We start from the raw sequence: 58794 nt of genomic DNA, 5'->3' as shown, positions 1-58794 counted from the left end.
ATTATATTCTTTAAACACAGCGACCTGTGTACCACAAATCAGGCACACAGCTTTACCTTTCATTTCTGTAAAGAAATACTTGGCAGTCCATGTCTTGTTGAAAACACAGCACTCCTTGTCAACTTTTCTTTTCTGAGGGTCAGCACACATTTCGAGGGCAGCATTACTTCGCACTGTTCACCTTCACGCACAGCTCACATACACGTACGCTACACGGAAGTGCGGCGCCTTTCAAAATAAAAGCAAAACAGTTGTATTGCACGCACGGCACTGATTATTTTTTTTTTTTAAATTAAGTTGTAATCAAATATAATTTACGATTGGCCTCATGCGGGCCGGACAGGAATGCACAAAGGGCCGGACGTGGCCCGCGGGCCGTATTTTGCCCAGGTCTGGTCTGGTCTAGAGACATACATACACTTTCTTGCCTGTTCTTATTCCAGCTTCATTTATTCCTACTTGAAAGCAACAAATGAAGCATCTTGTCTTTGTGACGCAACATCTTCGAACGCCTCCCTGCTTTTCTCCGGGCAGGAAAAAAACAAAATAACTGCGCCACATTCCTCCGCTCAAAGCTCATTTGGAGCGTCTTATCGCCGCCTGACAGACACTCCAACAAATGAACGAAGAGGTCGCGGCAGTGGCCGATAAGGACGCCCAAATGGATTTTCCCTCAACAACTGCCTTGCCTTTGCAGCAAGCGTGATAAGCAGGCGAAGCGTGCCATCAACTGCCTTTGAAAAGAAGAAGGGTTAGGGTCAGAAGTTACCAAATACCCACCTATAAATGGCCTTAAATTAACCTATGGGGGAGGGGGGGTAATGCCTTACATCTAATAAACTAGCTTTGAATCTACTGCAGAGGGGGCAACAAAGCATTTGAATGACAAACATCCTACTTTCTAATAAACAATTAGCTTTTAATAAATTCCTGCCCTCGTGCCATTATTGTTCTTCCCTTTGTTCGCCCCCACCCCATCCCTCGAGTCAGCGAAAGACTCACACTGCCCCCTAGCGGCTTTCTAGTGGCCCTGCACCGTCAATAATGCAGAAAGGCTCTTCACAGCTGACCGACGCCGGACTTTATTTTTATGCTAGCAGGACTGCTGGGCAGCAGTCATCACTTTGACACGTCTGAGACTGAAACTGATGCTTGAGGAGAACATTTTAGCAGACAAGCCGTCTGGAAATTGATGCAAACAAAAAGTCACAATTATGCTCTGTCGCTCGCCGCTTCAATTCTAATCAATTAAGGCCTCGACCTTCTCTTTTTTCACTTTTCTTTTTTGTCTCTCTGCTCTGAGATTTCTCATGCAGTTCGCACGGGCTGTACGGCTCCCCTGCTGTTAACCAGTCAAAAGCCATTCGTTTCTGGCTTTGTAATTAAAGGCCTACGCTCATTCGACACGCGCACCGCCAGCCCCCGCAAGCGTGGAAGGGAAATTCATCCATCCATCCATCTTTCGCTTATCCGGGATCGAGTCGCGGGGGCAGCAGCTTTAGGAGGGACTCCCAGACTTTCCTCTCCCCAGCCACTTCATCCAGCTCATCCCGGGAGATCCCAAGACGTTCCTAGGCCAGCTGAGAGACATAGTCTCTCCAGCGCGTCCTGGGTCGTCCACGGGGTCTCCTACCGGTGGGACATACCCGGAACACCTCCCCGGGGAGGCGTCCAGGAGGCATCCTGATGAGATGCCCGAGCGACCTCATCTGGCTCCTCTCAACGTGGAGGAGCAGCGGCTCTACTCCAAGTCTCTCCCGGATGACCGAGCTTCTCACCCTATTTCTAAGGGAGAGCCCGGACATCCTGCGTAGGAAACTCATTTCGGCCGCTTGTATCCTGGATCTCGTTCTTTCGGTCACGACCCATAGCTCTTGACCATAGGTGAGGGTAGGAGCTTTGCCTTTTGGCTCAGCTCTCTCTTCACCACGACAGACCGGTACATAGTCCGCATTACTGCAGACGCTGCACCGATCCGCCTGTCGATCTCGCGCTCCATCCTGCCCTCACTCGTGAACAAGACCCCAAGATACTTCAACTCCTCCACTTGGGGCAGGATCTCATCCCCGATCGGGACAGGGCATTCCAACCTTTTCCGACCAAGGACCATGGACTCGGATTTGGAGGTGCTGGCCCTCATCCCGACCGCTTCACACTCGGCTGCGAACCGCTCCAGTGAGAGCTGGAGATCACGACTTGAAGAAGCCAACAGCACCACGTCATCTGCAAAAAGCAGAGACGCAATGCTGAGGTCCCCAAACCGGACACCCTCAACGCCTCGGCTGCGCCTAGAAATTCTGTCCATAAAAAATATGAACAGAATCAGGGACAAAGGGTAGCCTTGGCGGAGTCCAACCCTCACTGGGAACGACTGCGACTTACTGCCGGAAATGCAGACCAAACTCTGACATCCGTGATAGAGGGACCGAACCGTCCTTATCAGTTGGCTCGGCACCCCGCACTCCCGAAGCACCCTCCACAGAACTTCCCGAGGGACATGGTCGAACACCTTCTACAAGTCCACAAAACACATGTGGACTGGTTGAGCGAACTCCCATGCCCCCTCGAGGATCCTGCCGAGGGTGTAGAGCTGGTCCACTGTTCCACGGCCAGGACAAAAGCCACACTGCTCCTCCTGAATCTGAGGTTCGACCTCCCGATGGACCCTCCTCTCCAGCACCCCTGAATAGACCTTACCAGGGAGGCTGAGGAGTGTGATTCCTCTGTAGTTGGAAAACACCCTTCGGTCCCCCTTCTTAAAGAGGGGAACCACCACCCCGGACTGCCTATCCAGAGGTACCGTCTCTAATGTCCACGCGATGTTGCAGAGGCGTGTCAGCCAGGACAGCCCCACAACATCCAGAGCCTTTAAAAAACTCCGGGTCGATCTCATCCACTCCTGGGGCCTTGCCCCCGAGGAGTTTTTTAACTACCTCAATGACTTCAACCCCAGAGATTGGAGAGTCCACCTCAGAGTCTCCAGGCCCTGTTTCCACAATGGAAGGCGTGTCGGTGGACTTGAGGAGGTTTTTGAAGTATTCTCCCCACCAACTCATGACGTCCTGAGTCGAGATCAGTAGCACGCCATCGCCACTGTAAACAGTGTTGACAGTGCACTGCTTCCCCCTCCTGAGACGCCGGATGGTGGACCAGAATCTCCTCGAAGCCGTCCGGAAGTCATTCTCCATGGCCTCGCCAAACTTTTTGCCTCAGCAACCGCCGAAGCCGCATTCCGCTTGGCCATCCGGTACCTGTCAGCTGCCTCCACAGTCCCACAGGCCAAAACGGCCCGATAGGACTCCTTCTTCAGCTTGACGGCATCCCTTACCGCCGGCGTCCACCAGTGGGTTCGGGGATTGCCGCCACGACAGGCACCGACCACCTTACGCTCCGGTCGGCCGCCTCAACAATGGAGGTGCGGAACATGGTCCACTCGGACTCAATGTCCCCCGCCCCCTCCGGGACGTAGGAAAAGCTCTGCCGGAGGTGGGAGTTGAAGCTCTTCCTGACAGGGGATTCTGCGAGACGTTCCCAGAAGACCCTCACAGAGTTTTTGGGTCTGCCAGGTCGGACCGGCATCTTCCCCCACCATCAGAGACAACCCACCACGGTGGTGATCACTTGACAACTTCACCCCTCTCTTCACCCAAGTGTCATGCGGCCGCAAATCCGATGACACGACTACAAAGTCGATCATCGAACTGCGGCCTAGGGTGTCCTGGTGCCAAGTGCACACATGGACACCCTTATGTTTGAACATGGTGTTCATTATTGACAATCCGTGTCGAGCACAGAAGTCCAATAATAGAACACCACTCGGGTTTAGATCGGGGGTGCCGTTCCTCTCAATCACGCCCTTCCAGGTCTCACTGTCATTGCCCACGTGAGCATTGAAGTCACCCAGTAGAACAATAGAGTCCCCGGAAGGAGCGCTCTCCAGCACTTGTTCTAAGGACCCCAAAAAAGGTGGGTACTCTGAGTTGCTGTTCGGTGCATCGGCACAAACAACAGTCAGGACCCCGTCCCCCCACCCGAAGGCGGAGGGAGGCTACCCTCTCGTTCACTGGAGTGAACCCCAATGTGCAGGCGCCCAGCCAGGGGGCAATAAGCAATGCCCACACCTGCTCGACGCCTCTCACCGTGGGCAACTCCAGAGTGGAAGAGAGTCCAGGACCTCTCGAGAGGGCTTTTAACCAGAGCCGAAACTATGTGTGGAGGCAAGTCCGACTATGTCTAGTTGGAACTTTTCTGCCTCACACACCAGCTCGGGCTCCTTTCCAGCCGGAGAGGTGACCTTCCATGTCCCAAGAGCCAACTTCTGCAGCCGGGGATCGGACCGCCAAGGTCCCTGCCTTTGGCCGCCGCCCAGCTCGCTTTGACCCGACCCCTTTGGCCCCTCCCACAGGTGGTGAGCCCATGGGAAAGGGAAATTCATTCATCCAGAAATTAATTGGCACATGTACTTTCTGTTTATTTTGTTTCCAATTTTGTAACGCAAATCTGAGCGCACTGGCACTCCATTTTTGGTGCACTCTGAATTTCAAAATCGAACGCACTGAATGTCCAAACGGTCACATGCAATGAACGTGAGCGGAACACGCTCTTCCTCTCTACAAAAGTAGTGCACGGGCCGAACGCGATGTCCGAGTGAGAAGACGGGGCGAAATAGCACTCCTCAAGCCTTACATTGAAATCCAATCAGAGAAAAATGCACAGTCTCTCTAAATCTCTTGTACGTTGACATTGCCGCCAATTTATTACAATTGCGATGAGTTAGAGGAGATTTTGTGCACATTGCAAGTTTTGTTTTCAGATAGAAATCAAGTGCAGTGTTTTTTTTATTTGTGTTTCTGAATCAAAAATAGAATGAACAGAAGGGACATAGATCCACAGGTCTCAATTGGAAAACGACTCATCTGTATTTGTTTAGGATTTCCAGAAGTTGTCCATGACAGCATTTCACGTACTGTGCAGCAGAGGGCAACCGAGTTGTCTCTCAGCTGTGGTCAGCCGGCTCCTTGAGCCGCTCCACAGAATTGTAGTGCTCTCCCAGCTCGTATGCGTGACGCATGTATCTGCAAAGTCACACACACACAAACAAACAAACAGATGAGCTACCAAAACTTAACAAAAAATATCATTTTCATTGGAAGAACTCACATCAAGGTGATGGCGTCGCCGGTGTGCTCCTCCCCGATGGTGATGGGCGATGAATCAGCCTGGATGACTTCGATGGGACATTGCAGGACTTTGCTCAGTGCTTGGAGCTCCTCGCAGACAAAGAGGGAATATTAATTGACCAACGGTCTTTTGGCACAAGTGAAAGACCATTTACTGTTTATCATATAAAATACATGCAAATACATATTTAAAAAAACTTCAAAAAAATCACTCAAAGCATGTATAAATCACACTAAAATATACTTATATTATATTTATAGAAAAAAAATTGTACCTACAGTATTAAGAATTGACAAAATTGAGTACAGCAAATATGAATCCTAGTGAGCCTTTTGCCTCCCTGTTTGACAATAATTTAAAAACTGACAAATTTAATTTGACATTACAAAAAAGTTCAAGACTCACTTCCAGTTGTCCACCCCATGCCACTGTGTGCTCCACATCATGACAGTATTTCTCAAAGTCCTCTGGAAGACAATTGGCACATTCTCATTCCTTACCAAAGTAACTGACGACTTGTGTCATATGTTGCACTTTTTGATACCTGCTGTGTACATGTCGCCCGTGTCAGGGTTGCTGAGAAAAGGCAGAAAGTCGTCGGCGTGGCTCCGCATGTGTGCCGCCGTCTGACACCGCAGATCCTTCACGCTCAACTTGAACATGGACAGAATGCAACAATCTAAAAAAAATACCTCAACTGCGGCTGGGCGAGGCCAGAACATCATCACTGCCATATTGTGTTTAATACTAAGCATGGTATACATTACAAACAGAGTGGCACAGTGTAAAGTTATACCTTATGTCGCCGCACCAGCTGGTCTTGTATGGCGCGATACATGCAGTGGCCATCAGAGGAGATCTCCTTGATCTGAAGACCTCGCACGGCCAGCTTTTCCGCTAGCTTGACACCCTCCATGTGGCGCTCGCCCTGCAGGTTTTGCACCTCGGCCTCGGCAATCCTACTCTCACGCTCGCGCTCCTGGGCAGCCTTCTTGTCCTGGAAGCACAGCTCAGTAAGAGACGCTGGAGTGCTAGTTGTCGTATACGCCTCCATTTGGAGCTCACCCTTCTCTTCTGGGCTTTGGTGATGCGAGGCTGCACCTCAACCGTCAACGTCGCCACTCCATTCACTGCCTCTTGGACCTGGTTAGAACATTCGCAGTGTATAAAAAATGACTTACATGACTTGTATGTATCTTGTACCTTTGCGCTAGATGTAGACATGAGTTGCTGCAGCTCCTCGTTGTGCTTCTGATCCAACTCGGCCTCCATCGTGCCGATCTCCTCCGTCATCTGCTTACGCCTCTTCTTATCATTTTTGGGAATACCATTTTTCATGCTCTGGATTTTGGCTGCCAAAAAATACAAAAGGTTGAGTCAATTGCCTGAAAAGTGGGCATTGAAAATACACAGGTCATTACAGCGCAACATCCTGCATTTATATAAGTAATAATGCGGCTTTCTGGACACTCAAGAAGGTATTAATTTTAATATTATGCACAATTTTAAAATCATGTAATGACATGCTTAAAAAAAATTATGGTGCAGTATCGTCATATGGGCACTATAAAAATAGTCAGTGTGAAATGAACACGTTAGGCTTAAAACATTAACATACAAGAATGCAATTATTTACCTTGCAGGTCCTTCTTCTCCCTGCGTTGCCGCTTCAATAGCCTCTCCTCCGGCGTTTCGACATCTTCCTCGTCCATGATAAAATATTCCGGGTTTTTTGTGTGCTATGGGGAATTGTTCATAATATTATATGTTATATGTTTCGAAGGTTGAAATCAGACAGACCACAATACAGTTAAAATGTTTAATGAGACGGTAAACAGGATGTGTTGTGTCGGGGAAGGCTTACTTCCGGAGTTTTTTCTTTGTTTGTCGCAACCGTCATGACAAATGGTCAGAGCGCCCTTCTGGCTGGATGCGGTAGCACAGGCGACAACTAGGATTTCCATTCTTGTAAGTGACAAATCTGACATTTTTAGATGACATTTTCCTCCGAATAATAGGGGGGTTAACTTACTTAACCTAAAAATCCTCAAGAAATAAGTTCTCGTGACCCCAACCATTTTTGACTGCACTTTCCACATTAAATTCCAAGTTCGACCATCATTCTTCAGAATTTTTTAAGTAAAACAAATGATTTTCATTCTTTAAAAAGAAAACACTTTTTCCAAATATAGTATTATATATAGAACAACTATATCATGTTTTTCTTATCTTTGATTTATTGACAGAAGTTACATTTACTGTCAAAAAGTACAATAAAGTTGGTGGTGAAAAAAACTGTAACCCATTTAAAAATACGACATTGTCAGCCACATAGCATAACTGCTTGAGTCATATTTCAATGTTGGGGGGGGGATTAAGAACGCACATTATTTTTTGTAATAGATGTCGTAAAACGTCGACCAGATGTATGAAGCAAAAAGAAAATGACCCAAGAAAAAATAGCAGTGTGTGCTGTAAAAAAAAAAAAAACCATTAATTTTTTCCGCCCTTCAAAATAGTCGTGTAAAATGTAGATCAAGTATACTTTTGGGCCTGCTTGACCTTGAGGCGTTCAAGTCCAAAGTAATCGAGGCGAACGCTCTTATCGGTTGCCTGGCGTCCCCACGGCGCCCCCCATAGGCAGAAAATAGAAGCGCGCTATCGACATGGAAAAGAATGACGAGCGCAATGTCTGATCCTCCGCTGGCGGACTAGGGCGGACGGCGGCGAGAGAGGCGCTCGGTCCCCGGTGGACGACCACCGGCACCGGGGGGAGGAGGGGGTGGACGAGGCGGGCGGGGGCGTCGCTTCCCCTCCGTCGGGATCGGCACCATGGCCGACAACGCAGGGATTCAGCAGGGCTCGCCGGCCATCGGCGCCGCGGGCTCGACTCCCGCCGCTCCGGGCCCGGGGGGCGCCGAGGGCTCCGGGGCCGCCGGAGGCTCCGCGCGGATCAGCGTCAAGAAGACGCAGCTCGGCACTTCGCCTCGCCACAAGAAGCTTGAGAAGCTCGGAATCTATTCGTCCTGCAGGGTGGGCTCCGTATTTTTGTCATCCTCTCCCTCCAAGGAGTCCTGTTGGCTTTTCTTGCATTTTCTTCCTTTCCACATGTACCACGCTAGCTGCAAATCGATACAAGCCATTAGCACCATGCAGGTTTAATAGAAAAACAAAGCAAGATTTGTGATGATTTCGACCAGAGTTCCCAAAGCGGGCCTTCCATCTGCAGGCTTGTTTTTACACGGGGGGCGGGCCGCGAGTTTAAACATTGGTAAAAAAGGGCTTGGGGAGGCTTCATATCAAAGCGCATTCTAGGCGCTCCGCTATCGTTTGCACATTAAGTGGCGTTTAGGAGTGGCGACTTGCGATTATGGGAGTTTTTTACAGACGCGGCCTTTGTTTTGACAGGCTGACAGCTGCAGGATGGCGGTGTGTGTGTGTGGGGGGGGGGGGGGGGGGGGGTTGTTGTTGTTTCCACGAGCATGCGCACTAGCACCTTACGCCAGACACTTGACAGGACGGACACGTTTGAAAGGAGCGCGACAAAAGCCGCATCAGACTGAGCCGTTGCTTTCGTATTATTAGACAAACGGAAAGGGCAATTAATAACTTACAAAAGAGCTTTTAGGTAAGCTTACGATGACTTTGAAATATGCAACATTTGCTCAAGTGAAAAAAAACAGCCCCTGTTGTTTCAAGAAAAAAAAAACCCATGAACAATATGTATTTATTCAACAAAGATTCTATCCAATCTAATGGATTATGGCAGTACTGGTGGAGATTTTGGGGATTTTTTATTTACACATTCTCTGCCCCGTCTTGCGTCAGGAATAAAATGAATGTTTATTCGCGTTTTCCAAAACAATTGTTTTGGAAAGCTAAAATCCAAGTTTGTGCCATTTGTGTGCATACAGGCAGAGGGTGCGTGCAAGTGCAACGGCTGGAAGAGTCAGAACCCGCCAGTCACGCCGCCGCGCTACGAGCAGCATCCCGCCGCCGGCAACCTGCACCAGCCCTGCCGCAGCTGTTCGCACGCTTTGGGTGCGTGCCTTTGTCAAGTGTCCCAACACGTCCTCGCCCGTCATGTGACCCTTTGTTTTTTTTCTTTCCCCCCAGGGGATCACGTGAGCCACCTAGAGCATGTCCCTGAGGACGAGATTAATCGTCTGCTGGGTTTGGTGCTGGACGTGGAGTACTTGTACACATGCGTGCACAAGGAAGAGGACGCTGACACCAAGCAGGTCTACTTCTCCCTCTTCAAAGTAAGCTCCCGCAACACGATGGCACTCAAGCGCCTCGGAATTTACTTTAATTTTCCGAGGGAAGGTTTTTGCATTTGAGCAAAAGGCGTCTTGCCATCGTGCGTGTTTCTCTGTCAGCTCCTGAGGAAATGCATCCTCCAAATGGGCAAGCCCATGCTGGAAGCGCAGGAGACTCCGCCTTTCGAGAGACCCAGCATCGAGCAGGTAGCCGAACCCGCGCCGGCGAACGGCCTGCTTCTATTTCTAACGTCTGCTGTGCTCGGGCTGCAGGGCGTCAACAATTTTGTCCAGTACAAATTCAGCCACCTGCCGTCCAAAGAGCATCAGACCATCATGGAGCTGGCCAAGATGTTCCTCAAGCAGATCAACTGCTGGCAGCTGGAGACGCCGTCACAGAGGCGCCAGAGACTCTCCAACGACGACGCAGCCGGATACAAGGCCAATTACACCAGGTGGCCACGCTCACTCGCGTCTACGGACCGAGTCATGTTGCTCGCCGCACCGTTCAGGCTTTCCACGTAGATGAGCACATTTCGCATCCTGGAGCAAAAGGGGACAAAAATACGTCTGAGTGGCATCAGATATTGCCGTAGCTGAGGGTAGAAGCTACAAAAGAAAATGGAACAGTGATGTGACAACGACAACACTGCCACTTACAAACGGCAAGCGACATACTCGCTGGTGATCCACCTGCGAGTCGCTGGCCGAGTCGCTCGCTCACTCACAAACACTCGGCTGGTTTGTTTGTCGCAGGTGGCTATGCTACAGCAACGTGCCTCGCTTCTGCGACAGCCTGCCACGCCACGAGACCACACAGATCTTTGGCCGCACGCTGCTGCGCTCCGTCTTCACGTTATGCGCAAGCAGCTGCTGGAGCAGGCCAGGCAGGAGAAGGACAAGCTGCCACCTGAGAAGAGGACGCTCATCCTCACGCACTTTCCCAAGTCAGAGCGGCATAAGTCAAAGCGTCGGCCGGGCCTTTTGTTGGTTGGCTAGCGGCAGCTGGCTGCGTTTTCAGGTTCCTGTCCATGCTGGAGGAGGAAGTCTACAGCCACAGCTCCCCAATCTGGAACCAAGACTTCTCGTCAGGCGCCCCCGGGTCTCAAATTGCCGTCCATACCAGTAAGCCGCACAGAATACGGCTCTCCATGTGCTAGAAACAACAAAAAGACATTTTTTAAAGCAGTGTCAAAACTTTTTGTTATCTTAGCCACAAATTGGCTCACAGTCACTAATCCACCTGTACCCTCTCTTTAGTCGTCAGTGCTCCCCCGGTGGCCAGGTCCTTGTACTACAGCATCAGCCCCACGTCGTGCGTGGACCTTTCGAGCGGCGCCATTAGTCCTGCCAGGAAAACACAGACAGTTCTAGAGCCAAGTCCCGGTACAATAACATCATGAGTCCTCCTTGCCCGCCGTGCTTTCACTTTGCACGTTCTTTCATAGCAGCTGGTGAGAAGCGCAAGCTCTCGGAACCCCTCCCTCAAGAGGAGAACAAGAGGCCCAGAGTGGTGGGAGACATCCCCATGGAGCTCATCAACGAGGTGATGGCCACCATCGTGGACCCCACCGTCCCAGAGGTCAGCACCAGGGCGCCGGTACCAAATGGAAATATAAAGGGTTTGGTTTTCCCGGCAGCACTGGTCCTTTTGTTTGCTTCCCTCCACACTCAGCAGACGGGCCTGCTGTCAGCCCACTCAGCACGCGACGAAGCGGCCCGCTTGGAGGAGCGGCGAGGAGTGATCGAGTTCCACGTCATCGGCAACTCGCTGCACCAGAAGCCCAACAAGAGGATTCTCATGTGGCTGGTGGGCCTGCAGAACGTCTTCTCGCACCAGCTGCCACGCATGCCCAAGGAGTACATCACGCGCCTCGTCTTTGACCCGTGAGTGGCTGCCCGGCCCGAAGCGGCCTTCCCACCCCCAAGCATCATCAGTCGCTGCTTTTGCTTTCTTTGGACAGGAAGCACAAGACGCTGTCGCTGATCAAGGACGGCCGCGTGATCGGCGGAATCTGCTTTCGGATGTTTCCATCCCAAGGCTTCACCGAAATTGTTTTCTGCGCCGTCAGCTCCAACGAGCAGGTCAAGGTACGACGGATTCTGAGCGCACGCGTCCAGCAAATGGCCTCCGCGAATACAAGTGCGTGGTGGTTGTTTCGTCAGGGGTACGGCACCCACCTGATGAATCACCTGAAGGAGTATCACATCAAGCACCGCATCCTCAACTTCCTCACCTACGCCGACGAGTACGCCATCGGATACTTCAAGAAGCAGGTTGTCCGGCGACCGGTGCCGGCCGTGCCTCTTAACCAGGCTCGCTGACGCGTTGCCCTGCTCGCCCTGCCCCTCCCTCCCAGGGCTTCTCCAAGGACATAAAGGTGCCTAAGGCCAAGTACGTGGGCTACATCAAGGACTACGAGGGAGCTACGCTCATGGGCTGCGAGCTCAACCCCAGCATTCCCTACACTGAGTTCTCCGTCATCATCAAGAAGCAAAAAGAGGCTAGTGTGTGCCCGCGATTCTCAAAGCCAGGCTACGGCTTTCAAATTAAGCTTCAAAATCAGCTCTGAAGTTCGGCTTTGGCTTTCAAAGTCGTGTGTGCAAATGTGACTTGGTGTTCCTCGTTTCCCGCCGTTCCAGATCATCAGGAAGCTGATCGAGAGGAAGCAGGTCCAGATCCGCAAGGTCTACCCGGGCCTTTCCTGCTTCAAGGACGGCGTCAGGCAGATTCCCATCGAAAGCATCCCCGGCATCCGTGCGTCCGCATCCGTGTCTTGACGCTCGCCGTCCCTCTTTTGACCTCACATGTATCTCTGTTGCGCAGGTGAAACTGGTTGGAAGCCGCCGGCCAGAGGGTGAGTGACGCGAGCCCCACACGCGCTGTGAGCGCCACGCTAGCTGGGTTAACAATTTCCGCCTCCGCCGTAGGAAGGACGTGAAGGACGCCGAGCAGCTGTACGGCGCGCTCAAGAACATCCTGCAGCACGTCAAGGTGACTCACTCGCACACACGCCGTACATGTAGCGCATGCTCAGCTCTCACAGTCGCAGTCTACGCCGCCTTGCAGAGTCACCAGAATGCTTGGCCCTTCATGGAGCCAGTCAAGAAGACGGAGGCGCCGGGCTACTACCAAGTCATCCGCTTCCCTATGGGTGAGTCCGAGATACATCTGCGCTAGCGACACAAATGAAGAGCAAGACGTTTCAAAAATGGTTTGGTAAACCCGTCGCAGACCTGAAGACCATGAGCGAGCGGCTTAAGAGTCGCTACTACACCACGCGCAAGCTCTTCATGGCCGACATGCAGCGCGTCTTCACTAACTGCCGCGAGTACAACCCGCCCGAGAGCGAGTACTACAAGTGCGCCAACCTCCTAGAGAAGTTCTTCTACACCAAGATCAAGGAGGCTGGCCTCATCGACAAGTAGGCAGTCCTGCCAAAACACGTCGGCGAGCGGGCAGGCGGTTAGGCTCTTCCCCTTTCATGGAGGGCCGCCGTGCGACTATCACAAACTGCACTTTTTCTTCCATTAGCTCGAGCGTTATGCTTTCTCGACAGTTTGACTGCTGTTTAAGCAATTCAAGTAAGTCTTAATTTATTTTGTTTTTGTGCTGCAGCTAGAGATTGACAACTTTATACTTTGTGCAATACTGTGTTGTTTCTCTGTTTTGTATTAAGGAAGGCAAAAAGCATTTTTCTAAGAGGCGCTCTTTGTACAGTTTGGTTTTAATGACGGCAGTATTAGTTGCTTTTTTTTTGACGGAATTAAATGAAAAGGCTTCTTGAAAAGATTGCGTCGTGTTTATTGAGTACCTTTCACACGATCTCTTTACAATTTGAAACGACTACCAAAATAGTGAAAATTGAAATTTGGGATAATTACAAAAGCAGTCCTTTTTTTTTTGCCACATCTTTTTTCATGCTTATTGTGTGTGTGTGTGTGTGTGTGTGTGTTTGGGGGGGGGAACTAACAGATCGCTGTTTTTTTCCCAGCTAAATGCAAAATGATCAAATCGTTTTTTTTCCTCACAAAATCTTCACATAAAAAAAATTCATAGATGATTTTAGTGATCTTAGTGGTTGAAAAAACTATCACTACTCCTTCAAAACCAAGAAAAGCCAAAATGAAAACACACCTTACCACCCTAACTCCCTCATTATAGGTAGGAGGTGGCTGCAAAGGAGGAGGAGACCTGACTGGCACTGGCCCTATCTGGCTTCACATATAGAACAGAAATAATTCATAGGCCAGACGACAAATAATAATGATATTAATACAATCAATATAGGGAATTAACTAGGCTCCAACATCCCAGCCCCTAATTGTTGGCTTAAGCAAGACAATTACACAAATACGATTCAAAGGAGCCCACATGGAATAATTACATAATAGAAATTAATTATGCTCTTTAAATTCAAAGTCTTAGATACTTCATGATGACCATCACTCTTATCAAATAATCATGTAAAACAGTCCATAATGAAGGCTGGAAAATCATGGCCTCCATCCATTCATCGTGTTTCCCCCATCAGAAGACATAATTTATCTATTGGCCGTTGCATCAGACTGGATTTGGTCTTAACAATAACACTCCTCACGAAGCCCTTGGCATCTGGAAATGTCTCAACAACTCGGTCCATGAGTTCCTTGGTGCTGTGTTATCAACAATGATGACCAGATCCCCTGGACACAGGTTCCTTTTTACATTGTTCCACTTGCTTCTTTCTTGTAAGAGTGGGAGATACTCTTTAGTCCAACGTCTCCAGAAGAGATCAGCAAGATATTGTGTTTGTCTCCATCTCTTTCTTGAGTATTGATCATTTTTCTCAAAAGCTCCTGGTGGCATAGTTGTTTTTGCTTTCAGCTGAAGCAAATGGTTTGGGGTTAGGGGTTCCAAATCATTTGGGTCACTTGACACTGTAGTTATTGGTCGGTCATTCAGGATGGCTTCTACCTCACATAGTGCTGTTGACAGAGTTTCATCGCCCGGTGTTTGTTGTTTTAGAACAGATGTGAGAGTCCTTTTGACTAGTCTGATCAGTCAAGTCAAGTCAAGTTTATTTGTATAGCCCTAAATCACAAAGAGTCTCAAAGGGCTTCACATAGCCAAAAATTGACAATTATTCTCAAAGCATCCCCTGATCATAAGCTCCCAAAAGGGCAAGGAAAAACTCAAAAAAACCCTGCCAGGGGAAAATGAGAAACCTTGAGAAGGGACCACAGATGGAAGGATCCCCCTTTCAGGATCACCAGGTTGTAATGGATGCAGAGAGGGCACAAGTAATACATAATATGAAAATCAATGAAAAAATGGATGTCGGAGGTGCCCTCGATTGTCCTGGCAGTGTCTTCAAGGAGGTTGAGCTGCAGTTTCTTCATCTTGAATTGGTCCCAGAGAATCCAGCTCGCCGCTATCAGCTTTTGCGCCACCTAACCCCCTCCCCAGCCAGGGAGGGTGGGCAGAGAGAACAACACAAACTCCGCCCAAATCGGCCACTCCAAGTTAGTTAAAGGCCATCTCATAGAAATGTGTCTTTAAACGTGTCTTAAATGTTTCTACTGAGGTAGTAGTTCTAATGTCCATTGGTAGGGCATTCCAAAGCTCTGGAGCCCGAATAGAGAATGCTCTAGAACCTGCAGACATTTTCTTGGCCCTCGGTGTAACTAAAAGACTAGAGTTTTGCGAACGAAGGTTACGAGATGGAACATAAGGAACGACTAGGTCGACGAGATATGAAGGCGCTAAGCCATGCAGTGATTTATAGGTTAGTAGAAGAACCTTGAAGTCACATCTCAAATGGACCGGGAGCCAATGTAATTTGGCTAATATTGGGGTAATGTGATCAAATTTTCTTGACCGTGAGAGCAGCCTCGCAGCGGCATTTTGCACTAACTGTAGACTTTTGATACTGGATTTAGGAAGACCAGAGAATAATACATTACAGTAGTCTAGGTGCGACGTGACGAACGCATGTATAATAGTTTCCGCATCCCCGGTCGAGAGGATCGGACGAATCTTAGCAATATTACGAAGGTGAAAAAACGCAATCCTGGTTATATTCTTAATGTGTTTTTGAAAGGAGACCGTTTGGTCAAATATTACCCCAAGATTAGTTACAGTATCACTCTGAGTGATAGTAGGGTTATCTATAGTTATAGTGGTTTCCTTAAATAAGTGTTGATAACGAGTAGGACCAATTATCAACATCTCAGTTTTATCTGGGTTAAGACGAAGGAAGTTGAGAGACATCCATTGCTCAATCTCCGCGAGGCACGCCTCGAGATTACAACAGTCCCGCGGATCTGTCATTGATAATGGCATATATAACTGGGTGTCGTCCGCGTAGCATTGAAAACTAATATTATATTTACGTATTATGTCCCCAAGCGGAATCATATAAATATTAAATAAAATCGGTCCGAGTACCGATCCCTGTGGGACACCACATGTAACATTATAGAGCTTAGAGGACGTATTGCCATGGACCACACGGTGCGTCCTGTCTGATAGATAGGAATTGAACCAGCTGAGTGCTGACCCTGAGATACCAACACAACTTTTAAGACGTCCTAATAAAATATCGAAGTCTACAGTGTCAAAGGCAGCACTAAGATCGAGTAGTAACAATACAGACGACGTATTTGAATCCATAGCTATGAGGAGATCATTAGTCACTTTAGCAAGTGCTGTCTCTGTGGAATGATTAGCTCTAAAACCAGACTGAAAAGATTCATATTGATTATTGGCGATCATGTAATCAATAAGCTGCTGCGCTACTACTTTTTCAAGAAGTTTTGCTATGAATGGGAGGTTTGAAACTGGCCTATAATTACTGAGACAGTCCGGGTCAAGATTTGCTCGCTTAAGTAACGGTTTAATAATGGCGGTTTTAAAGGCTGTTGGCACTATCCCAGAGGAAACAGACAGATTGATTATATTTAAGACGGACGGTCCTAGAATTGGAAATAATTCTTTAAGTAGTTTGGCTGGAAGCGGGTCGAGTAAACATGTTTGTTTAGCCGCACTAACCAATTTTGTAAGCATTTCAAGGGACACGCTTTTAAAATTTGAGAGGGTTATTGCATGATCCCCAGCGCTAGTAACCGGCGGAGCGATTGGAATGGTATTCTTGATCTCGTCCCTAATGGACTCAATCTTTTGAGCAAAAAATTTCATAAACTCGTCAGCTGAGTGGAAGGAGCTATCGGGGGTCGGCCGGCGCAGAGTTAGCATTGCCACTATATCAAATAGGTATTTAGGATTGTTTTTATTGAGATTAATGACTTGCAAAAAATAACGAGTTTTTGCTAAGATAAGCACATCTTTATATTTCAGGAGGCTGTCCTTCCATGCCTGATGGAAAACCTCAAGTTTGGTTAAACGCCATCTGCGCTCATGCTTTCTACATAATTGTTTAAGCATACGTGTTTCATCTGTGAACCACGGAGTTGGCCATCTACGGCGAGTTTTCAGACGTAGCGGCGCCACAGAGTCAATGGCTTTTAATAATGTCGCATTGAATTCATTTGTAAGATTATCAATAGAGCCGCTGTATGCGGGAAACATGGCGGTTGCCGGCGACAGTAACTCAGATAGCGCAGTTGCAGTCATGGAGTTAAAATTACGGCTGCTATAATTCTGATTGATCTCTTGTCTTTGACAAGGAACTAAAATTTCAAATTTTATTAAGAAATGATCAGACAGAACAGTAGTGTATGGCAGTACTGCTATATTTGAGGTTGCTAGTCCCCGGGATAATACCAGATCTAAGGTACCGTATTTGCCGGTGTACAGGTCGACTCGGTGTATAAGTCGACCCCCTAAAATTCGACGGAAATTTACGATTTTATGATATATCCTTTGTATAAGTCGAGCTCAATTGTTGCATTATATTAAACTTCAAAATTCAATATGCGAAATTTATTGACGAAATGTGTTCAAATTCCGGGAGGCCGTGCGCATGCGGCTGTTTATAAGCACCGCGGAGGAGATCGCGGCCGGCGAGCTCGCGCACGCCACCCGGCACCAACGGGAGGCCGGAAATAGCTCCAAGCCGAGCGGATCGGCACTTTATAAGCACCGCGGAGGAGATCGCGGCGCCTGATTGGACTTCCAGCGGCCGGCGAGCTCGCGCACCCGCCCGGCACATCCGGGAGGCCGTGCGCACGAGCCAAGTGGCCGAAAATAGCCCCCGCCGAGCGGATCGGCTGTTTATAAGCACCGCGGAGGTGGTCGCGGCGTCTCATTCGACTTCCAGCGGCCGGCGAGCTCGCGCACCCGCCCGGCACATCCGGGAGGCCGTGCGCACGAGCCAAGTGGCCGAAAATAGCCCCCGCCGAGCGGATCGGCTGTTTATAAGCACCGCGGAGGTGGTGGCGGCGCCTCATTCGACTTCCAGCGGCCGGCGAGCTCGCGCACCCGCCCGGCACATCCGGGAGGCCGTGCGCACGAGCCAAGTGGCCGAAAATAGCCCCCGCCGAGCGGATCGGCTGTTTATAAGCACCGCGGAGGTGGTGGCGGCGCCTCATTCGACTTCCAGTGGCCGGCGAGCTCGCGCGCCCGCCCGGCACATCCGGGAGGCCGTGCGCACGAGCCAAGTGGCCGAAAATAGCCCCCGCCGAGCGGATCGGCTGTTTATAAGCACCGCGGAGGTGGTCGCGGCGTCTCATTCGACTTCCAGCGGCCGGCGAGCTCGCGCACCCGCCCGGCACATCCGGGAGGCCGTGCGCACGAGCCAAGTGGCCGAAAATAGCCCCCGCCGAGCGGATCGGCTGTTTATAAGCACCGCGGAGGTGGTGGCGGCGCCTCATTCGACTTCCAGCGGGCCGCGCACTCGCGCACGCCGCCCGGTTCAAATTTTCTAAGTGCAACGCACAATGAGATGCATGAGAAACGGCCTTGGTTACCATCACATTTGAAGCGATGAATACGAAGTTAAATTTTATGACTCGGTGTATAAGTCGAGGTCGATTTTTTTCGGTCGATTTTGGATCGAAAAAGGTCGACCAATACACCGGCAAATACGGTATTTCCATTCTTATGCGTTGCTGCCTGTACGGCTTGCGTAAAACCAAACGTATCGATTAAAGTTAAAGTCCCAATGATCGTCACACACACAACTGGGTGCGGTGAAATTTGGCTCTGCATTTAACCCATCCCCGAAGGGAGCAGTGGGCAGCAGCGGTGCCGCGCCCGGGAATCATTTGGTGATCTAACCCCCCAATTCCAACCCTTAATGCTGAGTGCCAAGCAGGGAGGCAATGGGTCCCATTTTTATAGTCTTTGGCATGACCTAAAGTCTGAAATGCCGAAGTCAGTGGTTCTGACGTCAGTCTCTCCCAGACTCCGCCGTGGTGGGCTCCAAAAGGGGGATGAAAAGTCCATTTTATTCCTTCTGTTAGAAAGTTGTTTTGCATTTTCTGATGATCTAGTTCAGGGGTGTCCAAGTCCAGTCCTCGAGGGCCGCATTCCTCCATGTTTTCCAAGTTTCCCTCGTTAAACACACCTGATTCAATGATCAGGCTCCTGCACAGGTGTGTTTAACGAGGGAAACTTGGAAAACATGTAGGAATGCGGCCCTCGAAGACTGGACTTGGACACCCCTGATCTAGTTCTTTCAGAACTTCTTGTAGTTCTCTTTGGGCCCCAACAATATTTGTCCCACAGTCAGTTCTGATACTCATAATGGCTCCTCTTCTGCAGATGAATCTGCGTATAGCATTTATGCATGAGTCTGTGGTTAGGAAATTTGCCATTTCCAGGTGGATTGCTCGACTCACCAGGCAGGTGAAGATGACCCCCCACCGTTTCACTTGAGTCCGGCCCCTCTTCACTTCGATGGGACCAAAGTAGTCAATGCCAACATGACTAAACAGTGGTAGGTCTGGTTGTAATCGATCAGCAGGAAGATCTGCTATTTATTGTTCTCCAGGCCGTGCCTGCATCCGTCTGCAAAATACACAGTTTCTGATTATTTTCCTTGCTGAGGCATTTGCATGAGTCAGCCAAAAACGTTGCCTTAGCCTGGACAGCATATGGCTTCTTCCTGAGTGTCCAACTTGTTGATGGATATGCTGTAGGATGAGGTCAGACAGGTGAGTACCTTTAGGGAGAATAATTGGGTTTTCCTGGTGTATGGGCATTGCACTTTTGTTTATTCTACCCCCTACTCTCGGGATACCATTATCAAGAATCGGATCCAACTTGTAGATGGAGCTTCTTGAATTGAGGGTTTTGCCATTTTCCAGGTAAGTGACTTCATGGTTGAAGTAACATTTCTGTTCAAAACAAATGATAACCCTCTCCGCCTCTTGCATATCCTCCACTGATAGGTTTTTTGTTCCATGCTTGTCTTTGAGTTTTTGCTTTGTCTCTGAAGACATGTGTCTGATCCTTTTTTAGCCGATTTAGTAGTTGAAGTATTCTTTTCACCTTTAATATCTAGGCCACAGATTTCTGAAGTTGGTTCCATGATGAGTGATATTCGATTAGTGTAGATATTGGATGTTCATTTTTGATCCACGTACTTTTGACTGAGATCCCCTTTTCCACACTTTTAACAGTTACCTCTTTTTTCACTTCAGGGTCAATTGCTGATATTTCTCCCAGACTTTGTGTGATCTTTGGCCATGTCCTTTTGTCTTTGCTCAGGTATTCAGGACCACACAGCCATTTTGATCTGAGGAACAGTTCCACATGCAACCCTCGTGCGGCACAGTCGGCTGGATTGTCTTTTGAATTTATGTATCTCCTCTGGCTTGGATGGGAGAGATCCTGGATCACTGCAATTCTGATGGATACAAAGGTCTGAAATCTCTTTGTTTGATTGTGGATGTATTTCAATACAGATGTGCTATCTGTCCAGGAAGTTGAATCATTGTGTGGTAATTGCAGCTCCCTCCTCAGCATTCGATCCACTTTTACAGACAATGTTGCAGGAGTAAGTTCAAGCCTGGGTATGGTGATCCGCTTGAAAGGGGAGACTCTGGCTTTTCCAAATATGAAGGAGGTATGAATTATACCTTGGGAATTTGTAAGTCTCAGATTACTGCACCATAACCTGACTCGCTTGCATCGCAGAAGTGATGCAGCTCGGCGGTCTCCACTGGGTCGAAGTTTTTAGGCTTTATGCATCTCGATACTTTAAACTCTCGGAATTGGTTAGACTCTAACCCATCACTGCCAGGGTCTTGCAAAGTCCTGTGGAATAACTTGATCCCATCCATACTTTGGTTTGCAGAGTTCCTGGAGTAGTTGTTTGGCTTTCAAAATGAAAGGAGAGAGAAAACCCAAAGGGTCATAAACGGAACTTATAGTGAAGAGTATCCCTCTTCTGGTAGCAGGCCGGCAGTTTACAGTAACTTTAAAGCTTAAGGTGTCGTTGTGGGTGTTCCAGTGTATTCCAAGTGCTGGTTCAATTGAGATTTGCTCCGTCAGCCTTTTTCTATCAAGGTCCAGTTCCTTGACTGCTTTTGCTCTGTGGTGTACAGGAATGTTTGTTAACACCTCATTGTTATTACAGACCCATTTTGTCAATATGAAACCTCCCTGGCTGCAGGCTTCAGTTAGATCTTTGACAAGCTTGATGGCTTGGTCAGTTGTGACCACGGAGCAAAGACAATTATCTACATAAAAAATATTTTTGATTGTTTTCATCACTTCATCAGAGTAGTGGTTCTGATTGTCATCAGCAGTTTGATGCAGGGCAAAATTGGCAATGCTAGGGGATGATATAGCACCAAAGAGATGAACTTTCATTCTGTAAACACACAGTGGTTTGCTGATATCACCCTCTGGCCACCACAAAAACCTAAGGAAGTCTCTGTCCTTTTCTTCAACATGCACTTGATAAAACACTGCCTCAATGTCTGTGTCTGCCATAACTGCGATTTGTTCTTGTTGGAATCTTAACAGCACTCCAATGAGGGTGTTTGTTAAGTCTGGACCTTGGAGAAGCTCCTTATGCAGAGATTTTCCTCCAAAGGAGGATGTACAGTCAAACACCACCCTCAGCTTGAGCTTTCGTTAGTGGTGAAGACCATGATGTGGGATGTACCACACATGCCCATCCTTTCTGTGACGCTGCTGAGGTGGAACCTTTTCTGCATAACCTTTTTTGAGAGTGTCCTCCATAAAGGAGGTGTATTCTTCTGCATATGTTCTATTCTTCTTTAATCTTTTCACAAGGTGCAGTGTGCGATCTTTTACCACGATAGTTATCAGGCATGACCTTGGCATTATCTCTGAAGGGCAGTGGTAGATGATAATGGCCATCTTTAAGGAATGCTGAGCTGGATGCAATCTCCATGAAACGTTTATCCTCAACTGACATCTCATTTTTCTCCTCATATATCTTTTCAGAGAAATCCTGGTTATATTGTCTGATGAGTAAATCATTCAACTCAACAATAGATATTCGATTACTTGACACTGCAATGGGCCCAGATTCTGCAACACTGTCAACATTGAGTGGTCCAGTTACCACCCATCCTAGTAAGGTCTGGACTGCATAGGGTCCATTGTCATGACTGTTTATTATGTTCCACGGCTCCATTGCTCGAGGAATATCAATTCCAATGAGGAGGTTAATATCCGCCTCAATCTCCTTTAACTGGATGCAACTGAGATATGGCCATCTCTTCAGGTCAGCTTGTGTGATAATGTTTTCCTTTGAGACAGGGATTCTACTTTGTGTGTAAACTATTGGCAGGTCTAGATACGTGCAGCCCTCCAAGTCCTCCACATCCAGTTCTCTGACCTTTTCGGTCCCTGCCGGCCTTTCCTGCCCCATTGTTCGCAAAAGTATTTCTGTTTTGCGTCCTTTTGCATTTAGCTGGCTCATTAATTTTTCTGTGCAAAACGTTGCCGTGCTGCCGGGATCAAGGAAGGCATAGGTTTGAATATACCTATCCCCTTTTGCCACCTTAACTCTGACAGGAAGAATTGCCAGTGCTGGCTCTCTCCCGGTCCCAGTTGCATTGCCTGCTGAAACAAGAGCTTTTCTCTCTCAGCAATGGCCTTTGTCGTTTGATTTGTCTGTTTGGGAATTATTGCATTGTTAATATAGAGTACAGTAGGATGCTTCATTTGACAGACATGGCACATTAATCTACTTTTACAATTTTTGCTTAAATGACCTTTCAACAGGCAACCAAAACAATGTCCATGACTTCTTAGGAATTCGACCTTGTTGTCATGTGCATCTGCTTTGAAAAGTGAGCAATCAATCAGAGCATGTCTCCCTTGGCAGAATCCACAGGAAGAGATGTTAAAATTGGGTGAGGTTTGAAGGGTTGCTGGTGGCACAGGTGACTGCCTTACAGTGTTTCCTGTTTGTGTGTTCACTGCCACTGAGGTAGCAAAACTGCTGTTTTTACCTTTGATTGATTTTGGTTGGAATCTCGGAATGGGCCTTTTTGTGGGGTTTTGGTCTTGAATGTTTCCAAGTAAGGGATCCAAAAGCATCTTAGCATGTTTTTCCACAAAATCCACAAGGTGATGGAATCTGATCCTACTTCCAGTTCTCTGCTGTGTCTCATAGGCTGTGGACCGTCATTTTTCCCTGAGCTTGTAGGGCAGTTTGGATGCGATTAATCTTAGATTTGATGAGATCTCAAGTTCCTCTAAATACTGTAAGTCTTGCATTACATTACAGCATCCTCTTACATACATTGCATAGGCATGCATCGTTTTCCCATCCTCAGCTTTAATTGCTGTCCAATTCAAAGCTTTCTCCAGGTAAGCAGCAGAAATCTTTTTCATTCCCAAAGTTCTCTTTTAACAGGTCTCTTGCTTCCTTATAGCCCCTGCCTCCTCCCATGTGCAAACAGCTGCGAACCAGATCTATAGGCAAACCAGAAGTGAACTGTTCTAGATAGTATAGTCTGTCTTGATTTATTTAGTTTTATCTTCAATCAAGTGTTCAAATGCATGAATAAACGACTGATATGCCAATGGATTCCATCAAAAAGTTTCTTTCACAGGCAATTTAGATAAATTTTGCTGTGAGACAATGAGTTCTGCTGTATCATTTTGTCTTTGAATAACTACATCCAAATTACCAGGGGTAGCATTGACACCCTTGCTTGAGTTAACTGGTGTAGTATGTGTCATGGTGTGATGATGACTTTTAGTTTTGGTCTTGTAAGTTTGAGTTACATTCTTAATTTGAGGTTTTATTTCTGATGAGTGGGAAGGTGGAGGCCTGTTGAGATTTGAGATGGTTTGCTGGAGTGGGGTTTTGAGTATGGCACCTAATTTTCCACATTGTTTTCCATTGTTTCTGGTTCATGGTGAGAATCATAATATTCATGGCATCATCTGGGGCCTCCTGGCTCCCCTCATCATCACTGGAGTATTTTTATTTTAGCAGCTGATGCAGCAAGGTCCGCATCCAACTCAAATTTTTCCATCTTTGATTTCAATTTTAATTCCTCCATCGGCAAAGTTTGTTTTTCTTTCAATGCAGCAGCTAAATAATTCAGGTTAGTTATCTTGGGTTCATACCAGTCATAATAATCCTTTTCCTTTTCCTCCCGAGTTAAGAGTTCTTGCGGAGACTCGTGCGCATTTGTAAATTCATCCACAGTTCCTTTAAACAATTCAAATGCGTCACAGACTTTATCAACATTTCCAACATCAGTCATCAAAGCCTTAATTTCATTTAATTTCCTCGTGCATGCCCCCAATCTGGCTCTGCGTGAGGCAGAGCGCGACTTCCACACGTCTTCCCCAGCTGCGGGCTCAATTACACTCAAGTGTGTCCGACATCCTCAAAGGTTACTACACAAATTCCTTCAATTTCTGTTTAGTTCATCCTTGAACATCATTCCATCATTCCGTTTTGTTGCATCCACAATACGCAACTTTGCATTCCACAGTCCCAATTGTTTCCTTGTAGCGCAGCAGTGCTTTCATTCATAAAGCTGAACAGCTGTTTTTACTCACGGCTTCCTCGTCTGACAGCGGGTGATCGCTTGGATCCACGGACTCTCCGAATTAATTTCCTTCGAGTCTTCAGTGAAGTTTATTCAACTTGTTCTGGCTACCCTTGTATTCCAAAAATTGTCACCACAAAAATAAAAGAGTAGCTTGTAAGGAGGTCTTAAACCCACTAAACCAAAAAGCACTCGCGGAGATAGTTCTTCAATCCAAAAAAGGTATTTATTTACATTGAACATAAATCTCCAGGTTGACTTTCATACAAGAAAAATAAAACAATAAAACATAATCGAGTAATGATTTTAGTGATCTTAGTGGTTGAAAAAACTGTATCACTACTCCTCTTTCAAAACCAAGAAAAGCCAAAAGGAAAACACACCTGTCCTAACTCCCTCATTATAGGTAGGAGGTGGCTGCAAAGGAGGAGACCTGACTGGCACTGGCCCTATCTGGCTTCACATATAGAACAGAAATAATTCATAGGCCAGACCACAAATAATAATGATATTAATACAATTGTGGTGTATGGTTTTTGTGGCTTCGCTGGTCTCCAAAAAACACTCGGTGGTCGGTGGCTGGTTCCAGGCAAATGAACACTTGAGGGACACACGGCTGATTGGGGAAAGAGTTTATTCAACCGATGTCAGAGTGAAGTCTTTCCAAAAAGTTGAGTGGCCCCAAGGCATGGATGTAAAAAAGCGCGAGAGCGAGCCAGCCAGCCAGCCCGAGCCCCTTCTTTTGTCAGGCCCGTAGCTTTTATACCTGACAAGAAGCTGATGTCACAGCTTTGGGTAACAGCTGCAGTTTGAGTCTCAGTCTGCTTGTGTCCCCTAAAAGGTCATCCCTTCAGCTCTCCCTGGTCACGGACAACTGGCCCTTCTATCTTTTACTAAGTACCTATACATTACTGAAACTAAAGCTTCTCTGTACAGCTAAAATAGTTTGATAGTCTTACTGCTACTAGTGGATCATCTAATGCATCATACAGATACGCATAAAGTTCAAAATTCACTTCACAATCAATATAGGGAATTAAGTAGGCTCCAACACCAAGACTCAAGTGAAATTATCATGGGCTTTGTATGAATACTGTTGCCAATTTACAAAATAAATTTTAAAAAATCAATGTGTTTATGTTGCAATTTCCAGACATCTTTTAATTGTAGACTGCCCATGAGCTTTACGGTTACTAATTAAATGAAGTAAAATCTTTAAAAAAGTAAAGGTTAAAGCCAGGGCTGTGGACTCAGTCGGATTTTTGCACCGAGTCCGGCTGTCCATTTTTTCTGTAAATTCATGTGACTGCTTTGTCTTTATTCAAGGCTAATTTAGATCAAAATCTAAATAATGATATAAGCTGGGTGACATAATCGTCTTTGACATTGGTACATAATGTAAACATTAGCCTAAGTGCAACTCAACGTGGCCGCATTGATCATAAGCAGGGCTGTGGACAGTATTCCTACGCGCATTCTCAGCAGCATGATGAAAATAAAATTGAACGTATTTTTTTTTTTTATTGTCAGACTCGGTCAAAACCAGCACCAAGTCAGAGTCCGAGTCCGGCAAAAATGACTGAGTCCGACCGAGTCCGAGTCTCCGAGTCCACAGCCCTGGTTAAAACTATTTGTTTTAGTTTTTACACTTAATGCAACTAATGCTGTCCATTAACAAGAAAAAAACAAACAATTTTTATTATTTACAAGAAAAAAAACAGTTTTTATTTAAAAGAAAAAGAAAAAACTTTATTTTCATTATTTACACGTGCTGATCAACTTACAAATTGCAAAGAGACCACATTTCAACTAAAAGTGTTCACGACATCTGACAAATGGCTCGTTAAATTTGTCCGGTTTGGGTGTTGCGCGGGCGGATTCTCGGGACCTTCTGCCTGACAACTTGGTCTTAAAAATGGGCGAGCTCGGCGAGAGGAACTGCAAGTCGGTAAATTTGTCCCCACGCCGGAGTTTCCTGTTGAATAAAAGAAGCTATGCATCATTTTCACACTGCCTTGTTTGGTCAATAAAAAGGCAAACGATTGACTGGCGCTCATTTGGAAAATCAATTCATTCATGCATCAACGTACTTGTTCAACGAAGGCTCCTTGTAGTCCACCACCAGGGTGCGTCGGCGTGCTCGTGGGAAGACGTGGTGGTCTGCAGGCAACACATTGGTCACGTCACTCAGATCAGAGCCGAGACACCGCGGCGTTCGATTGGCGGCGACGTGCAGAGCGGAGGCACCCGGCCCACCTGGAGAGATGTGATGGCAGCGCGGGGAGAAGAACAATAAGAAGTAGAGACATGCACAGGGTGACTCCCGGATAAAAAAGGAGGGGAATGCTAAGTTAACACAAGCTAAACAGTGGACAAATGGGAATCACTAATATCAACATACGTTTTTTGCGAACAGTCACTCGCTGGTGTTGCCACTGTGGAGAAGGGGAAAGCGGAGGCTGACTTTGGCAGAGGGAGTCTTCCAAACTGGTGAGGATGCCATCAATGGTCTTGTCGGCTTCCGCCAGGGTGCTGACCGAAGGCACAGCGGAGGCCACTATGCCCTGGCGCAGGACTTCTGTGAAGACATGTTGAGCTAACTTCATTTATATAATGTTAGCAATTTTCAGTTTTGTTCAACCGCCTACATTGTGTTGGCTAAGGAGTCAACTACAAAACTACGCCAACACCTAATTTTGTCATCGTTACCATGGTAAGGCATCCACAGAACTGAAATCAAGTATCAAAACGTGGATGCTGACCGGCGTTTGTGTTGGGAGGTCGCCTGCTGCGCGTGGTGATGATCTTGGCGGTCTCAGGGGGCCAGCGTCCCCTTCTGGCCTTCTTGGGTATGTACAGGTCATCTTCCGACTCGGAGGATGGCGAAGATGGTGAGCCAGAGTTCGGAGCCGGGGGTTCTGCGGCAGGGTCCGGAGCCGGGGGTTCTGCGGCGGGGTCTTCAAAGCTGTCCAACTTGCCCTTGAAGGGCGTCCGGTGAACAGCCTCCTCGCATGTGAAGTCAAAAATGTCCGAGCCCAGCGAGGTTTTCAGCTGCTCGGGGCGTGGCGCACAGCACTCCTGGTTCTTGGGGTTCTCACAAGGTTTTTTGAGAGGGGCTCGCCTTGGTTGGCATTCTCGCTTGGGAGGCTTGTGGATGGACCCCTTCGCTTTGACCCGTGCCGGTTTGCCAACCCTCACGGGCGCTTCAGATTTCTGCATGTGGATGCCATCTTCCACCTGCCCCTTCAAAAGCTCCTGGGGTTCTTCAAGTTGCTTGGGGTGCTTCTCTTTGAGCGCTTCCAAGTTCATGTCGCCGATGGAACCTATGCAGTTAGACCGCCTTCTGCTCTTGCATTCTCCACCATTGTGTTTTGGCCTCACCACCACCGTCGGAGGCAGAGCCATTTGGACATATTCAGACCGGACGTCCATTTTAGGAGACTCTGTCAACACAGTCAAAGGTTGTCATTGTACTAACACATAAGAGTAAGCATCTCCTGCCCCCACCAAAAAGTAATACTAAAGGAGAAAAAAAAATAAGCGCACTGGGTGACAACACCTGCATTCAGTGTCCTCCACAAAACTGACATTTAAAACACATACTACAGGGTCCTGTTCGCTGAGTTTTGAGTGAATCTACAGATTAATTTCACACAAAGAATGCACCGAGTCATCCTTTTTTCTATCCAAATAGTAAATTGTATTACTCCATACCAAAATAAATTAACTGCACGGAAAGAAGGAAAAATCTGCTATTAAGCTCAACACATACGTATGAAGTTCTAGTAAGTTCTCCTGTCTGACATAAAATGAATTGATCTGCACAATATCTTATTGTGTGTGTACCTGCACAAATCAGGGAAATGTCAGCAGTCCTGCCTTCACCAATGTTTTCTCTCCTACACAATTCCAACCAGGCATAGTTAGAAAGACGATATTTATTCAAATGTACACTGAAAGAAAGTTGTACCATGGTGGATCCACTGTTGCTTCCACGGGCAACTCTGCCACTTCCACAGGCAACTCTAACACCTCAGCCTGATTCAAAACACCATTTGAAGAGACTTATCATTATGGAAATATTCTTAACCAAGTTGTTGCAAGGACGCCGATTACCAGTGTGGATGCAGTGGTGAGGGCCCGCTGCTCCAGGAGTCTCCTTTTGAGTACTATCACTTGCAGTTGGAGGGCTTGCCGCTCCATCGTCAGCTGCAAGATGACCGCTTTGGCCTGTCGCACCATCTCCTTCTCGGTCTGCAGTGCAATCGCCAGCGACGTGTTGTTTTTTTGCACCGCAGCCAGAAGGTCGCCTGGCGCCATCCTGCCTAATGTCCACAAGAATGACACACACTGGGTTAATACTGCACGACGCGGAAGGATTGTTGCTGTTGTTGTTTTTTACAATAAAAGCAATTGTGTTCTTTGTAAAGGACTGAATGAAATATTCATGTCATTATATCTATCAAAAACTAATGACAAGCAGAAATTAATGAGCGACTGGTGTTACTGTTGTGGGCAAGTCTGGTTCTCTTCCCCCTGTTGCACGCCGCGGCCCGGGCCAGCTTGCTGTTACGCGTCTCCTTCACTTTGTTCATAATCTCAGCCAGAGTGCTCCGAGCTGGATTTTTCTGGATTCGTTCCTTCACCATGGTTCTTTAGACACAACAAGACAGGAAAATCATCCAAATGCCAAAACACAACGTCAACGCTCACAATGGCCGAAAGGACAACAGCTCCTATAGCTTCTGTTAGCATCAGGACAAACGTCTTGCAAAGCAGTCAATTTCGCTTGAAAATCGACCACATCTTTCTAGTAATCTTTCCTTCTTGAACAAGAAGTGTGTTTTATCCAATGTACAAGGAAATCGTTACCGTATTGCCGAGTCGACGACCGCTGCAAGAAGTCTAACATACGGTGCTTAAGATTTTTAAATGTGTGCCAGGAACGCTGATTGGCCGTAACATGGAAAAGGCGTCACTTCCGGGATGAACCGCGCGATTGAGGGCGCCCCCAACAATTTTGAAGAATGTTTTTAATTTCTTATCATTTAAATAGTTTTGTAGAATGTACCTTTTGATGTTTTTATTCTACTAATTATTTTATCGATGTATCAATTTTAATGTTTATACGTGTATTTGTATAATTCATTTACAAACAGTATTTATTACTTTGAATGTTTCTATTTTGAAATAATATACATCACAGGTGTCAAACTCAAAAGATCAGTTCATCCTCGCGTTCTGTGATAGCTTGATAATGATCCGGATCAATTGAACAAAGTGTGTTTGACGAGGGAAACTTCAAAAACATTTAGGAATGCGGTATTCACCCTAATCCACTTTATTCCCGGAGTCTGTCATGATTTAACAAATGTGTCCGGTCAAATGCTACAATTGGATGCAACGAGTTTTGCTTCAAGGAACATTGTTTTTAAACAGTTTTCAACACCCCCTTTTCACTGACAGCCTGGAGTCCACTCAAAATAAAAGTGCTCTGAAATATGCACATTTTATTGCCATTGCAGCTAATTTAAAAAAAATAATCAAAATAAATTCGTTAGCTATCGTTAGACCAGACCAGTCCCGAAGAACATGACCACTCTGGTGTCCACCGAGAGAGTTTCTATTAAAATCTAATGTTGCATTTTAAAATAAAAGTATACATACGCGCACGGACACACACACACACACACACACACACACACACACACACACACACACACACACACACACACACACACACACACACACACACACACACACACACACACAACAGAAGGACAAGAAATGCCCATGGAATTATCATGATGTAAAATTGTTTTACATTGTTTTACATTTTAAATTAGAAAACTGTTTACACATACTTTTTTTTAATTCAAAAACATAATTCACTCATTTTTGTTGGTTTTTGGGGCCGCTGAAAGGGATTTATAAAACTTCCATTCATTTGTATGGTGAAGATGATTTGTATTTGAAGCTACGAGCGTGGTCACGAAATAAAAAACTCGCTAGTGCAATGCACCACTGTATCGTTAAAAGGCGACCAAAGAATCTAAAAAACAGCTTATTTTTTTAAGAGCTCTTGCAGCAGCGCCTTTGCTCCTCCTGCACCTCGCTGGTGGGCCGTACCGTTCCCGACAGCGTCACGGCGCTGATGGAGCCCCTCGTCACCTCTCGGCTGGAGACCTTGCGATGAATCGCTGCGGGGTGCAGTGAGGAGAAAAAGATAAGAATACAAAATTTCGACGGCAGCAAACAAGACGAGTGGAGCGCACCCGTCAGAACGTCGATGAAGGCCGCCTCCACGTTGGAGGAGTCCAACGCTGACGTCTCCATGAACATCATACCCTTGCCCTCTGAATGCAGACCGATGGGATGGGGAGATCATGTGACCAGAAAGGTGCCATGTAGAAAAAGAAAACATTTGAAAATACTGGCAAATTGCTAGAGACCGAAGTTGTCATTTTCAAAAAGTTGTAACGTTGTGTCCAGCAGGGCTGTGGACTCGGACTCGGGGACTCGGACTCGGTCGGACTCGATCATTTTTGTCGGACTCGGAGCTGATTTTGACCGAGTCCACCGAGTCAGACAATAAAAAAAATACGTTCAATTTTATTTTCATCATGCTGCTGAGAATGCGCGTAGGAATACTGTCCACAGCTCTGCTTACGATCAATGCGGCCACGTTGAGTTGCACTTAGGCTAATGTTTACATTATGTACCAATGTCAAGGACGATTATATCACCCAGCCTATACCATTGATGTGTTTCGATAGTTGTGGGGTCGTCACTATTTGTGTTTAGATAAATGTCTGAGCTATAATGGTGTAATTAATGATTAAAAAATATTATCTTACATGTCCTGTGTTTCAGAATGGTTATTTAATTGGGCGAGAGTGTGTGTTTTCAAGCGTTTTGCCTCATGCCAATGGCACTCAGGGCTAAGGGTGGGCTTCAATGACTATTTTTGTAAAGCCACGCATTTAATACCATGTCAAATAATATATTAGAGTGTAGGTTATGTTCCAATGTATCCACTTCTATCGGTTAAATTGTCAAACGTACATTTATGACTACGCCATGAGTGATCTACGTTATGAACTAGCACAACTCCGGTAGGGCAGGGAAAATGTTATCGATCCGACGTCCGATTGGAATGTCGCCTCACTTTTACGTCCGCGCTCTCAGCAAGGGATCCTATATAAGCCGAACCAGCCAGTGGGAAAGCAGTTGCGTTCGTTCTGGTAGATTTTGATCTAAATTAGCCTTGAATAAAGACTAAGCAGTCACATGAATTAACAGAAAAAATTGACAGCCGGACTCTGACTCAGACTCGGTGGTCAAGAGGCCGGACTCGGACTCGGTGGTCAAGAGGCCGGACTCGGACTCGGTGCAAAAATCCGACCGAGTCCACAGCCCTGTCCAGACAAAAATGTAAGATCATGTTCCAAGACTCAAGTGGTGGGAAAATTACAAGGAAGTCAGCGCGCATGCACCTGCAAAGGCCCGGGCCTCGTCGGCCGGGACGGTGCGCAGGTCCTCCAGGTCCCTCTTGTTGCCCACCAGCATAACCACAATGTGCGGGTCGGCGTGGTCGTAGAGCTCCTTCAGCCAGCGCTCGGCGTTCTCGTACGTAAGGTGCTTGCTGATGTCGTACACCAGCAGGGCGCCCACCGCGCCGCGGTAATACCTGAAGCAAACGACGCTTCGCCGTAACGTTCGATCTCCACAACCGTGCACCACGTTGTACCGTGCACCCACGCCGAGGTGATGGCGCGGTAGCGCTCCAGTCCGGCCGTGTCCCACACTTGCATCTTGATGGTGCAGTTGTCCAGTTGGACGGTGCGAGTGCTAAACTCCACGCCGATGGTGGTACGGCTGTCGAGGTTGAACTCGTTCTTAGTGAAGCGTGTCAACAGGTTGCTCTTACCCACCCCGGACTCGCCGATCAGAACCACTGGAGACACATGTGTGTGTGCGCGCGCGCACGCACATACACACACGCACGCATACGCACGCACGCACACACACACACACACACACACACACACACACACACACACACACACACACACACACACACACACACACACTTTTAAATGCCAATCATACCATCGGGTCTCCAAAAGCCCAAGCGCTCACGTTGAGTAGTTCAATCACCACAACACAAAAACAGTCAGCACGAACTCACCTTTGAAAACAAAATTGTATGTGTCGTCCGAGCCCATCCCGCAATCGCTCACTCGGGCTTCCTCCTCGACATCAGAAGCCACCCCCTCCGACAGAGTAAATACTACATCCAGCCCTCTGGTTTCTCTCCCTCCACACCAGGGAGAGTACTGAGGTGGAACCGGTCCGACCGCATCCTTACACTTTCCTCTTTATCTCAGGCTGCCGGTGGTTTGGAGGGGGGGGGGGGGGGGGGAGCAGCGAGTGGCCCGCCCTTGCCTCGTCAGCTGATGGGTACAACCGGTAGAACGGCTCGGGAAGCTGGCCCGACAGGTGGCACGCCTGCCAGGATCGACGCGGACGCACCTTTGTTGGAGATTACCTCCACATCAGCAGTGGACACGCGTTGTTGAAGACCGTTTTGGTTTGCATTCTAATGTATTTCATTCACTCTTCTCCACTAAACAAACGCAATTAAAAGGTGTAGTTACATGCCCGAGGCACACAGAGGCGCTGCTAGCTGCCACTTTTGGTTGGGTCGCTTAGCTCTCATTGTTCAAATGAAGCTATTTGAAGAAAATATAGAGAATTAAGATTGTAAAAAGATGGAAACATTTTTAAAAAATAATATTTTTTTGCAATTATGTCTTTTGCTTAACGTGACAAACATTTTAGCACAGGTGAGTTGTTGCTCTGCCTCTTTGCAGCTTTACAGGTACCAGGTTGACGGAACCAACCAAGACAGGGCGCAGACACGTTTTGACCATGTTTCATTTTAATTTTTTTTAGTACAGTACCGTTAAACGTTAGTTCCAACATGTTCAATTGGGAGATGAATTTTTTTTTCTCCGTTTTCAGCCGAGGTCAACAAAGCAAAGCTGAAGAAGCAGTTGCCATGGTTACCACAACTACAATGCTGAGAGTTTCCAAAGGAGAGAACACAAAATAGATCTAGGGCTAGATTCGTCTTTTTCTTAAAACGTATGGCAGGCAGGCCCCATACTAGAATTGTTTTGTAAATCCAACTGATTGAACAGATTTCATTCATTAATTTAAATGCGGCAAAAAAAAAGGAACTTTCAGATTAAAAAGAAAGAAAAGCTCATTTTGTTTCATTGTTTTTGGCAGCATCGGCTGCACCAACTCTTTGCGTCCGTAAAATCCTGTAATATGCGGATGTGCGAATTTAATACACACAAAACCTGGGGGTCTCACGTTGTAAGGGGGGGCACAAAAGGCACAGCAGCAGTGCCTAAGACACACAACCCCCCCAGTTAACCTGGAATGACAAACGACATGTGGAGGGCATCACCTGGAACGCCGCAACCATGCTTTGATCAAGAACAGAAAACGGGAAGTCGCAGGAACATTTATTTGTTCACCTTGGTTTGCTGGCGCATGGCGTCAGGCCGCGCACTTTGAGCTCTACAAGCAAGAGGCCGTCCATCCCACAATTGCCAAGAAATGGATGAAACAGAGGGTGGATGATGCTTAATGTTGGAATTGCGCAAAATCAAGGTGTCACATCTTGCCCAAAGTGTCTTTGTAAAGTTTGGGGAGCGATTTGCGATACTTTTAGTCTGTGGATGTGGTGTGTGTGAGTGTGTTTATGCAGGGCACTGGTATGTATGTATGTATGTATATATGTAAGTATGTATGTACGTATTGTATGTATATATGTATGAATGTGTGTGCATGTATGTATGTGTGTTTGTGTGTGTGTGTCTGCATGCGTGTCTTTACGAGGGCTGTGAGCCCAAGAGTCTCTCGATGGCGGCATTGATGTCCCCTCCGGTAGCGATGAGGGCCTGCAGGTTGGCCTCGCGGTTGATAAAGCCCATGGCGTTCAGCTGGTCCAGCTGCGACTGGAAGCGCACCTCGGGGGTCTGGTTCTGCCCGGGGTAAGTCGTTGGAGAAAAAGCAAAATCACCCTTGGATCTCGGCAAACTACAACCTGCGGATGCTGTGCGTGCGCACGTACCGCTGCGCCTCCTCCGGCAAACATTTGGAGCATCTGTTGCATGAGCTGCTGCTGTTGCTGAGTGACATTTGGCGGCGTTGCGGCATTGCTGGGCGAGGACGCGGGGTTCTCGGCGGGCGCGCTGCCTCCCGCGGGGATGCCACCTGCCATCAAGCTGCGGCCAAAAAGAAATGTGGCTAGAATGTTGCTTGTCAAGCGCGTGCGTCTGCTTGTGGGGCTCACCTAGGCATGAGACCAGGCGCTTCGGTCTGCAGCGTCTGCAGGCCCTGCTGGATCTGCATGAGCGCTTGCATGGCGCGCGGGTTGGTCATCACCGACAGCGCCTCGGGGTTCTGCATCTGTAAACAAACAAGCCATCAAAGTGAGCTCAGCTCGGAGGCCACGCACAAGAAAACGCCCGTGCTACCTGCTGCAGGAAGACGGGAAGCTGAGACCGGAACTGTTCTTGCAGCTGTGGGTTTCCGGCAAACAAGGGGTTATTCATCATCACCTGGGAAGACACAGACGATTCTTCTGGGTTAGAGCGTAGGAAGATAATGCAATGTCTGGGGCAAGTTCTTAATTCTCCAAATTGCTTACTGAGCTAAAAATGCCGACTGTGTGTTTTTCAGGCGTGGCTTGAGAAACTTTTTAAGTTTGTTCTCGAGTCTTCTCATGACCAGGTACCCACCTGGGAGGCCAGCTCTGGGTTCTGGGACAGTGACTGCATCATGCTGCGCATGTAAGGAGCAGAGAGCATGTTCTGCATGAGCTGAGGGTTTTCCGAGATCTGCTGCAGGAGGCTCTGCATGCCCGGACTGCTGAACATTCCTGGGTGCGAGGGAAAAACAAAACAAAGACATGATCTCAGTGGACAGGTGTCTCTGATGACTGTCACCATCGTACCGTTTCCAAGACTGGCAGGGTTGACACCCAACGGGTTGGACACGGTGGGGTTAGTGCCGGCGGCGGGGGCGGCCGTGCCTCCCGCCGAGCCACTGCTGTTCTCCGGTGGGGTGGAGGCGTTGGGCGGGCCCCAGGGATTGGGCAGGGGCTCGCGGTTTTCAGTCCGCGACGGCTGGACGCCTGAATCTGAGCCGCCGCCAAGGGCCGAGAAGGGGTTGTTGCCAAACTGCCCGGGGAAAAGGTTGAAGCGGGAGACCCCCTCAATGTCAAGCCATTCAAATTGGCAATGCAGAAGATGTTTAACGGAAATGCAGGACTTAAGGTGAATGTGGCATTATGGCAAATGAGAAAATGCGACATTTTTCTTGAGGGATATTTTTTTTGTGAAATGTGGACTTCAGCTGGAAGTCGGAATGGTTGAAAAGTTTGCTAGCTGACAAGATGTGAACGTTGTTTTGCTCCAAGAAGAGAAACTCTTCTGGCATCTCATTTACCTGCTCTCTGGCAGCGCTGAACATGGGCTCCTGGATGTCGGTGTACATCCTGCGCAAGGCGTTGTAGCCGCCCGGGATGCTTTCCAGGTTGCTGAGAGCCCGGTCCTGGTTGCGCATCATCTCCTGCATCATGGCTGGGTTGCGAGCGAGCTCCATGGTCTGCGGCGAGGGACGCAATGGGGACAAGGAGTCAAAAGCAGCACAGGTGGACGGGGTGCTTCCCCACGACTCGCGCCCACCTGTCTCATGAGCTCAGGATTGTTGAGCATGTGCGAGATCTCTGGGTTGCGCTCCATCAGCTGCTGCATCTGCGGGTTGGACACTATCATTTGTCGCATCAGGTCCGGGTTGGACATCATGTTCTGCACTAGCGGGTTCTCCATAAGCTGCGAGAGCATCTCCGGATTGGACATGAGCTGTCGCTGCATCTGCTGCTGGAGCTCCATGAAGTTGGCCGAGCCCATGCCCAGGCCCGCCAGGTTAGAGAGTTCGCCAAAACCCACTGCGGGGAATCAAAGGGGAGGCCGGTGAAGGCCACTGCACATTCGCGCAGAGACACTCACAGGAAACCAGCCAACTCACTCAGCAGGTTTGGTGTCTGTGCAGGCGGCTGGGGGGAGCTTGCCGTGGAGGCTGCTGCGGTGCCCGTGTTGGGGGCGCCAGCACTTCCTGCTGGCGTGGGCGAGGAACTCGAGGCCGAGGTGTTGCCTCCGTCTGAGGCCCTGCAGGCCAAATAACGGGAAAAAAAAAATCTGAGAGTGCAACATTATTCTTTAGATTGTATTATTATTCATATTCTATATGTGTATACGAGTGGAAAACAACACTGCGTAGCTACAATTTGGCCAATGCGCCAACTTACTTCTGTGCTGTCTTGATGACCAGGTGCACCGTCAGGCCATCCTTGATGCCGTGCTGGCTGAGGCTGTCGCCGTCCTTTAGGATCTTGCCGGCAAAAATCAGCACTAATTGGTCCTGCTTGGCTTTGAAGCGCCTCGAGATTTCCTCCTTGAACTGAAAGACAGACCATGGGCTCAGTCCCAAACCCAAACCTGGAATACTGCTTCATGATTAACACCATTTGTGCTTGCTGCCCAAGTGACGGAACATGGACATGACAGTAAGTGAATCTCTTCTCAAATTCACGTCATGATGATTTTGGCCCTTCATTTAAGTCACATTATCATGCCATGTTAACCGTGACAACACCGTGCTGCCAGAACAAGACAATCAAGGGCAATCGAGATGACCCCTGACCTGCGTTAATGGTTTACAGCACTTTATTCTACTTTGTACCATTTCATCCGTTGCCATCAGTAAATTCCTAGTCTAAACTGTCACTGTATGCATTATTATTTTTATATGTGCGGGAGGGGGCGTCTTTATTTTCAGAGGATTCTTGCACTGCATGGACGACTTAAAACCCAGCCCAGCAACTTCGCGATGCTCGAATGCAACCAGACGTTTACATCTGCTCCATTACGTGAATAATAATAACCAAGTGATGCTGTGTTACTGCGCTTGACACGTCGCCGAGCCAACGGGCCCTGCGGGTCGCAAGCAACAATTCCCAGGGAAGCTGAACGAGCCATGACTCAGTCAGTAAGTGGCGGTGACAGTGGAGAATGTTCCAGACTCGAACGAACGCCGCCCATTTGCTTGGCCAAAACTCGCAGCAAGACGGAGGCAATTGTCCAAGCTCCAAAACACATTCAAAGGCGGCCCCAACAGTGTTTCGCACCATCGGGCAGTTTATAACATAAGCGTCAGCTGACACTATTGACGACACAGCTAGCTAGCGTTGACTTAGCCCAGGTAGCATAGCAGCTAACCGGTTAGCCACAGCGCACATTCAAACGTTGCAATATTCGTCTGTTAAGTACGCTTGCTCATGATTCCGCTACACGTTTGCTGAAAATGGGAGGCTCTAGTAAAAGGAGAAAAATAATACTATATCGACAGTGTCGCACTTTGCCGGTAAGAACGGCGTCCATTCTAAGGAGGCTAGCTGGTTAGCTGAAGTTGTGGGCACGACGCTCGCTTCTCTTCCCCCTCCCCGCAGACACACGCACGCGCCTGCCACCGGCCCCGGAAAAGCCGTCTCAAACCTGCGTGACGGACGAATCTTCAGCGATGGCGATTTCCTCCTTGTCCTTGGGTGTTTTAACGGTGACTTTAATGATGGTTCCCTCCGCGGAGTCATCTTTATTGTTGTTATTAGCAGGATCTGCGGCGCCCTGTTCAGCCATCTTTACGCCACCGACGGGAAACAGCTTGCGACTAGCGTCTGCTTCCGGGTCGACGGGGGGGGTGAAATATACCCCGCCGGAAGTTGGAATAATCATGAGCGTCTCCGGGAATTTTATCATTAATCATGTCCCAAACGAATAAATTTCAGTTTTGTTTTGGAAACCAAAACAAACACCAAACGAATAAATTTCAGTTTTGTTTTGGAAACCAAAACAAACAACAAGTCTCGCGTTCGTTCTGAAATGTTCGCGTTCGTTCTGAAATGTTCGCGTTTAGTCGAAAAACAAATAAACGAAAGTACTCCCTATGACATTTAAAAAAAATCTCTCTCTCTCTTTCACTCTCTCTCTCTTTCTCTCTCTCTCTCTCTCTCTCTCTCGATATATATATATATATATATATATATATATATATATATATATATATATATATATATATATATATATATATATATATATATATATATATATATATATATATATTTATATATATATATATATATATATATATAAAAAACTTTTCCTCACCCCCCGTGGGTGGTCTCTTTTTCCCTTCAAGCTCGGGTCCTCTACCAGAGGCCTGGGAGCTTGAGGGTTCTACGCAGTATCTTTGCTGTTCCTAGTACTGCACTTTTCTGGACTGAGATGTCAGATGTTTTTCCTGGGATCTGTTTCAGCCACTCCTCCAGTTTGGGGGTTACTGCCCCTAGTGCTCCAATGACCACAGGTACCACTGAAGTCTTAACTCTCCAGGTCTTCTCCAGCTCTTTTCTGAGCCCTTGATATTTCTCAAGTTTCTCATGTTCCTTTTTCCTAATGTTACCATCATTTGGGATGGCTATGTCAACCACAACGGCTTTCCTCTGCTCTTTGTCCACCACCACAATGTCCGGTTGGTTCCCCATTACCATTCTGTCTGTCTGGATCTGGAAGTCCCAGAGGGCGAGATATATATATATATGTGTATATATATATATATATATATATATGCCTGCTTTGACTGCACCGCTGACACTGTCACATCATACATCAGTTTTTGTGAGGATCTGTGTGTGCAGACTAAGACCTTCTGCACGTACAACAACGACAAACCTTGGTTCACACCGAACCTTAGGAGGCTGCGCAAAGTCAAGGAGGAGGCCTACAGGAGCGGCGACCGGGACCTGTTCAAGCAGACCAGAAACACACTGAACCGAGAGGTCAGGAAAGTCAGGAGGTGTTACGGGGAGAGCCTGGAGAGACACCTCTCTGCCAATCCTGATCCCTCAACAGTGTGGAAAGGCCTGCAGAGCATCACGAGCTTCAAGAAACGAACCCCCCGTCCTGTGGAGAGCCCAAGGCTCGCTAACCAGCTAAACAGGTTCTACTGCAGGTTTGATCGGTCCTCCCACACAACGGGACCTCCTGCAGCACAATCCACATACTCACCTCCCCCCACAACTGCTCTGTCCACACCTCCATCACCGTGGTCACCGACTCTCTCTCTTGCAGAGGCCGCGCCCGCACTCCAGATTCGCGAGGAGCAAGTGCGCCAGATGTTCCGGAGACAAAAGATCAGGAAGGCACCGGGCCCAGACGGCGTGTCACCTTCCTGCTTGAAAGTCTGCGCTGAGCAGCTGGCGCCCACCTTTGCACGGATCCTCAACCGTTCCCTGGAGCTGTGTGAGGTGCCCTCGTGCTTCAAGAGCTCCACCATCGTTCCAGTGGCCAAGAAGCCCGCCATCACAGGTCTGAATGACTATAGACCTGTTGCACTGACATCTGTGGTCATGAAATCTTTCGAGAGGTTAGTGCTGAACCACCTGAAGGATGTCACGGGCCCCCTGCTGGACCCCCTCCAGTTTGCCTACCGGGCAAACAGGTCGGTGGATGATGTGGTCAACATGGGACTGCACTACATCCTGCAACACCTGGACACCCCAGGAAAGTACGCCAGGATCCTGTTTGTGGACTTCAGCTCGGCGTTCAACACCATCGCTCCTGACATCCTCCAACAGAAGCTCATCCAGCTCGCGGTGCCTGCCTCCACCTGTCAGTGGATCACCAGCTTCCTGACCAACAGGAGACAGCGTGTGAGGCTGGGGAGCATCACATCTGACACCCTGACCACCAACACTGGAGCCCCTCAGGGGTGCGTCCTCTCCCCACTGCTCTTCTCCCTCTACACCAACGATTTCTCCGCAAATGACTCTTCTGTGAAGCTCCTGAAGTATGCAGACGACACTACTCTCATCGGACTGATCCAGAACGGTGATGAGACTGCGTACAGACAGGAGGTGGAGCGGCTGGTCCACTGGTGCAGCCAAAACCACCTGGACCTGAACCCGCTCAAGACCGTGGAGATGACAGTGGACTTCAGGCGAGGCCCTTCACCACTTTCACCCCTCACTATTCGCAGTAATACTATTCTCTCATCAGACACCTTCAAGTTCCTGGGAACCACAATCTCTCGGGACCTGAAATGGACCGGCCACATAGACTCTGTCCGGAAGAAGGCCCAGCAGAGGCTGTACTTTCTGAGACAGCTCAAGAAGTTCAACCTGCCGCGGGAGCTGCTGAAGATCTTCTACACTGCCATCATCCAGTCTGTCCTCTGCACCTCCATCACTGTCTGGTTTGGATCGGCCTCCAAACAAGACAAGCACAGACTGCAACGGACAATAAGGACTGCAGAAAAGATAATTGAAATCAACCTATCTATCCAAGACTTGTACCTGTCCAGGACCAGGAAACATGCAAGTAACATCTCAACAGACCCTTCGCACCCAGGTTGCAGCCTGTTTGAACTAATCCCCTCCGGACGCCGTTATAGAGCTCTGTACACTAAAACCAGCAGACACAGAGACAGCTTCTTCCCCCAGGCTGTCGCTCTGATGAACTCACACCACTCTTAGAGTCTCAGAGTCATTACTGTGCAATAACATCCCGCTTTCCACACCTTTTTTGTCTACACTGTTTGTACTATGTGTCCTCTCTGCATCCATTGCAGCCTGGTCATCCTAGAAGAGGGACCCTCCCATCTGTGGTCTCTTCTCAAGGTTTCTCATTTCCCCTAGCTGGAGTTTTGAGTTTTTCCTTGCCCTCTTGGGAGTTTAAGATCAGTTTAAGATCAGGGGATGTTTGAGAATATCTTTCATTCTTCACATGTCCTGAGTGTTGTTGTTAGTCACCTAAATGTTGAACAGAGGCTGTGATTTACAAAAGTCAAATTCCGTGTTTGGCACGCTCAAACATGGTGAATAAAAAACTCTTGAATCTCTTGAATCTTGAATATTGTAATTCAAACTGTTAAAATAGTTGTGACAGTTAATTTCGACCTAAAAGTATCTTCATATAACTATTAGCATCAAAGAGATTGGCTTTTTATCAAGCTAAATTAACTTTGATCGCTCCTGACGTCTTTCATTGTGTTGCCTGTCACGCACATAGGCTCCATAACGCTCACTCTGAAACCAAAGTGTGCCTTTCAGCACTTTGCATTGACCAGGGCAGGTTGAGAGCACACCGTTTGAAAAAACACGCTGAGAGTGAATGCGCCCAAAAGAACACATGACGTATAAGATAGACAATGAATGTAATGCACTGACTTGAATTACTCTTCTTCTTCTGTCGTGTGTTTTCAGACTTGCAGCTCCGTTGAGGCGAGCTGGGTCAACGTATCATCATCCAGGTCAATCAGGCCTTGTTCGCCATTCGGTGGCCGATGTTTGGGGCAACTGCTGATTATGAATTACTCTGAGAACATTCAAAGGAAAAATAAGAAATTGTAGTGTATACTATACACTGTATAACATTCCTGAGTGGAGAATCAATGGGAAAGATGGCGGAGCAGTCACCGCGTTTTTGTGAAGCTCCCTTAAAACTGCAAATTTTTATTGTTTAACCTTACTTTACTTCGCCCGAAGTAAAATGATTGACGCGCAAAAGTTGCTTAAACCGGCGACATTAAAACATCTGGCTTCTCCAAGACCTAAGACGCCAGGAATAACGAAGGACAACGAACTATTGTGCAATGGACGTGACGACGCAGGCAAAACGCGGACCAGGCTCCACGCCGGCCGGCAACACCAAGTAAGTCGGTGAAGGAGAAGAAAGCTAAGACTTCTGAGGAGAAAGAGGATGACCAAGCTACCAACAATGATATTCTTGAAGCGATACTTGTGTTGGGACATCGTGTGGCTGAGCTTGAGTTGGAGTTAGACGATATCAGAGAACGAAATAGGCAGAATGCTGCCATGATTGCCAATTTAACTAAGACCGTGCAAGTCAACTCGGAGGAAATTGATGGACTAAAGGAGAGAGTGGTGGAGCTCAAGGATGAGGATACCAGTGTGCTGAACGAAAACAAAGAATTGAAGAACAAACTCTTTGAACAACAATGCTATAGCATGAGGTCATGTCTTCGAGTGAGAAGTATTAAGAAAACAAAGGATGAAAATCTCTGGGAGACTGTGGTTCAAATACTGAACAGAATTGTTCCAGAGCTCGCAGTGAAAATGGACCCCGCGGTAGATGTTCACAGGCTGGGGAAAAGAGAAGACAACCTGACAAGGCAAGCTGTTATCCTGTTTGCACAGAGGCATGTGAGAGATGAGGTGTGGCGGAGAACTAATGATTCTGGGATTTTCAAATCGCAAAGCATACGCTTTCCAGAGATGTTACTGAAAGAAGACTTGGAGGAGCGAAAAACAACAGTGGCCGCTGGTGGAGCAAGCAAAAAGAGCTGAGAAACAGGCCTACTTTCGAGGCCCCTACGCTTACATAGGAGGACGTCGTGTTGGAGAAGATGAACGGCAGTCGGGATGGGATATGCATTTTAAATGGTGGAGGACGGGCCTACGTTCGAGGCTCCTAGGTTTACATAGAAGGTCGTCGTGTTGGAGATGATGGACAGCAGTCGGGATAAAATATGAAACTTTAATGGTGTAGGACATTAGTGCAGTTTAAGAGCTAAGGTTGAGAGTTATTTTTCTTCTAGGTAGAAGTAAATTTCTAACGGTTTAGTTTGTGTGTGTTTTTTTTTTATTTTTTTGTATATTTTTCATCTTTCATGTTTAATGTTAGGACTATTTTTGGTTCATTGAATGTTCGGGGCTTAAGAGAGCTGGTTAAAAGGAAAGCTATACTTTTATTTTGTAAAGGGTAAAAATTCAACTGTCCTTTTTTGCAAGAGACTCACTCTACAGAGGCAGATGTTTTGTTCTGGTTCAATCAATGGGGAGGCAAACTCTTGTTCAGTCATGGCTCGTCAAGATCTGCAGGAGTGGCTGTTTGTTTCAACAACTTTCCTGAGGGAGTCATCACACATCGGACTGACAAGGAAGGACACTGGCTGTTAGTTGTGGCAAAGATTGATGGTATATTTTTGATTTTATTGAATATATATGGATACAACAATGACTCTCAAAACAAGGAAATGATGAACAGCATATCAAAGGTTTTTGGCTATGTGAAGCCCTTTGAGACTCTTTGTGATTTAAGGCTATACAAATAAACTTGACTTGACTTGACTTGACTTGAAAGGTGATTGGTGAACTTAAAAGTCATTATCCGACTGATAAAGTCATATGCGGTGGAGACTGGAACATCACTCCGGACGAATGGCTAGATTGGTGGTCCGAGAAAACTGGGAAACCCCACTATAATTCGATAATTAATAAGTTTATGATGAATGATAATCTTAGGGATATGTGGAGAGAAAAGAACTCGAGAATAAGACAATTTTCATGGTTTAAACCGAATGGAAGCTGTAAATCCAGAATTGATTACTGGTTGAGCACTGACAATATAACGTAGCAAACCATAAAGGTTTCAATGTCTAAAGCACCTTCATCAGATCGCTGTCTTATTAGGTATGTTAAGTTTAGAACCTGCCATCAAAAAAATGTGTCAGAGACGCTATTGGAAATCTAATGACAAATTGTTAGAAACCAAGGAGTTCTGTAACAAGATAAAAAAAATATTGCTGAAATAGAACATGATAACACAATTATTGGTCCTATTAATAAATGGGAATTTCTCAAATTCAGGATTACAGAAACGAGTATACAATCGGTAAGATTTTCACACTTAAAAACAAAGAGGAAGAGAAAAAACTACTGCAAGAGTTCCATTTTGTTTGTAGCAAGATTAATTTAACCTCAGAAGATAAAAGTAGAATTATGGCAGTACAAAGTAAATTGGACCGTTTCTATCTGAATAAGGCACAGGGAGGCTTTGTGAGATCAAGGGCAAAGTGGATCGAATCCGGTGAAAAGAATTCTGCCTAATTTTTCAATTTGGAAAAAAGCCAGCAACAAAGAAACTCTGTCACTGGTCTTCTGGTGGATGGCAAAGAATGCAAGGATTCCAAGATGATAAAAAAAATAAGTTTACACGTTGTACTCTGAATTATACACATCTAGATTTTCAAAAGAGGATTGTGAAATGCTTTTTCACAACATTCATCGTCTAGTCCCACAAATTGCTTCTTTACACAAAGGGGTCTGTGATTCAAAATTTAAAATTGAGGAGCTGGATGCAAGTCTTGGGGAATATGTCGTTAAACAAAGCTCCAGGATTGGATGGGCTCACGATAAATTTTTACAAACACTTTTGGGATAACTTGAGGAAATTATTATTTGAAGCTTTACAGGATTGTATTGATAGAAAACAATTAATAACTATCAAGATCTGTCACAGTTTGTTTCCTTGTTTTAATGTCATAGTTTCTGTTATATCCTTACTATTTTCCAGGTTCTTAGATAGCAAGAATAGGTCGGACAACGACGTGAAGGATAACTGATTTATTCCTTATTCACAGTGCGTTGACAGGGCGTACCACACACAACACAGAATGCCCCGAGAAGTAACCCATCCCACTTCCGGGGTTTAAGTTAGCCCAAAATACACAACAGTTTCGGTTCACGTGTCTGTGTGCTCACCCCTCCCCTCCTGTGTCTGCTCACAATCTATGTAATTACCGTCACCTGCCTCTCGTTACCTGTCTTGTATTTAAGTCCTGTCTGTGTGTCACTCCCCGTCGGATCGTTCTTGTCTCTCGTCTCCTTGTTTCTAGTCTGCAGTCTGTTCTGGTCTAGTTTTATTTTGTCTTTCCGTTATGCGCGTCCCTAGTCGAGTATCTATAGTTTGCCTTTTGAGTTCCCTCAATATACCCTGGTCCAAGCTGCATTTGGTCGTCCTGCTCCATTTCGCTTCATGACAATAACGACAATGAAGCGAGGAGTAATTACTTTGATGCCCAAGCCTGGAAAAGATAAGATACTGTTGGATTATTTAAGGCCCATCACGTTATTGAATACAGACTACAACATTTTTTCCGGAACAATTGCAAACAGACTCAAAGAGGGAATAACAGATATCATTAGTGAGACACATAAAAGGAATAGTTATTCATAACATTGGGCTTGTTTTGGATTGAATAGACCAGTCGTAAACAAACTACGGCCCACGGGCCACATCCAGCCCACGCAGCCCTTTAATCCGGCCCGTCAAACCTGAATAAATTGTGTTATTAAATTTCTTTGGGGGGTCATTATCCCTGCAATGTCTGCGTTTCCCCAGTAGATTGGGAAACGCGCGCCCGCGCATTTACTCCCGGAAGCCGTGTCAGAAAGCTCAGTGCACACTCAAAAGTGCGTGTACGTACTCAGTCATACGAACCCGGAGCACTCCGCGCTCTATTTCTATTAGTGCTGAATTTCGAGTGTGGGCTGTGACGTCAGCATTCTCGTAATTCGCGCGCTGATCTTTTAGATTTTTTTATGCTATGGCCACCCACAAACCTTCCCCTGGAATCCTTCCATTAAATGGAGTGGCCCAAGAAAAAGAAAGGTTGACAGTGAGTACCGAGTGTTCAAAAAGGAGTGGACAATTTGGCTCGACGTTCAGCCACATGAGCGTCAACAAAGCCCGTCACAGATCTAGGTTAATGGACCAACACTTCGGCGCTATCCTAAGAATTGCCACAACAAATTTTACTCCAGACTATGATGCACTAGCAAAATAGGGAAACCAACAACACTATTCCCACTGAAAATGAAGGGGAGTTTCTCTAGTGTGTTGTAAAAAAAAAAGCATTTTGAAAATAATTTGTACAAATAGCAGGGATTGAAACTAACAACCATTCTCATTTCCAAACAATGCAGGATGCTCAAGGACATTGATGCATCACGTGTTTTCGACTAATCTTAACCTTTAAAGTTTTTAAGGCCGACTTTAAGGAAGTGTGTCCCATTTCCTCACCTCTGTCACCAGGTGATTGTGAGTTAAAGCTCTGCTCTGATTTTCAGATATCTATCACCGTGTTGAGGTTTTGATTTCTTTATTACTTTATTTAACGTATTTTCACGTTCAAAAGGTGCACCGTAATAAGAGGTGCAGTCTCAGTTACGTGTGCTCTGACTGTGTTTAACACACACATAGGGCGCAACCGATCATAGGGCGTGGGTTTTATACATACAATCCACACTTCCCCCTTTAACGTTCTCATGGCAACAACAACAACACTCACACACACCCAAGTATACAAGTGTGCGTATTTAAAAATGAATCGGAGCAAAACTGAGTTTGGTATTCACATTTTTATTACCAGTAATGGTCATCAATTAAACCCATTGTTAGGTTCAGATTCAGCAAAAGGATCAGCAGACAAAACCAGTGAGACAGAATGTTGAGTCTTTTCTCGCGAGGAGTGCAAACAGACTTACATCAATCCAAAATACACTAAAGGTCTTGTTTACACTCCTCTCTTTTTATTTAGGAATGCCCTACCTACAATGTGAGACTAGCCCCTGATAGGTGGGGGGGAAAGCGTGGGCTTTGTATCAGGAGTGAAGAAACGAGATTCTATGTGAAACTAGAAGTCGCGGACAGGATCCCACGAGAAACGAAAAGTGAATGTTATGGGAAACAAAGTAGTCATGTGAAAAGAGTGCATAGACAAAATGACATGTGCAGACATCAACAACTTTCTTGGATTCCCAGATGTGTAGAAGGTCAGGAAACTCCAGACAGCATCGTTTGACTTGTTGTGGACTGGGTGATGTCTGCAAGAAAAAACAGCAAGCATTCTGCGCAATAACTTTATTAATAAGTACGCATTAGGGAACGCATGATAACATATATATACAATTTATCTAACAATTCCCCCCTGTTTTATCATAAGTTCCCGGAGAACAACACATCACCCACATGGCCACTTCAAAAAGATTTTCAGCCGAGGGATCACATTTCGCAAGAACTAACTTACACACAGGAGGAAACTGAGTCATAATCGGCAAAGCTAGGGTCAAGAAACAAACCGGACAGGTTTACCACAAAAGAGTCGCCGACCGGGTCGTCACTAGAGAAGGAACCCGCGTCGATCGAAAGGTCATCCCTTTGGAGCAACGGGAAAGTCTCAGCTGGTGGAGAGATAGCAGTTGTAATTAGTCCGTTAATTAGGGATCGGAGACAAGGGATGCAACAACATCCACACAAGGTCAAAATGGCAGAGAAAACGGCTATGGAGACCAGGGCAGAGGAAACCAGGGTGCGGTACTTTCCGAACACGTTCAACCAGTCGGTCCAAACGTCTGTGTTCACCCCACTGTGCTCCCTCATCTCCCCGTTCAAGGTCCGCAGGCCCTCAAGGGCCTGGGACAGGCTTCCGCCGGCTGCAGCATTATTCGGAATAAACGTGCAACATTGCTCACCGAACATGGCGCAGACACCGCCCTCCTTTGAGAGTAGCATGTCAAGGGCCATTCGATTCTGGAAAGCCATGAGGGAAGTAGCGACCAGTTGGGAGTGGACCGCCCTGAAACCCGCCTCGGACCAGTTTCCAAGCCTCTGCACGTTGTAATGGACGTAGTTAATCCTGTCAACATTTTTGTTAATAGTACACCACCAACACAGGGCGGATTCAAAACCAGCTGCTATCTGATTCACCAGCTTATACTCATCCGGTACTCCTCTAGGAACACCAATGGCGTCAATGTAAGTTGGATTAGCCGCGCCCCGCCACTCGGCGCTTCGTTTCGTTCTCGGCCAGAAAACGGGAACCACGGACTTAGCAAAAGATGTTAGATCATAAGAGGACATCGGTAACAAATGAACAGGTAGCAATAGGGTCACCAAAGCGCAAATTCCGGAGCTGTCGAAAGGCAACCTATCATAAAGTTTGTTACTATTACACCAAAACCAAACATCACTACGAGCAATGGGCAAAAAAGGGGCAGCGACATTGGTCATGGACCCACACCATAGAGGAGGTAGGGCGCCGAGCCTCTCACCGGTACCAGGTAATCTAATACATGTAAAATTACCCTTAGCTACATCGGACGAAAAAAGGGGTTTATATTTTGTCATAGAGGCAACAGGGTAAACCTTATCCCATTTAAAACAATCATGAGTGGGTGAAATGGACAGGCTTAACATTAAAGTAACAGCACACTTAGGACCTATATTCGCAGGTATGATTTTCAAAAGAGGTCTTGGACCCATGCATGCAACGCAACTGGCGCCAGCCATCTTTGCGGCCTGCTCAGCCATAAGAAGCCAGTTGTTAGTATGACCGCTTATCCCTGTGGAGGCCACAAAATAGCTGTCTACATCAGTGAGGAGCGTACTCGTGATTTTCGCTCCTGCTGACAGGGTGTATTTATTTGTAACGGGACGGTCTGCGACCGACATTGTTCTATTAAGGCAAATAGCAATAGGAAAGCGAGGATCGATTCCAGAGGACCAAGCCCACAGTTGAAAACCCCAACAAGAAGTGTTAAACAAGGTGGCATTTGGAGGACGAATATGACCATCAGGGAGTGTAAGAGTCAAAAGGAGGCTTGTGCCCCGATTTATCAAAGTCACTCGTTTAGCAAAGAACACAGCCTCGTCACTGGAACCAGAGGGCCAATACCCTCGCATTTGTGTGGTGACAAGGGTGCCCCAGCCGGTGTTAACCGGGTGGCCAGTTAAATACCACCAATACCCGAGCCATCTATCTCCAGTAGTGGGGCGACCATTACGAAACCCTTTCAAACTTTTCAAAGGTAAAATAATAGAAGAAGATGTGTTAGGAGCCACAGTAAACATTAATGAGTTATTATAAGCCCAAGACAAAAGCCATGGTACACAGGTTGGAACACGGACGGCTCCTGGAACACAAACAACATGATCAAAAGGGGATTTAGTGTCGCGCTTATGTCTAGCAAGTTCTCCCCATGAGCCACATCGACTAGAATTAGCGTTAGCAGTCGCCTGAGAGAATAATGTTCGAGGCTCATGGTACTCTATCCCTCCAAATAAAATAACCCCCGAAAAAAACACAATGGTAACACAAACCAGCAAAACCAACCAAAAACACATGGCAGACTTAGCGCAGGCCACAGCCTGATTAAAGCACTCACCAAATGACCCTCTAATGCTCATGTGTTTGGATCTCCTCAGAGTCAACACCCTGAGCTTCGGGTTGGTGTCTTGGAAATTGGCTTCTGCTAGCTTTCGTGTCAACCCTGGATCTTGGCACCAGGATCAGGCACTATTACCAGACTTTGCTCACCTTCCGTACTTAGGTTGGGTCTGCAGAGATCACCTTTTTACAATAAGATAAATGCAGAAAACAAATAAATGCAGAAAAAACAATATTCTTTCCCTTCACATTTATGTAATTGGATATAAACCATATGTATTGCCTGAAACGGATACAATAGAGTCGGGAACTTTCCTCTCTGAGGTCTTAAATTGCCTCGTGAAAAAGCTGCAAAACCGTATGTCGTATAAATAGCTTCAACTTGTTTCACCATACCCCCTGTCGAGACATGGGTGACCCCATGACTCGAAATAGCAGCCCATTTGAACAAGTTACGAGGCAAGACAGGTTTGCCCAAAGGTCACACAAAAAGACCATCAGTGTTTCTAGTTGCACCCCGTTTTTCCCAAGAGTGTCGTTCCTGGGAGGGGCTCTGAGACTGCATGTCAAGCAACACATCAGGGGAGATGTGTGACATCGAATCATGATCAGCGAGAGACGAGAGGACATGGAGCAGGCCTTCTGCAGCGGCCTTAGCGGATTTGTCAGCAAAAGCATCACCAAGAGAAACAGGATCAGATCTTGCAGTGTGAGCAGCACATTTGCAAACCGCCACCTTTAAAGGTAGCTGGACAGCGTCCAAACGTTGAGTTAGTAATGTGGAATGGGTGACGGGCTTCGCTGTAGAAGTTATCATGCCACGGTTGCTCCACTGCTGAGCAAAAACGTGTACTGTAGCAAAAGCATACTGACTATCAGTCCAGATAGTGACGGATTTGTTTGCAAACAATTTGCAGGCCCCAGTCAAAGCAATGAGCTCAGCGGCCTGTGCAGACATATTGGATGGCAGTTTAGCAGCCTCCAAAACCACGTCGGCAGTAACAATGGCATACCCAGTAAGGGTCACACCAGATTCATTTTTCTTAGAAGACCCATCAACAAAAACCACATGACCATCTGGCAGAGGCGTATCTCCCAAATCAGGCCGAGCCTTAGCAACTTGTTGGGCAGCATCGACACAATCATGGAATTCGCCGTCGCCAGGAAGGGGAATGAGAGTGGCAGGATTGAGTGTCGCGCATCTTTCAACGGTCAGATGTGGCTGAGACAGCAACGTAGCCATGCAAGAAAGATGACGCGCAGGCGACAGAGAACTCACTCACTCACTCACTCACTCACTCACTCACTCACTCACTCACTCACTCACTCACTCACTCACTCACTCACTCACTCACTCACTCACTCACTCTGACAATCAATTAATCAATCATCCAATCAATCAATCACACAGGTGTTAACTAATTCGTAATTATATTGCAAGCAATTCCTAATCCTACTTTACCTTTGTATAAGGCACAGGTGTCAAAATGTGCTTCATATTCATGTCATTACTCGAATTGCAAATTATCTTCCCTCTTAATAATGTTGTAAGTTTAAATATTAGACCAGTTCGTATTTGTCTGATTTGAAAGCGAGTTACTCGTCAGCTCGTTTTGCAACTCCCACAATATGAGGCGCTCACACATCTACTCGGGTATACCAGTCATACCAGCCCTCCAAAAGAAGCCATGACTACACCGCGGCCCACGAACAAATGAGTTTGACACCCCTGGCACAAGGGATAGCCTTCTCATTGATCAATCGCGTATCTTAAATCATGCTTTTCCTCCCTTGAAGCGACCATGTACTTCAAACCCAAACGGCACCATTTTATAGGGAAAAAATTTGTCGAATTTATTCGTTGTCGACATAATACTGGTCGCAAATTTGCATGTAGAGTATTTTTGAGTTGTTGATCATAGACATAAGTTGAACACTCTTTCTGGTCTGTGTCTAAAGTCTTCAAACAACTTATCTTGTTTTTGTTTAGTTCGGCCAATGTCTGTGTAATTTGCTCTACGTTGGAATTTTATTTTTATCCTGCCCAATAGTTGGTCAACTTGTATTTGTAATGGCACCCTGTTATATTCCAATGGACGGCCCTGGAGATCAAAAGGACTCTAGGTGCCTTTAACGCTTGCCCAATGTTTGGTTAAGGATGCCATGAAAACCTGTTGTACTTCATCACCTCTCAAATTATAGGAAGCAATGAGTTGTTTAATTTGGGGTACAAAGACGGAAAGGACGGTTCGCTTTGCCGTGCCACAATATCTGTCTTTGTAATTTGATCATTTTTCTCATCTTCATTCATCACATTCTTAGCTGCGATTCTTAAGCGAGCTCGCGCTGACACTGTGTCATCATCTTCCTGTCTGTGCAACAGCAAGTTCTTCTTTATCTTTTCTTTGTCTTCCTTACCTTTCAATTTTCCTCTCATCTGGGAAAATGAGAATGTAATTTTGCTTTTTAATTTTTAATTTTAAGTCCTGCAAAATTGCTATATCCTTACTGCACTGAGATAAACTGTTAAACATATCTTTAAACAAAACCAATCTATGCTCCTGCAGAGACTCTTCAAAATGAGACCCAAATGTCAGATTACAAATCAAACCTCCTCCTTCACTCTCACATTTTTTGATAGAACAGTCTACTTAGCTAGACACTGTCATATCATACTAAATAATGGCCTGCAAATTAAATATAGTGTTGTTGCTGTGGTCCCTCAAAACATGTGACTAGAATTCGGACAATTACTAACCCCCATCAATTGATAAATTATCTCCTCACTAAAGTCCTAGCCTGTTAACCTATCTGCATCAAGAAGACATTTGCAATGCAGGGGATTAGAGAATAATAATAACACCATTGATTCCTAATCATTAACCTAATTTTATCCAGTTCTACAATGTATGTTTTCTCTTACTCTCACATTTTTATGAGGGTTGGGCACTCTCCTCGTCGGATGAGTTTCTGCCCACAACCGTCATATTATTCTATAATTTCTAATTTTTACATTTAACAATGCAAATCTGATAAACCATTGTCTAGCACACCGTTTTCGTGCACCAATTTAACGCAATTCCAACCTTTATAACGAACTGATACGCAAAGACAAACATACACAGAAACAAACACACGGGCCCACAACATAGACATGACAATCTTCCCAGCTGATAACAAGGGTGGGGGGAGCAACTGAAGTGCGGAGAGCCTCGCCACCGCCACGTCGCATAATGCAACCACCTCTGTCCAAAATATGCATTTGTCAAGATATTTTATATTTTCGGTGTCGACCCCTTGCATTTTAATTCATGTCGGGGTAGCGACTTTTGTTTGCTATTTTGATTTTCCCATGGTTCGTTTGTTTAATTTTCGGAGTTGGCAATTTGAATGGCACCTACAGTGTCCTAAAGTCAATTTAATTCACAGGACAGTGGTAAAATATTCAATGAGTGATAAGTCTCCTTTCCTCTGCTCTCACAAAACCACTGTTTACATAAAGGAGAGCTCAAATGAGATCACTCTAAGTCAAACCATACACACACACACACAATGCGCATTATCGTCTCACAGGCAAGCAGGGGAGTCCGCCCTCCCGTGGAACTTAACAAAATCTAAACTCTTCAACCTTCCTATTGTGTAAGAAAAACCCTATTTTTGCTTTTTCCCCAAAGCCAATATAAAACCTATCTTTTCACGGATAAAGAAGCCAAACCAGCTAAACCAGAGTTAAAAAACACCACAGATGGCAGCAGAAAGCTAACACTAACACCCTAGGAAGGTTAATTAGGAGGCCCACGACACCTCAGCGGAATTTAACTGCTCCAAATTACCTGTACTTCTCTAGAAAACAGATGGGTCCGCTTTCCCATGGAATTTAACTGACTTATCAGTCAGGGGACTCCAACATCCCAGCGGAATTTACTGTTTCTAATTGCACTTGATAGGGTCTAGAATTGTCAAGGTTTTAAGTGACCTCTTGTCACTGCACTTTCATTACTTTCAACAGAATCAAGATTCGTACTCACAGTCTGCTGGGCCTTTCCCCGGATGTTCTCGTCAACCACTCCAGCGTCCAACCGACTGATCGAGTCAGCCCCGTGAAAAGGGTTTCCTCAATATGCCTTGGCCAAGGACTTGTCCTGCGTCGAAAAGTCGGCCGGAGCCAGAAATAGTCCTATTGAGATTCCGGAACGAGCCCCCAAAAATCTGTTAGGTTCAGATTCAGCAAAAGGATCAGCAGACAAAACCAGTGAGACAGAATGTTGAGTCTTTTCTTGCGAGGAGTGCAAACAGACTTACATCAATCCAAAATACACTAAAGGTCTTGTTTACACTCCTCTCTTTTTATTTAGGAATGCCCTACCTACAATGTGAGACTAGCCCCTGATAGGTGGGGGGGAAAGCGTGGGCTTTGTATCAGGAGTGAAGAAACGAGATTCTATGTGAAACTAGAAGTCGCGGACAGGATCCCACGAGAAACGAAAAGTGAATGTTATGGGAAACAAAGTAGTCATGTGAAAAGAGTGCATAGACAAAATGACATGTGCAGACATCAACAACTTTCTTGGATTCCCAGATGTGTAGAAGGTCAGGAAACTCCAGACAGCATCGTTTGACTTGTTGTGGACTGGGTGATGTCTGCAAGAAAAAACAGCAAGCATTCTGCGCAATAACTTTATTAATAAGTACGCATTAGGGAACGCATGATAACATATATGTATATACAATTTATCTAACACCCATCAAAGTCCTCATCCTTTGTTTCCGAATTGAACAGTAGCGCTAAATTTCCAACAGACATGCCACGTTCACTTTCTTCACTGTCAGTCACTTTCCGTGCCGTGTGGCTCCTCGGATATGATGCTGGCTTTTACGAAAGCTCGAACAACAGTTTCAGCAGACATGTTAGCCCAAGCATCCACAATCCATTCGTAAATTGTGGCGTAACTCGCCCAGCGCTGCCTGCCACTCTTAGTGAAACTATGCGCTCCATCGCTCCCACGCAATGTTCCCTCTAATTTTTCAAGTGTCTGTGCAAACACACAAGCTCCCTGTGCACACTGTGGACCACTGTGTGCAACACTAGATTAAATAAATAAACTAATAAGTAAGTAAGTAAGTAAGTAAGTAAGTAAGTAAGTAAGTAAGTAAGTAAGTAAGTAAGTAAATAAATAAATAAATAAATAAATAAATATTGTCAATGAGAACTTTAACTTGCTCGGGGTCAGATTTTGTTTTGTGTGACAGCTCTTTTCCTTTTCTGTCGATCTTTTGAGCTGTCTCGCAATAATGTACCTATCCCCTGTCTCATCTTGAGTCTTTGTACAATTTCAACAGCTTTCAAATAACATTTCTGCTCAATGTAACTGAAGGAATGAGGTAGAAATACAAAAAGTCCTGCTTAGCTACAAAAACAGATATGCTCAAACCTCATTGAATGAAGTACATAAGCAGACAAGTATATTCACATATTAAATAAATAAAAGAAACATTTTAAGCATATAATTATACCTACACACCAAATAAATAAAGAAGACATAACTAGACATTTTTGATAAATGGTAATGAGAAAGATTTTTATAACTTTATGATCTGATCTATATTTCTGCGCACTTTGAAATAACAAATGACTTTTGATATATTGCCTAAATAGCTTAATGACCCTTAAGGAACTGTGTAATGCATGCCCGATGTTTTTTCTCTAAATCATGGACACGGCCAGAGTCGTCTTGACCGTTCAGTACTTGATTGTATCTTATGTTTTGACTAATGCTAGACGCCAGTTTTTGATTACTACTGAACGCTCTGCACAGAGGGAAATAGTTTGCCTAACAAAGAAAAGATACGGTTGGAAGCATGATTAAACTAAGAATAAGCAAAGACATGATGTATCAAAAGAACAGTAATAGATTAATGATGTCACAGCCAAAAGCTAACATAATTTCATACAAAATGACAACATTAAAAGAATAAGAATGAGGTACGACAGTGTATGTCCAAGATTGGAGAAGAATGTTCACAGGAAGGTCACGTGGAGATAAAACCAGCAGGTGCCAGAAGGAGCCACCCAAAGACTCGGCCAAAAATGATCGCCAAGGCCGAAAGACGGGAGGGAAGACAACAGCCCCCACCCGAGAACTCGGCCAAAGATGATCGCCAAGGCCGAAAGACGGGAGGGAAGACAACAGCCCCCACCGAGAACTCGGCCAAAGATGATCGCCAAGGCCGAAAGACGGGATGGAGGACAACAGCCCCCCTCCACACACACACGCCAACAGCCCCCCACCTACACACTGAATTGCCCATAAACAGCACCACTCCCATGCAAGCAGACTCTCCTTCGAACTTGCCCCACCCCGAAGACTCATCACCCATCAATCTCGGCCCACAATGTGCTACTGAATATAAAACTGATCTAACAACCTTGGACTTTGCCTTTTCTGAATGGAGACTTTCCGCTCTTGAAGGGCCCAGCGCTGTCTTGTACTTTCCTGAAAACAGAGCTTTTTGAACAAGAATTGTGATTGAACTCAACCAATCTGTATAAGTCTAATTTCTACTTCAGTGTCTTTGCATTTTCCTAAATCTGAAGAAATCAAACGCAGTGAGTAATTTGGATAAGTCAAAGTCAAAGTCAGCTTTATTGTCAATTTCTCCACATGCCAAAGACACACAAAGAAACCGAAATTTCGTTCCCCCCTATCCCACGGTGACAAGACATGGCTCACAACAGACAAACAAGTAAACAAGTACAACAAAAGCGTGCAGAATAAATAATGAATAAATAACACAACAATAAATAAATAAATAAGAGGAGCAGAAAAAAAAGGAGCAAGTGCGCGTACAGCAGACATTCCCGAAAATAGCGCAACAGTGCCGCACGCTACGCAGAAGGGGGTAGCGAGTTCAGGGCCCTAACAGCCTGGAGAAAGAAGCTGTTGGCGAGTCTGGTGGTGCGGGAGCGCAGGCTCCTGTACCTCTTCCCAGAGGGCAGAAGGTCAAACAAAGAGTGAGCCGGGTGACTCACATCACTGGCAATCGAGGTTGCCTTGCGGGCGAGATGGGAGGTGTAAATGTCCTTCAGGGAGGGGAGCGAAGCACCAATAATCTTACTAGCCGTATTCACTATGCGCTGCAGGGCCTTCAAGTTCTGTTCAGTGCAGTTACCACCCCAGACAGCGATGCAACTGGTGAGGACGCTCTCAATGGTGCCACGGTAGAATGTAGACAGGACTGCCTGAGGAGCACATGCACGCCTGAGCTTCCGCAGGAAGTACAGGCGGCGCTGAGCTTTCTTTGCCAGTGACGAGGTGTTTGCGGACCAGGAGAGGTCCTCACTGATGTGCACCCCCAGGAACTTGGTGCAGCTCACCCTCTCCACCACAGCACCGTCGATGATCAGCGGCAGGTGTGTTGTGTGACCCTTCCGGAAGTCAACAATGATTTCCTTGGTCTTATTGACGTTCAGCAGGAGGTTGTTGTCCCTGCACCACGTGGTCAGAAGGTCAACTTCCGACCTGTACCGAGTCTCGTCGCCCTTCGTGATGAGACCCACCAGAGTCGTGTCGTCAGCAAACTTTACTATGCGGTTGTCGCTGTAGGTCGCAGAGCAGTCATGCGTCAGCAGGGTGAAGAACAATGGACTGAGCACGCAGCCCTGGGGGGCCCCCGTGCTCAGCGTCATGCTGGCGGAGATTTTGTCGCCAACACGCACCACCTGAGGCCTCTGACAGAGGAAGTCCAGTAGCCAGTTGCAGAGGGAGGTACTGAGGCCCAGCTCGTCGAGTTTGGAGATGAGTCGCTGCGGCACAATGGTGTTGAAGGCAGAGCTGAAGTCCACAAACAGCAACCTCACATATGAGTCCTTTCTCTCCAGGTGGGTGAGGGCCGAGTGGAGGGCAGAGCAGATGGCATCCTCACAGGACTGCTTGGCACGGTACGCAAACTGGAAAGGGTCAATGGTGGGGGGGAGAACGGATAACAGGTGATTGGCAAAGGCTTTTGCCGTGAGGCGCAGATAACGCGCTCCCTAAATTGTGGACAGAATCCAGCACTATCATCATTTAGTTTGACTTTCTTTCCAAAACGCTTCTCAATTTCCCAGTTCACACATCTTCTGCATGTGTTGCTGGTTCTCCAGTTTTTTCTCTAGTTGATTATCAATCCAAAAGCAACTTTTTTTTCTTTGCATTCAACTTACTCAAAATCACGCTTTCTTCAAAGTCGCTCTACTAATATTCCATAGTAGTCTCCAACAACTTCAACCATTCAACCTGTATTTTCCTTTCATTCAGGCAATCATTCATCAATGCTCATTTGCATCTCACACACAGTCTCCAAAAAGGAGTCTTTCCAGCACATGGTTCCCAATTTATCCAAGCTCTCCACACAACATTCATAACTCAGCACACCAGCTCAGTGGCCTAGTGGTAGAGTGTCCGCCCTGAGACTCGAAGGTTGTGGGCCGTGTCATACCGAAGACTGTAAAAATGGGACCCATTGCCTCCATGCTTGGCACTTAAAATTAAGGGTTGGAATTGGGGGATTAGATCACCAAATGATTCCCGAGCGCGGCACCACTGCTGCTCACTGCTCCCCTCTCCCCCAGGGGATGGATCAAAATCACACGGGGATGGGTTAAATGCAGAGGACAAATTTCACCACACCCAGATGTGTGTGTGATGATCATTGGGACTTTAACTTAACTTAACTTTAACTCAATCTCTCGGTTTTAACTCACATATAGAAGTTTATATAAACTTATAATGCAACCAATCAATTATTCCTATTAAATGTAGCATTACAATGTCTTAAACTCACAATTTCGCCTCATCCAATTCCTGAAAGCATGTTCTGTCGTTTTTTTTTTTTTTTATTTCTCATGAGGGCTCGACACTAACATGCACTAGCGTGGATCAGTTTCTGCCCGGAAACAGATTTCTCTCTTTTCCTCTCATTTTTATTTTTCAAAATCGTTACTGTTCTGCGGTGCAAATTGGATAGACCACAGTCTAGCAAATTTCTTTACACTAAAAGTTTAGCCAATTTTCATCATTTTAACACATACGTACACACATGCACAGCTCTAGCGCGCGAAAGGTAGGTCCCGACACCAATGATTCGTCACAGGCTGGCCATTTCCTGCAATCGATCATGAGCTGGTTCCGCCCACGCACGCGAGGACAGCACATTCTAATTTTTTATTTATCTTTTAGAAGCAAGTTGTATTTCTTTACCACTTGAT

At 46.5% G+C, this 58794-nt stretch overlaps 5 protein-coding genes and 3 long non-coding RNA genes across 11 annotated transcripts; 3 read left to right on the top strand and 5 right to left on the bottom strand.

Moving 5' to 3' along the window:
* Positions 1-4726: 4726 nt before the first annotated feature.
* Positions 4727-7068, bottom strand: otud6b (OTU deubiquitinase 6B). Of its 3 annotated transcripts, none has more exons than XM_088365537.1 (8): positions 6818-7068; positions 6385-6533; positions 6247-6324; positions 5978-6178; positions 5726-5834; positions 5587-5648; positions 5161-5270; positions 4727-5075 (listed from the first exon to the last, which is right to left on the bottom strand). In XM_088365537.1, the coding sequence occupies exons 1-8, from the start codon at positions 6891-6893 to the stop codon at positions 4997-4999; spliced, it is 864 nt and encodes a 287-aa protein (XP_088221663.1). In that variant the 5' UTR covers positions 6894-7068; the 3' UTR covers positions 4727-4996. The 3 variants fall into 3 exon arrangements, with proteins under 3 accessions (XP_088221663.1, XP_088221664.1, XP_088221662.1); XM_088365538.1 differs by having other exon boundaries at positions 5161-5267; XM_088365536.1 differs by having other exon boundaries at positions 5161-5267; positions 6247-6533.
* A 758-nt stretch (positions 7069-7826) lies between these two features.
* kat2b (K(lysine) acetyltransferase 2B) lies at positions 7827-13231 on the top strand. The gene is given in 19 exon segments (XM_088365535.1): positions 7827-8214; positions 9096-9222; positions 9298-9443; positions 9561-9647; positions 9714-9895; positions 10197-10294; positions 10297-10387; positions 10462-10565; positions 10701-10826; positions 10892-11022; positions 11116-11327; positions 11405-11531; positions 11607-11717; positions 11801-11944; positions 12084-12198; positions 12268-12298; positions 12372-12435; positions 12511-12595; positions 12676-13231. Coding segments are annotated over 19 exon segments (2376 nt in total). The 5' UTR covers positions 7827-8013; the 3' UTR covers positions 12870-13231.
* A 5850-nt stretch (positions 13232-19081) lies between these two features.
* On the top strand, positions 19082-20221 carry LOC148380438 (uncharacterized). Its single transcript, XR_015855194.1, has 3 exons — positions 19082-19321; positions 19432-19538; positions 20095-20221. It is a non-coding gene; the product is annotated as an uncharacterized LOC148380438 (long non-coding RNA).
* Positions 20222-26101: 5880 nt separating this feature from the next.
* On the bottom strand, positions 26102-29404 carry sgo1 (shugoshin 1). The gene is made up of 9 exons (XM_088365508.1): positions 29253-29404; positions 28888-29033; positions 28497-28705; positions 28351-28418; positions 28227-28279; positions 27143-27823; positions 26782-26958; positions 26471-26636; positions 26102-26355 (listed from the first exon to the last, which is right to left on the bottom strand). Exons 2-9 carry the CDS (start codon positions 29027-29029, stop codon positions 26190-26192), a joined length of 1662 nt encoding a protein of 553 aa, XP_088221634.1. The 5' UTR covers positions 29030-29033; positions 29253-29404; the 3' UTR covers positions 26102-26189.
* Positions 29405-29858: 454 nt separating this feature from the next.
* On the bottom strand, positions 29859-32741 carry LOC148380436 (ras-related protein Rab-11A-like). Its single transcript, XM_088365509.1, has 5 exons — positions 32572-32741; positions 32142-32337; positions 31877-32070; positions 30656-30736; positions 29859-30580 (listed from the first exon to the last, which is right to left on the bottom strand). Exons 1-5 carry the CDS (start codon positions 32606-32608, stop codon positions 30453-30455), a joined length of 636 nt encoding a protein of 211 aa, XP_088221635.1. The 5' UTR covers positions 32609-32741; the 3' UTR covers positions 29859-30452.
* A 1161-nt stretch (positions 32742-33902) lies between these two features.
* Positions 33903-38213, bottom strand: ubqln4 (ubiquilin 4). Of its 2 annotated transcripts, none has more exons than XM_088365940.1 (11): positions 38018-38213; positions 36772-36923; positions 36492-36631; positions 36149-36411; positions 35910-36068; positions 35416-35641; positions 35201-35340; positions 34937-35020; positions 34753-34868; positions 34531-34684; positions 33903-34441 (listed from the first exon to the last, which is right to left on the bottom strand). In XM_088365940.1, exons 1-11 carry the CDS (start codon positions 38156-38158, stop codon positions 34289-34291), a joined length of 1728 nt encoding a protein of 575 aa, XP_088222066.1. In that variant the 5' UTR covers positions 38159-38213; the 3' UTR covers positions 33903-34288. The 2 variants fall into 2 exon arrangements, with proteins under 2 accessions (XP_088222066.1, XP_088222067.1); XM_088365941.1 differs by lacking the exon at positions 38018-38213 and adding an exon at positions 37880-37918.
* On the top strand, positions 37234-38338 carry LOC148380434 (uncharacterized). The gene is made up of 2 exons (XR_015855157.1): positions 37234-37886; positions 37972-38338. It is a non-coding gene; the product is annotated as an uncharacterized LOC148380434 (long non-coding RNA).
* An 8491-nt stretch (positions 38339-46829) lies between these two features.
* On the bottom strand, positions 46830-54258 carry LOC148380433 (uncharacterized). Its single transcript, XR_015855161.1, has 2 exons — positions 53576-54258; positions 46830-47562 (listed from the first exon to the last, which is right to left on the bottom strand). It is a non-coding gene; the product is annotated as an uncharacterized LOC148380433 (long non-coding RNA).
* Between the last annotated feature and the right edge of the window lie 4536 nt (positions 54259-58794).

The sequence above is a fragment of the Syngnathus floridae genome, chromosome 21 (genome assembly GCF_059516105.1).
Source record: "Syngnathus floridae isolate MCC-2025c chromosome 21, RoL_Sflo_1.0, whole genome shotgun sequence".
NCBI classification, from domain to species: Eukaryota; Metazoa; Chordata; class Actinopteri; order Syngnathiformes; family Syngnathidae; genus Syngnathus; species Syngnathus floridae.
The sequence above is the reverse complement of the archived record's forward strand: the minus strand, read 5'-3'. Positions and strand labels throughout refer to the sequence as shown.

Bases quoted from the DNA above. Each gene is read 5' to 3' on its own strand.
- otud6b (XM_088365536.1), bottom strand. From the start codon at position 6,893: ATGGACGAGGAAGATGTCGAAACGCCGGAGGAGAGGCTATTGAAGCGG. The intron at 6,534-6,817 runs GTAAATAATTGC...ATTTTTTGGCAG, and splicing joins GGAGAAGAAGGACCTGCAAG to CCAAAATCCAGAGCATGAAA. The intron at 5,649-5,725 runs GTATCAAAAAGT...ATTGTCTTCCAG, and splicing joins GGGCGACATGTACACAGCAG to AGGACTTTGAGAAATACTGT.
- sgo1 (XM_088365508.1), bottom strand. From the start codon at position 29,029: ATGGTGAAGGAACGAATCCAGAAAAATCCAGCTCGGAGCACTCTGGCT. The intron at 28,280-28,350 runs GTACAACTTTCT...GGAATTGTGTAG, and splicing joins GCAACAGTGGATCCACCATG to GAGAGAAAACATTGGTGAAG. The intron at 26,959-27,142 runs GTCAGCATCCAC...ATGTCTTCACAG, and splicing joins ACCTCCCAACACAAACGCCG to AAGTCCTGCGCCAGGGCATA.
- LOC148380436 (XM_088365509.1), bottom strand. From the start codon at position 32,608: ATGGGCTCGGACGACACATACAATTTTGTTTTCAAAG. The intron at 32,338-32,571 runs GTGAGTTCGTGC...ATGTGTCTCCAG, and splicing joins ATACAATTTTGTTTTCAAAG to TGGTTCTGATCGGCGAGTCC. The intron at 30,737-31,876 runs GTGCATGCGCGC...GTCTGCATTCAG, and splicing joins CGAGGCCCGGGCCTTTGCAG to AGGGCAAGGGTATGATGTTC.
- ubqln4 (XM_088365940.1), bottom strand. From the start codon at position 38,158: ATGGCTGAACAGGGCGCCGCAGATCCTGCTAATAACAACAATAAAGAT. The intron at 35,642-35,909 runs GTAAATGAGATG...TTCCCCGGGCAG, and splicing joins TCAGCGCTGCCAGAGAGCAG to TTTGGCAACAACCCCTTCTC. The intron at 34,685-34,752 runs GTGAGCCCCACA...TTTTGGCCGCAG, and splicing joins GCGCCTGGTCTCATGCCTAG to CTTGATGGCAGGTGGCATCC.